This window comes from Ictalurus punctatus, unplaced genomic scaffold (genome assembly GCF_001660625.3).
Source record: "Ictalurus punctatus breed USDA103 unplaced genomic scaffold, Coco_2.0 Super-Scaffold_100046, whole genome shotgun sequence".
Lineage (NCBI taxonomy): Eukaryota > Metazoa > Chordata > Actinopteri > Siluriformes > Ictaluridae > Ictalurus > Ictalurus punctatus.
The window spans coordinates 6,126,484-6,198,572 of record NW_026521087.1 but is presented as its reverse complement, the minus strand read 5'-3'; the positions used below and the strand labels follow the sequence as shown (position 1 = coordinate 6,198,572).

Sequence of the window (72,089 nt, the reverse complement as noted above, 5' to 3'; positions counted from 1 at the left end):
TTGATGTTTGACATCATTTGGACTCTGCACTTCAGTGGCTGCACACTGATGCACAACTTCAATAGAGGCCAGTTGAACATCAGTGAAGCTCTTTACCATCACCTTCCTCTTCCTCCTCGCACTCAACCATGTGTTCCTTAGGCTCTGGCTCGTCCTCTGGCTCCTCCCACTCCTCTAATTTTTCCTCTTTCGTCTCTGGTTCCTCCTCTTCCTCCTCCATATCCTGCAGCTGTGACTCTACTCATGAGCGTCGTGATGCGATTGATGTGTTTATGCTGCATCTGCGGTTGGTGCCATTATTCAGCATGGATTTGGGTGTGGAAGATCTGAGGTGAAGCTGTGAGCTAATGGACTGCTAGCCAAAACAGGTTTCTCCACCTCTTCTTCTTCATGCCCCTCTTCCTCACCACCATAGGTGACTTGCAGTTTTGTTTTGCTTGGTGGGGCAGAGCAAGGACTCGTCTGCTGCAGTGAAATATACTGACTTCTGCCTACCACCATCATTGTTGGGTGTGGGGTCAGATTCATCTATAGCTCCAATGGCAGAGGTTTAGATGCATCAGCATCAAACTCGATGCAGGCTTTTGAATCAAAGTCCACCTCTGATAATGCTTTTGGTAAGTTTGACTCAATTCCCAACAGAACTACAGATGAATCTGATTGCTTGAAAGGAGAATTGTGCAAGGTCTGATTTGAGTGAGTGTCTATGATCGGATTTCTCCTCTATGATTAAACGCTCCTCATCATTTATGCTCTTAAACACTTGTCCAAAATCACTGTCCTGTCACCTGTGTAGATAAATCCATCACATGCTCATCCTTCACCTCCATCCTTCCATCCATGCTCATCATCTCCAGCTCGTCTGATCCTGATTGGGTGAGATCCACCACAGCAGGTGGGCTGAGGTTATGGCAGGGTGGCGTGGTTTTGGCATCCTCCATCGTCGTGTGTTGGTCTGGGCCCTGTTGCCATGACAGCGGGAGCCAACTGGGTCCTGAGTTCTGATTAACGCTGTCCATCATGAGGCTGTGCAGCTGTGACTCGGCCTGGACCAGGTCCTGCGCTTTCTGCACACGCTGGTCACTGTAAATACAACACATACAAATACAACAGCACGGCACACTCTTGACTTCAAAAAAGAAATTGCAAGCATTCTAGCAAAATCTTTCAAAAACAATTCCTCTATTGAGAACTGCCCTCCTGCTTTCTGGACTTTTCTTACTCAGCAAGAAAAAGAAAACACAAACTTCAGCTCCGGTACAACCGACCTTTTACTACGCATAGAACATCTCTATTTGAGGAAGAGTAAGAAAACATATAGTTAAAAGTAAAAATACTAAAGTGTACCGTAACCCTAAAGCTGATTGTTTGGTGGGGAGGTCTGATTGCTTATTCGGAAACAATCTGATGAGACGCTGTGACATTTATTTCTTCTGGTTTAGTCAAATTCAGATTAATGTTGTTTACAACACAGACAGCAGAAAATCCAGGTGGAGGAGTTTCAGTTTCTGACACTGTGGTCTCAATATCTTTAGAACGAGGAACTGAACTCTCCATACCTCCTGAACCACACCCTGATCACAAGCACTTGGTACTAATGGGCTAGGGGTTAGGCTTTTGGAGTTAAGGGGTTAGAGGTAGAGAAGATGACTTAGGCAGTAGGAAATTACCTCTGTTACAGTGTTGGTGGACTTGAAATGTGGAGTTTGTGGAATATCAGTAAGACTGTAATTCCCAGAATGCACTGCATGAGATGAGAGTGAGGAGGGTGCAGGATTCTCTGCAGTGCCAGTGTACACCTCAGAGCTCTGGACTCGAAACTTTACATTCTGAAACCCTGCAAGACAGAATTGTGTCCATAGCACATTATCAGTCTTACCCTGTGTGTGTGTGTCTGTCTGTCTGTCTGTCTGTTTGTCTGTGTGGTCACTTCTTCCATAAGTTCCATGTGTTGAGCCATGGCTGATGGATCACAGGACCTGCCCGATGTACGTGTGACATCCTCAAATCCCTCAGAGTAGAGGTGAGGTGTGTGCGTAAATGGATTCATGAGAGTTTCTCATCTCTCTAGAGACGGCTGTTGAGGAGCAGCACATGTAGACGGTCACTTCTGATTTGCATTCGTTTCCCAGCAGCACTGAGTACTTTCACACACACTGTGACTCAGTCTCCAGCATACACCCCAACTCCGAGTCTCTCACACAGCGATGAATCTCTATGAATCTCTGCATGCAACAGAGCAGCTGGGTCCTGCTGACCCCACACATGAAGGTGAGAAGTGCGCGTACACACACACACACACACACACACACTGTATTTCAGCCTGCCTTGCTGAATTCCAGAAGCTGCTGCTAATAAGCTAGTTTGTTCACTGTGTGTGCGTGTGTGTGTGGAGGGGGGTGGTGGGTTGTATTATTTTGGAAACACACACCTGTATTTGGACTAAACATACTAGCATGACCACAAAAAGATTCAAGACCATGGCTCTACTGACGAGAGGCCATCAGGTTTGAGAGAACGCTGATATTCTTGTCCTGGGTTCGATGGAAACATGGTGTCAGAATGTGCGCTGGTCTTTCAATACAGTTCCCTCTGAAAGGTTTGGAACAACAAGCCCAGGATTTGTTTTTACTATACACTGAAGACATTTGGCTTTGCGATATGTCAGTGATTTTTAGGACATTCCAAACATGTTCCAATATTTTTGATCATTTGAAAAATGGGTAGGTTTAAACACAAGGTGCCATATTTTAAGTTGTTTGACCAGAATTTAATTTCCTAATATTTACATCTAAATTTGTTAATCAACTCCTATTCATCATTTGATCTCAAGCCCAAATGTTTCCAATATATAGCAAACCAAAATAACTGCCCTTGCTGTTCTAATACTTTTCTCCATATAATTTGAATAGCTCAGCAGCGGTGTTCTTCACAGTGGCTGACAGTTTTTGGTCTTGGTCTTGTCACTGAGTTGACCTTAATATTAAGTTGACCAGATATTAAAGGTGCGAATTTATCCCAACTGAGCAAGCCACTGAGTGGCGACGGTGGCAAGGAAAAACTCCCTAAGATGTTTTAAGAGGAAGAAACCTTGAGAGGAACCCGACCCAGAAGGGAACCCATCCTCATCTGGGTAACAACAGTTAGTGTGAAAAAGTTCATTATGGATTTATATGAAGTCTGTATGGCCTTAGGAGCAGCCGTAGTCCCAGCAGTCTGGAATTAAAGAAGATTTGAGCTCCATCGAGAGGCAGAAAGGATCTGGATCTCTAGTATCTCCATAAATTCGTGTGGGGCTCGGCGAAAGGAGAGAGGGAGAAAAAAGATAATTATGACTGCGAAGTAGTAGAACAGAATCTAGTCAGGGTAGGCTTGAGTAAACAAATACGTTTTAAGCCTAGACTTAAACACTGAGACTGTGTCTGAGTCCCGAACACTAATAGGAAGACTGTTCCATAACTGTGGGGCTCTATAAGAGAAAGCTCTCCCCCCTGCTGTAGCCTTCACTATTCAAGGTACCGTCAAATAGCCTGCATCTTTTGATCTAAGTAGGCGTGGCGGATCATATAAAACCAAAAGGTCGCTTAGATACTGTGGCGCGAGACCGTTTAGTGCTTTATAGGTTAATAAAAGTATTTTATAGTTAATGCGAGATTTTACTGGGAGCCAATGCAGTATTGATAATATCGGTGTGATATGGTCGTATCTTCTAGTTCTCGTTAGGACTCTAGCAGCTGCATTCTGGACTAACTGAAGCTTATTTATATTCCTACTGGAACATCCAGACAGTAAGGCATTACAGTAATCTAATCTAGAGGTGACGAATGCATGAACTAGTATTTCCGCATCATGTAGTGACAATATGTTTCTTATTTTAGAAATATTTCTGAGATGAAATAAGGCTATCCTAGTAATATTATCTACATGAGCATCAAATGATAGGCTGGAGTCAATAATTACTCCAAGGTCTTTAACTGCTGTACATGATGAAACAGAAAGACCATCCAGAGCAACCATGTGATCAGAAAGATTTCTTCTAGCTACACGTGGGCCTAATAAAAGTATTTCTGTTTTATCAGAATTAAGTAGAAGGAAGTTAATTAACATCCAATGTCTAATGTCCTTTACACAATCCTCAACTTTACTAAGCTTATGTCTGTCCTCTGGCTTCGCTGAAACATACAACTGTGTATCATCAGCATAACAGTGGAAGCTAATCCCATGTTTACGAATAATTTGACCTAGGGGTAGCATATATAAAGTAAAGAACAGTGGGCCTAAAACAGAACCCTGTGGAACTCCAAAAGTAACTTCAGTACGCATGGAGAAATCACCATTTACATCTACGAACTGATAACGATCGGTCAGATAAGACCTGAGCCAGGAGAGGACTGTTCCCTTAATACCAACAACATTTTCTAATCTATCAAGTAGAATAGTGTGATCTATAGTATCAAAAGCTGCACTAAGGCCGAGTAACACAAGCAGCGAGACACAACCCTGATCGTAAGTCAGTAGAAGGTCATTTACTACTTTAACTAACGCTGTCTCTGTGCTATGATGAGGTCTAAATCCTGACTGATACATTTCATGAATGTTATTCCTATCTAAGTACGAGCATAACTGCTTTGCTACAACCTTTTCTAAAATCTTAGAGATGAAGGGGAGATTTGATATTGGTCTATAGTTGGACAATTGAGACGCGTCAAGATCAGGTTTTTTAATCAAGGGTTTAATAACTGCTAATTTAAGTGATTTAGGTACATAGCCAGTGATAAGGGAAGAATTGATTATATTTAGAAGTGGTTCAATTACTCCTGGACAAATCTGTTTAAACAAACATGTAGGTACGGGATCTAGTATGCAAGTTGATGAATTGGCTGAAGAGATTAATGTAGCTAGTTCGGTCTCTCTAAGCGGAGCAAAACACTCTAAACATTGATCTGATATTGCTACATTGTCATGTAATGGGTTTGTTACAGTACTGTCCGGTTTTAATTTAATGGCCTTTATTTCACGTCTAATATTTTCAGCCTTATCAATGAAAAATTTCATGAAATCTTCACTGCTATGTAATGATTGTGTTTCTCTCTGTAGTGGTTTTATTCCTAGTTAATTTTGCTACTGTGTTGAAAAGGAATCGAGAATTGTTTTTGTTGTCTCCTATTAAGGTGGAGAAATAGATTTTTCTAGCATCACCAAGAGATTTCCTATATTTCAGGAGGCTCTCCTCCATGCTGTTTGAAATATCACCAGTTTGGTTTGACGCAGTTTACGTTCTAATTGTCGAGTGGTCTGTTTTAAGGTTCGCGTTTGATCGTTATACCAGGGTGCTAATTTTTTCTCTCTAATTATTTTTCTTTTGAGTGGAGCCACTCTATCTAGCATGTAGCGGAGTGTTGACTCCAAGCTTTCAGTTGCCTGATTGAGTTCTGTCGGATCAGACGGTGATCCAAATCTAACTGATGTCTGTGCGAGGTTACTGATGAAGCTCGGTGCAGTAGCTGATGTGAAAGTACATTTTATGCAGTGGCGAGGTGGAAATATGATCCATACGTATTATGAACGAGATAAGAATGATCGGAGACAACTTCAGACTGTGGAAGTGTTACAATATTTCCTATACTTAGTCCGTATGTTAGTATAAGGTCAAGAGTGTGACCACCATTATGAGTAGGTCCGATTGCGTTCTGATTAATCCCTACTGAATCTAAGATGGACACAACCGCTGTTCTCAGAGGGTCTTCTGGGTTATCAAAGTGAATATTAAAATCACAGACGATTAATGCTTTATCTACAGAAACAACCAGGTTTGAGAAAGTTTGCAAATTCACTAAGAAATTCAGTATATGGCCCTGGGGGCCTGTAAATAATAGAGGAATTTACTTATGTAGCCACAAAAAAAAAACTTTATACTGGTATAAAGAATTTCAAATGAATTAAATTTATGCTTAGGTTTTTACTATGGATGAGTCCAACACCTCCTCCTCTACCAGTTGAACGAGGCTGATGTACATAACTGTATCCAGGAGGACTGGCGTCATTTAATGCTATGTACTCGTTTGGTTTAATCCGAATTTCCGTTAAACACATTAAATTACATTCCTGATCAGTAATGATGTCATTAACAATAAGAGCCTTAGACGCAAGAGATCTAATGTTTAATAGTCCTAGCCTCAGATCAAAAGTGCTGGCTGTGCATTCAATATGATTTAATTTTATGTTAATTAGGTTACGAAGATAGACTTTCCGAGATTTTCTATATATTTGTATAGCTCGGGGAACAGACACAGTCTCTATAGTATGTATTACCTTTGCCGGATTTTTAGTTGAACATTGATTATACTGAATGTATCACTTGGAGGGTAGCGCCTTGGAAATGTTGTCTGAAAGCAGTTCCGCTCCAAGGCTGCTGGGGTGCAGACAATCAGGACGAAACAACCTAGGACGCTCCCAGAACAGATTCCAGTTATTGACAAACACCAGATTCTGCTCATTACACCAAGAGACTAACCAATCATTTAATGCTAGAAGTCTACTGAACTTTTCTGCTGTATGTGGGAAGAGGTCCAGAGACGATGATCTTCGCGGTGGGTGATCTGCCTCGATCAGGCTGGAGAAGTCCCTCTTCAGAACCTCCGTCTGCCGCAGCCTGGTGTCGTTCGTCCCCGCGTGCAGCACAACCGCTCCAATGCGCTCGTCCCTCTTCAGGATCCCGGATACCTGCGCAGCGACATCAAGGACACAAGCACCAGAAAAACAGTGTGTGCGCACCTTACCTTTAGATGAGGCTACAAGCGTTGGGTCTGGTCTGACGGAGAGGGGCGAAGCGGTTCCTGGTTGGAATCTCGAACACCGGAGGTGGAGAGGGTCCAGCCCGCGCCTTCCGCCACTGGTTCACCCAAGGCCCGAGGTGTGTTGGCACCGGCGTGACGGGAGACCACGGCTGGGAAAGTCCTAGGTGCACGGTCCCTGCACAGAGAAACACACGGCGTAGAGGGGCTGGGAGTGGAAATACCACGCTGTGTGCTTACCTTGGATATGTGGGCCGAGGCACAAGATGTTTCCAGCGCAGTTTGTCGCTCCAGCAGCTGGGCCTGCTTATCGAGTAGGCCGCGGATCTGCTTCTCCACATCCTCCAGTTCCAGCCGCACCATGTGAAGCTCGAGCGAGTCCTCATCTGCACTCAAAACCGGAGAGACAGCAGACATATTTGTTTTTTTAAAACAGAACAGCGGTAAGTGAGAAATGTGAAACGTAAACAAGGCTAGCGGTAGGTGATGCTAGCGGGCTATGGGCTACAAGCTAGTCACGGATGTTTGTAAAAAAACAAAAAAACAAAAAAAAACGTGCTTGCAGTTGATGAGACACTTGGATTTCATACGTTGATCTATAATACAGTCACAGGTTTGGATTTTAAAATGCATTTTATTTAATTTCTGTGTGTGAGTTATTTAATGACCTCATGCTGTGGTTAATGGGAGGAAAATCTCTCTTCTCTTTATCTCTTGGGTGTGTGTACTGGAGAAACACACAGTTCACCAGCTCCCTCTGCTGGACATGTGTTGCATTACCTCTCTCTTTCTCACGCACACAGTCCGTATATACTGAATTTGCCATGTGACAGGTGTTCCTGGTTCAGTATGGGTGGAGCTTATGTAAATTTTTTTCAACTTAATCATGTGACATCCGTTAGCTTTGCTTTCCACTTGTTCAGCTTGATCAGCTATTTAATGCTGTATAGCGACTGCTGGGAGGTAACGTTAATGTTCGTTATATTAACTAGTGGGTAGGTGACGGGCTAGCACAGCTGATATTACTAAACTATTATACTGTTTAATTATAGGCAGGCTTTTATGCCCACAAATACTAAAGAAATAAAAACAGAAGCTAGTGGTAATGTTATAAAGTTCAGATTATACTTAAGCTCCGCCCTCATTGACTCAGACACGCCTGTCAATTGGCACAAAAAGCTTGCTATTTAAAAAAAAAAAAAAAAAAAAAAAAAAAAAAATTAAAATTATTCTAATTTTACTAACTATTTTACAAAATATCAAAATGTGTCCTTTTATGTGTGTGTGCTTCACAACGTGGCCTTATTGGTATCTTCTGTAATCTATGAACTACTGATCTGAACTGTTAAATAAGAGGTGTAATTTTAATCAAATTATAGTGATATGAAAATGTAAACTGTAAATAAAGTCTCTTTTTATCATGAATGTGTGTGTCCACTTGATCCCTTGGCATGAGCAGGGATATTTATCTAGAGTATCAGTTACTATATGAAGTCTGTAGTAACAGCATTTCTCTGAAGATGATTTAATGGAGCTTGTGTTTAGAGTGTAACTTGTACTTTAGTTTTCTTCATTTTCCCAAAATTTAACACCAGATACTTCACAGTACACGAATACCACATGGAGATACAAACTTTATAGTTGACATGAGGGTAACACTGTTTACACAAGGGTAATAGGGTTGACACTGAGGTAACACTGTTTACACAAGGGTAACAGGCTTGACACTGAGGTAACAGGGTTTACGACCTTTAAGTGTAGAGATCTGATTAATTTTATGTACATATGTGTTCATGAATAAAAAAACGTACTGTCGTGTCTGCTCAACTTTTTTTTGATGAGGGCTATGCAAATTGAATTTAAATTCACTAGTCTTACTTAAATTTCCTATATTAACTTGTAGATTTTAATTATAAATATATTTTCTAATTATTATAGTCTCTATTGTATCACTGGAACAATGGCCCATATACACTCAGCTAATCACGTGACAGCAGCACTGTACATGAAATCATGCAGCTACAGGTCAATAGCTTTATTAATGTTCACATCAAACATGTATTATTGTGTATGGGGAGGACCGGGTGGGTGTGAGACCCAGTTTCTGTCCCAATTTCTGTCCCAGTCTGGCCCGGCTCCTTCAGTAACTACTTTATCTGATGTGTATATCAGCTGCTTATTTCTTCTTGGCCTTTACACACAGTAAAGGTTTACTGTGCTGCAGTTTTACATGTCTTTATTCTTTTGACCATTAGGGGATCTCCAATGTAAACCCTTGAGAAATTAAACATTTTCAACACATCTGTAATAAAGCTGCAACTTTTGGGGTTTTGAGGGTTTTTTTTTTTTTTTTGGAGAGTTTTTTCCGGGTTGGAGGGTTTGAGGGTTTTTTGGACTGTTTTGGCGGGTTTTTTGGGTTTTGAGTTTTTTAGCATTTCGGAGGGTTTCAGAGGTTTTCTGTATTTTTTTTAAATTATTTTTTTAGGGTTTTGGAGGGCATTGGAGTGTGATGATCATGGTGACAATGTTGACGATGTTGATGACGATGATGATGTTGACGATGATGATCATGATGACGATGATGGTGATGATGATCATGATGACGATATATGATGACTATGACCATGATGATGGCAATGTTGATGACGTGATTATTATGATGATGACGATGAAGATGATGATGACGGCGACGATGATGATAACGATGGTGATGATGATGACAATGACGATGATATGATGGTGACGATGATGATGATGATGATTACGATGATGGTGACGACGAAGATGACGATGATGGTGATTATGATTACGATGATGAGAACTATGACGATTATGATTACGATGATGGTGACGACGATGATGACGGTGACTATGATGATGACGGCAATGAGGGTGACAATGATGGCAATGATGACAATGACGACGATGATGACGGTGACTATGATGATGATGGCAATGAGGGTGATAATGATGACAATGACGATGATGATGACGATTATGAGGACGATGATGATGATGATGGTGATGGTGATAATGGTGGTGATGATGATCTGAAGTCTTTATTTTCTCCTACAGCGTGTATGAAGCAGTGCTGCACAGAGCAGATGACGGAATGTCTGGACTGGATTATGGCTGAATGTAAGAATTTGTATTCAAAATTTCTGCAGAGTACGGCGATTTATACAGAAGTCAGATGGTTGAGTAGGAGTAAGGTACTTCACCGTTTTATTTCCTTGGTGAGTGAAATTAAGGCTTTAATGGAACCAAGGGGGGGAGGACACTAACCTGTTGTCTGATGGCTGCTTGATCTTGCATTCTTGGCTGATGTGACAGAGAAATTGAATCAGCTCAATCTTCAGTTACAAGGTAAAGACAAAACCATATGTGATATGATCAGTGCTGTGAAGGTATTTAAAGCAAAACTGTCATTTTACCTTCAGCAATTGAAAAACAAAAGATTGCAACACTTCCCCTCATTGGTAAAGACAGAAAGAAAGCCATGCAAATGCAACCAAAGTTTTGGATGTACTCGAGTATTGTGACCTCCTGTCCAGGCTTGGGCAGGAATCTGAGGAAAGGTTCAGTGATTTTGAAAATCTTGAGATATGTGTGGCATTTGTTGCCAAGTCTTTCATGGAGATAGTCATGGATCACATTTCAAAGCAGATGGCTGAACTGTTTAATGTCAATGCTGTAGAGATGGACTTGGAGGTTATTAATCTCCAAAATCATATCCAGCTGAAATCTCAGCAACATTCACAACATTTCTGGAGACTTGTAGACCCAGGAAACTACAAGAACATTCACCAAGCTGCCCTCAAAGCATCTGCTTTATTTGGATCTACAGACCTTTGTGAAGCAGCGTGTTCTGATATGAACGTGATCGAATCTAAATTCAGAACAAGACTGACAGATGAACATTTAAATAATTGCATAAGAGTGAACCTAAGTGCATACACACCAGCATATACCTCCCTTGTGGAATCAATGCAGTGTCAGTCAGCTCATTAACTGTAAATAAGTGTGAATGCACTTCATGTCATATTGGATATTCTGTGTTTACAAACAGTAAAGAAGCACTAAGAATTCAAGTGGGAAGCAGAAAGAGTTGTGGGAGGCCTAAGGCACATTAGGTTGACCCATTTATTTTCAGGCAGGTGATTCCTTCCTTTTGTGCCAACTACCATAAAGCAACCTCCGTGCGTTGGCCAGGAATCGAACCCAGGTCAACCGTTTGGAAGGCAGCTATGCTCACCTCTATACCACCAATGCCACGCTGGCAAGTCAACGCTGCTGAACAAAGTTTAAGTATGTGCTCTTCTCGTCAGCAGACCATAGGCAACAGCTAAAGGGAGCTTCTGTCATGGTTTCTGTAGTGTAGTGGTTATCACGTTTGCCTAACACGCAAAAGGTCCCTGGTTCGAGACTGGGCAGAAACACGCTATAAATTTTGAACTTTGCTTTAATAACTGACCGGTTGTCATCACTGTAGGATCAGGTCCTCTAGGAACAGCCGGAAAGCGAGACCTTGGACAGAGCAGATTTCCTTTTTTTGGGCTTTTGAAGCAAAGCAGATAAAATTTGCTTACAAAATGAAAGGGAGTCTCTGGTTTTCCACAGAAAGTGGAAGCCTGGCTCTTTCGTTGCTCAATAAGACTCTGAACGTGACTGGAAAATTTTCCGTAAAGTACTGGTCACCAAGTTCACCTATCAGCAAGAGGTCTACGCCCGAAAAAGGCTGGGAGCGGTTTCCGTTCCATTGAGCTTTTGTAGCAAGGCAGATAACAGCTGCTTGCAAAATCACAGGCAGTTTCTGCTTTTCCACTGAATGTGGGAGCCTGGCTCTTTCCTTCATCAAGAAGACAAGAGTAATGATGCGCTTGATTCGAGGGGTAGGGGTAGACATGGCCAGGGAAGAAGAGAAACAATACAGAGCAGCAAGTAGTTACACAGACTCCTGAATGTTCTCAATAACCATACATTTCATGTAAACACCAACCAGAAAAACTGAAAATATATGTACACACTGTATTTCACAATAATTAACAATGGTCAAGTCCATCAATAACGTAAATGTCCAAGTCTGTTAAGTTCAGTACCCCAACTAAACTTTCTAAATCTTACGGTTCGGTCCCCATTTGGGCGCCACTCTGTAGCGTGGTACCTTATGGGGTTTGGACGCCAGACAGTTCAAATTAACAGTCACTTATAACTTATAATTTGGACATCACTCAGAATAAGGCTACTCAATTCTTACAAAATAAGTTTATTATTATTTATGCAATAAACATAAGAAAATACAGATCGTTTCAGTCATAGAAACCGAAATAATGAAAACCAAAAAGTTCACCTACGTGGGATTAATAAACGCACCCATAAGGAAACAAGGCTCTAATCATACAAGAAAATTTTCACACACAAAAGGCAGAAAAAAACCCAAAATAATAAATAAATTTAACCCGAAAATAATTCTTAACCAAAACAAAAAAGTTGTTCACTTTAAAGCTGCACTTCAATGGCGGTGATTTAGGCGTACGGGAGTTCGTGAACCCGAAAGCATGGGAAACCGGCAGTCAGATTCCGCTTAACACTCGGAGTTCTTTACAGACAGTAACATCCAACGATTTAAACATACTGGTTCTCCACAAAAGTATTAAAGAAAGGATCTCAAACCCGTGATGTGCCTCCGAACCCTCAAAACTCCGCTCACTCGTTTATTCACCTTGGCAGAATATTCCCGAAGTGTTCACCAGACTCCTGAATCAATATCCACAAGGTTATAATCCACAGTAAGAGCATTAGCATGGTCCTTGGCAAACGCACACCATCAGTTCCGCCATTCCCATCTGGCGCTCATTTCCACGTCCCGCTTTCTCTCACCTAGTCACCTGTTCTTTTTATTGCTTCCTAAGACCCCACCCTTCTCTTCATCTCTTTTATTTTACTTCCGTTAATTAAAACACCACGGAATGGAACGGACTCCGCTTCTGCGTCACTAAATGGTAAAATGGTAAATGGCGCAGTTATAGCCAAAGCGCTTTACACTGTGTCTCATTTACCCATTCGCACACCAATGATAGCAGAGCTGCCATGCAAGGCGCTAACTTGCCATCGGGAGCAACTTGGGGTTCAGTGTCTTGCCCAAGGACACTTTGGCATGTGGAGTCATGCTGGCTGGGAACCGCCAACCCTACGATTAGTGGACAAGACGCTCTACCACCTGATCCACAGCCGCCCCTGTCACTGTGCAGCTATCTGTTACAAATGAATGGGAAAATATCCTTGGCATCCCTGCAATTCAAGGATGTTGTAATTGGTAAGTTGTGATGTCAAAAGTATCTGTACCAAGTTGATACTAAAATTTTAAAAAGAATGATACGATAAGTTTTTTTTCAGTACCGGCAGTACCAAGTATTCTCCTGCTTTCTGATTGACTTTCTTTTGTAGGTATTAATTAACCGTGATTTCCACTCAGCCATCTTACTGGAATTTGTGTAGGTTAGGAATAAGACTGAGGATGGAGTTGTACAGTTTTGTAGTGTGTATCATTTGTAAATATTGTTAACTTCTTTACCATAGCCATGCTGAGGGAGGTGTTGACTAAATTAGAGATGGTGCTGGACCAACAAACCACTTCAACTACAGGTGTTCCAGGTGCAGTCTTTGGATACTGATGAAGATTTACTGCCCTGCAAGATCTTCCTCAACTGCATAGTCTGGAACAAAGAATGCAACAGAGCCCAGATTACAAGCAAAATCTGGTGAGAATTTTTTTCTTTTTTTGTTAACAATTGCTTGCACAATTACACAGCTACTGAGAGTGTTTGTTTTCTCAAGGTGACACACTCGTACTCAAAGCACAACATTCAACACCACTTTGAAATGAGGGAACAGTTATGACCTAATCTTTGTTAGAGGAGCAAAACATGGAAAGGGGAGTCAATGGAAAGACTTCACTGGCCACTCTCCAACTCGGAGAGGTCGTGATTGGTAAGTATATCTGTTTACATACAGAATTAGCTGTCTCTCTCAGATGATATGTAAGGGGTAATCCACGGCTAGATGTACATTAAACGATCTTAGTGCATGATGTGGAGGAAATGAACCACTCGTTCAAATCGTTTAATGCACACCTAGCCATGGATTACCCCGCCTATACCATGGTCTTTCCACAATTAATAAAGTTAAAGCTGTCATTGATTTTAGAAGCTCAAACTTTGATTAGAAGTTTAAAATGACAGTTAATTTCTATTAGTTAGGTCGTTAGATCTGGAATTTTGCCCGATATAAATCAGACACAGAGATAAAGTAGTGTGATGAGATTACATTTATTTGAATGAATTGACAGATATCTATCAGACACAGAGAGATTAATCATGTATGAATTTCCTGCATCATGTGCCTCTCGGCAGTCAGTCAGTGCGTTTACATGGACAACAATAATCCACTGTTAACCCGATTAAGACGATACTTTGATTAAGAAACTACCATGTAAACAGCAATTTTTAATTACCTTAATCTGATTAAAGTCAAGTTACTCGAAGTAAGCACTAATCGAATTAAGACATGTCGAGTACTCCTGTTTTAGTCGCATTATCAACGTGTATTCAGACATGTAAACACCTGAATCACATTATTAATGTCGTGTGAGTTTTCACCTCATTTTGCGACAGGACACGTACACACACGGCAGTGCTCAACATTTTACGGCGAACAAGAGAGCACGGCTGCGTCCCAAACCGCATACTTGCCGACAATAGGCCTGTAATGTGGAAAATACATCTATCTCGGCTACTATAGAGACGCTAAGTGCACGGTTTGGGATGCAGCTCACAGCTTCAAGCAGTCTTCTATTTGCACGTACAGCATGACAAATAAATAACTGCGCTTAAAGCGTTCATAAAAAAATTAAATAAAAACACCCAAAACTGTATACTATACCATAACGAAGACGAACTGTATGTTGATGCGTGAAATTCTGGAGGGACGTCAGACGGCGTGGCGCGGTGACGTAATGACGCGGGCTGTTAATCTAATTATGTTCTAAAACATGTAAAACGGGAACATGACAGGAGTATTCTAAAAGCGACACATGTAAACACTTTAATGACGTTATTATCTTACTCAGAGTAAGGTCAATAATTAGATTACTGCTGTCCATGTAAACATAGTCAGTGTTGCGCAGCAGTAGTGTAGTAAAACTGAGAGTTGAATTACTTCACAAACAGTGATGGTACCACCTCATTGCTGAGAAATATAATGTAACTTTTCACCAGCAAAGCTATTTTTTTGTTAAAGTTGCAGACAGTGCCGGCAAGAAGTGTCTGTGTGTACGAATATGTGTTCACGAATGTCTCTGTTTGCTCGAGTGTGTGTGTGTGTGTGTGTTTGTGTGTGCATGTAGGCTGCGCGTTGATTTAGAAATGCTCACAGTGATCAAACTGACTGGAACTACCTGTGCAATAAACGGTTATAATGCACACCTTCCAGCCATTCAGAATCCAATATTGACACTGACCATGGTATAAACGTAATTAATGCTTAAGATTCATAATAACCTTACGATATGTATTGCTTTCTTCCAATGTTCATAGAAACCTCTTCACGGCTAAAGCTGCAGAGATGGAGGTTGAGGGGACCATGAAGAGGTGGCTCCAGCTGGCATCAGATCGAGAGTGCGGGTGCAAGAGAAGACTTTTGAAAACTTTTGCAAAAAGAAGGTATTTAGAGTGTTTTAACTGTGGTGTCTTTGTTAATTTGTTAAAATATTCATATTATAGTCTAAAAGTCCTTGCTGTTTTTAAATGGTTGAATTTGTGTGTGTGTGTGTGTGTGTGTGTGTGTGTGTGTGTGTGTGTGTGTGTGTGTGTGTGTGTGTGTGTGTGTGTGTGTGTGTTTGTGTGTGTGTGTGTGTGCGTGTGTGTAGCTGGGTGGCTATACAGTTGCGGTCGGAAGTTTACATACCCCTTGCAGAATCTACAAAATCTTAATACTCTTAACAAAATAAGATTGATCATAAAAATCCTAAGTTTCTTATTTAGTACCGCCATGAATAAGCTATTTCATATAACAGATGTTTACATATAGTCCACAAGATAATAGCTGAATTAATCAAAATTACCCCCATTCAAAAGTTTATACACGTTTGATTCTTAATATTGTGTGTTGTTACCTGAATGATCCACGACTCTTTTTATGTGTTATGATAGCTGTTCATGAGTCACTTGTTTGTCCTGAGCAGTTAAACTGCTCACTGTTCTTCAGAAAAATCCTCCAGGTCATTCACATACTTTGCTTTTACTGCATATTTTAGCCCTTTCCAGTAGCGGTTATATGATGTTCTGATTAATCTTTTCACACTGAGGACAATCGAAGGACTCGTACACGACTATTCCAAAAGGTGCAAACATTCACTGATGCTCAAGAAGGTAACAGCATGCATTAAGAGCCTGGCTGAAATGTTGTAAACAGGATGATCATGTAAATTGTTTTGTCTTCTGGGATACTTCTATGCTGTATTAACCATCTTTCTGTAATAAACCTTTTTCACCTCAGAGGATGAGTCTGCAAGTGCAACTCAGTTTTTACATTTCTTTATTTTATTTTTAAGAAAAATAAAATTCAATAACCTTTTGACTGTATGAGGTTCCGGTAAATGAGAAAAAACATAGTACTACTTTCATAAAATGTCATGTGCAGCTTGATGCTAATTATAGTAATGTATAGTAATTCTGAGTCTTGAACAGTAAACTCTCAAGTGTCATTGTCATGTCACAGCAAACCAGCGACTCCGTTTCCCAGAATGCACCTCAGACTACAAACATGGCAAACACAAACTACAACTCTGAACCAACACACCGACATTGTTAACCTTCTCCAGAATACTAATCAGACAAACCTGTTACCAATGAACCCACTACATTAGAGAAGGAAATACTGGATGTGAAGTGTAGTAGTGCTAGTGTGTGTGAATAGACTATCAGTTTAGATACTGACCCTGAACAGTACTAACATGCAATGCTTTCTTGGGGTGGTGCTGAAGTTGGAGTTGAACCGGTAAGAAAGATATTAGAGAGAGGCTTCTTTACACTCCTGAGGATGTTCAATTAGAACCTGCACCAAACTCACCTGATTCAAGTCATCAGCTAATTAAGCGGCCTGCACGAGCTGAGGTGGGTGCTTTAGAGCAGATAAAACACCAAATGTGTTAGATAAGAGTTCAGAGCCTGTGTTCTAGACACATGATTTAGAGTGGAGACTTAGGCTTAGACCTGAGCTTTGGAGTTATTCTGATTATAGGTTTCAGTGAGGAAGTGACTGAAGTTAAGGAGAGGAACTGTAAATAAAGTTATAGTCTTTCTGAGTAAACAGAATAAGGCTATATTATTGTTACCGGGGGGGAGAAACTCGTAGCAGCGCTGATGAAATACATATACATAACAAAAACTGTTAGGGAAAAAAAACTCAGAACATTTGCTTAGCCTAATACGTTTTTTTCCATCTGCACAAAATTATTTTAGCAGCTGCTTTTGCAATAAAAAGACTTAAAGTCGAGGATCCCTGTAAGTATCTACGGGGGGGAGAGAGGAGCAGTGAACCATTGACATCATGTACAGAGTTAGCATGAAGGTGTGATTGACAGTTTTTAGAAATCACTTCCTAATCCTATGCTAAGATGAATACTACTAGGCTACTACTATAATAATAATAATAAGGAGAAGGAGAAGAAGAAAGATAGATTAAAGGGTGAGGAGTAAAATCAATATAAAGTGGGGCTGTTTTTATCTTCAGCAAGAATACCTAGTGCTAATAAGTAAATTGTCAACAACATTGTATATATCTAGTGCCTGGTAATCAACCTCCTCACCTGGTGAGAGGACAGTCCACTCATCCTGACATTTCACACAGTATGAATAATAATGATAACAAAAGGAAGTAAAGCTAAATGAATGTTTTAACTGAGAGCAATACTTTGTACCCATATTTCCAATTGTATAGTAGATTGCACACAGTTTTTGCTTGTTACGTTTAGACCCGAGGGGATTGCAAACTTCAAAAGCACCATCGTCATTATAACATTCTTCCTCAACTTCCTCAAGCAGATGCTGAGGATCATCAGCCATAGTCCGTTGTAACACAGTGTCTTTATGCTTTTGGTAAATATGACATCTAAAGGACTCATACTTTGAAAAGGTCCTCTGACAGTCATTAAGACCACAAGTTATTGAAAAATTTGCCTCATGTGCATGAATGAGACCAATGTGCTGGATTAATTTGACAATGGTTCTCCGAGAGCATTTAGGACACCAGAATAGGCGAGGCATTTTTGGCAGATATTACTGTAAGAGGTTGATTACTCTGGTAACTGGAGTAGGTAGAGGCTTGTCACCATCCACAGTAAGTTTCAAAACATATTGCTGAAGAAAAATCAGTTTCTTGAAGAGTGTTCTTCAAATGAGATGGATATGTTGAACTGAAGACAAAATAAGCACAAAATGAAGCAAGAGCCCTTTCATCCACACCGCTAGCCCATCAGATCTCTATCCCATCGACTTTGATGACTGCAGTGACTCTTCTTGTAAACACAGTTTTGCAGTCAGTGACTTCTGGTACTTGCAGCGGTAACAGCAGACTTTCTATGACAGCGACCCGCCTTCGAGCCTCAGCTTTATTAACTGTTTTTTAAAGTCTTGGGTTTTTTTCACTGTAGAAGTTCACTACAACTGTACAACTGTAGAAGTTGTAGAATAAATTCCCCATGAACAACACTGACTGGAGCACATGCCAATTAGAAAGATTCAGGTGATGGACTATTAGCAAGTTATTGTCATTCATTTGTATAAATCCAACAATTATTATGTTTTTCACTATTTAGCTGTCTTTTTACTTTAAGGATCTAATAAATTGCATATATGAAATGATTTTATTTACAAGTATCATGTTTGTGATTTTAGGTTATTCGTCATTTAGTACAGCTTCTGACCATTAAATCAAAACAGACTTGTGATTTGATGACATAATGCTTATTTATTTAGAAACAGAAGTACCTAAATACAAACATGCTAAATACTTTATATTTTTATATATAAATAACCAGGTGAAAAAGAAGACAACCTTCCAATTGTGAAACTGGCTATTAAAGCCCTTAATTAAGTGTATTGTCTATGCAGTGTGCACAGATGTCCTTCTCATGTAGGGATAAAATGTTCCGCTGGCCCTTTAAAAAGCAGGAATGTGAGTTCCCGTTCTGCCCTGGAGTATCGCGGGAGTTCACCTACAAGCAGCGCGATTTACAACGCGATTCGGGTGCTTCTTATGAAGTGTGAGAACCGGGAAGTTCTTGTGCATGAAGCAAGACTTTAAGTTTAAAGTCACAGTGGAGCCACTGAGCAGTGAGATTAAGCGTACTCGTCAGGCTTACATCTGAAGATCAAACATCTGTGGTGAAGTTCATCGCGGAGTGGTTATGAAGAAGCTCGTGAATATGATCTGTCATACGGTTGTATAACTCCGGTAAGCAGACGAATGTGAAATAACGCCGACTCGGTAAAGTGTCGCGAGGCTCAAGGTGTTTTTCCAGTCGCTGAAATCCCATGTCCTTCACTACAGAGCATGGTTGATCATCAAGCGCCATAAACTCCAATACTTTCTGAGTAATTTCTAGAGTTTTGTGCTGTCAGATTATCAGATGTTTTTAAATCATCGATAGATGAAAAATAGCCTTTTGGTATCGGCTGATACATCGGTGCATCTCTAGTTAAAACCAAGAATATAATGGGTAATTGCATATTTCATTTTAATTGCCCCCCCCCCCCCCCCCTTTCTAAATTTTTTTTTTAAATTTTTTATTTATTTATTTATTTTTTTTTACTGAAGCAGCCTTATAAGGTCTTGCATGTGTACAAATATTCTATTTGTATGTGTATGTTCTATCTCCTACTGTCGATAAGGAAAGGGAAAAGGAGACAGACATATTCTTGGTTGTACAAAACCACGCTGTAACTTCAATTCAGCTCCATTTTATTTGTATAGCGTTTTTTACAATAGACGTTGCCTCAAAGCAGCTTTACAGAAATATATAAACACGGGATACAGATTTTAAATGTGCGACAGTCAACAATGGAACCAGCACCAGACAGGTCATTACAAAAATATGGATAGACGGAATGTTAGAAAAAGAGCAGTAAAAAAGGTCAATGTAATGCTCACTTCATTTGGAAGTCATTTAGGAGAAAATGATCTTGGTGCTGCAGTGTAAGATGACGAGATAACTTCATCTAATATCCAAAATGTTGCTGGTGGCATATATCATTATTTTGGTATTCTTAAAGCTTTGTCCAAAACCATGGAAAGAATCTGGTCTATTGTTCTAGAGAAGTATGAATTCAAACTTCAACTGAACATGGATGGCTTACCACTGTTTAAAAGTTCGTCTTTGTAGTTTTGGCCCATTATAGGGTTACTGCAGGGTTATAAAAAACCAGTTGTCATTGCTCTGTTCTGTGGTAAATCAAAGCCAACATCACAAACTGACTATTTGAAAGATCTAGTCAGTGAACTGCAAGGGTTAAGCAAGGGATTTGCCATAAATGGGAAGCAATTTTTCCTAAAAGTCGCATCTATCCTGTGTGATGCTCCAGCTAGAGCTTTTATAAAGGGAATTAAATCACATACTGGTTATTCAGGTTGTGACAAGTGCATCCAATCTGGTGTGTACATCAACCATAGAATGACCTTTCCTGAGATCAACAGCCCACGTAGGACTGATGAGTCTTTTATCAACATGTCTGATGAAGACCATCATACTGAAACATCTCTTTTAAAAGCTGCAGGAATTGGCATGGTATCATGCTTTCCACATGATTACATGCACCTTGTATGTCTTGGTGTTATGTGAAAACTGCTGGATTTATGGCTTGCTTCAGGGCTTTTATGTTGTCATTTGTCTGCTCGCCAAAGTGTTATAATTTCAGGCACACTTGTTAGCTTGAGACGTTATATTCCTGAGGACTTTGCTAGGAAACCCAGGCAATTCTCAGAAAGACTGAGGTGGAAAGCAACAGAATTGCGACACTTTCTGTTATACGCAAGTCCAGTGGTTCTTCTTGATGTGCTGTCAGAACCAATGTACAGCAATTTTATGTTATCTGTTGCTATCTTTATACTCTCCAATCCATTCTTTGTATAATTCTTAATGACTTTGCTCACAGTTTGCTAGTGTAATTTGTAAAGCATTTTAGTGAGTTGTATGGTCCTGAATTTGTTAGCTACAGTGTACATGGGCTAACCCATCTTTCTGAGGATGTCAAAAAGCATGGAAGCCTTGACTTCTTGTCTGGGTTTCTGTTCGAAAACTTCCTGGGATGAATAAAAAAAATTAGGAGAACTCCACACCATCTCCTATAACAGGTTATACGGCGACTTTCAGAAATGGACTGTTTCATGGTAACTGCTGAACATTTGGATATGAAAATTGTCTTGGAAAAAACAACATGAAAATGGCCCAATTCCACCGGATTTTAATAAAGTTGACCAGTTCCAGGAGGTTGTTCTAGGTAGCACTAGAGTTAATCTCTCATGTATGGGAGATAACTGTCGGAATTGGATGCTGCATTGGTGTAGTAATGAATATTCTTCAATGTCAGAAGAAGGTAAAGTGCTTAAAACACTTATCCAAATGAAAAGCTTACAGCACCTAGTATTCCCGTTCAGTCTCCCAACCAAGTACTAACCAGGCCCAGCTTTGCTTCTGAGGTCAGATGAGATCAGGCTTTTATTTATTATTTTTTTTATTAAAAGTATTCAAAAATTCCAAGAAAAATATATTACAGCATAAATACTTTTTCACATTAAAATACATCTGAATGTACATTATTTTTTAACAATAAATCCTTACTTCATAAACATTTATTATTTACATCCATTGTAATATCAGTTTAAAACAGTCAGTGCATAAAAAATAAATAACTCTTATATTCCTAATATGATCAAATTACCCTTGTTGTCCTGGCACTTTCCATTGTAAATCATTAAACATTTTACACATGTCTGGCGTAAAAACATTATAAAATTCATCTATTTTATCTTCTTATTTAAAATAGAAAAACAAACATTCTATATATCTTTCCACTTTTCTTTTAAAAACACGCTCTACATCCATTACAATTTTTTCCTCTTTTTGCCACAACTCTTCTCTCCCATATTGCACTTTTTAACATCACAAGCAGATTGATAAGTTTATTGTTTTTACACTTTTTATCCACTCCTAACATGATTTTATTCCATTCCGTGTCTCTCATTTTTTTCCCCTCTCAGTTGTTCATTTATTTTCTTACATTTCGCATTAAAATCTTTCAACTCTTTACAATGTAAAAACCCTTCATCATCATTACATACTTTATATATTGCACTTTGCTCCATTCCTATTTTGTTCAGTAGGATGTCCTTAAATATGACTTTATGTCTGATAAAATACTCTAGGTTCTCTAATTTTGTTTCTGTGATCGTCCCTTTCATTTTATTCCATATGCTTTCTTCTTTAAGGTCATTGAATTTCTGTTGCCAGTACTCATTTACAATAGGTTTTTTAAAAACTCCATCTCTAAAAAGGCTATAAAACATTTTCACTGTACATTCTTTAAAAGCAACCAGTTTTTCTCCCACCTTCACATAGACCTCTCTTCCTGTTCCCCCTCCTCCATGTTTTCAATTCTCTTTATCCACTCTTTGGGTATTGCTTTTTTGATGACATCGTACTTATTTATTATTTCTTGTCTGTTAAAATCCTCTTTCGCCTCCTCCATTGCATCTACTGTACACTGTACAGGTAAAAACCCTTCTTTAAATTCATATAAAACATCTCTAACCCTTGTGATTCCCACCATTTCTTAAAAAAAAAAACTCTTTTCCTTGATTTAAAATGCTGCTGTTTAAGAATAAAGGCTGATTTAAAATGTTCTCTCTGCCTTAGGGATTAAAATGTACATTGGTTAAGAATTTCCCCCAGGCGCTCATCATTTCCTTATAAAAATCTGGTAACCCTTCCATCATCCAGTTGTTTGTTTTCATCCATAAAATATTATCTCCCCAATTAAAATTCACACATTTGTTTATAAAATATTCCATTGTTTTTTCCATGCTGCTTTATTTTCATCATCCATATACTTTTTTAATTATTTTCAATCTCAAACTGTTTTTCCTTTGCTCAGCATCCATTAAACCCAGCCCCCCTTTCCACTGCACCTATTAAAGTATTGTACGCGATTCTTGATGGCTTTCTGTCCCATAAAAAAATCTAAAAAACATTCCTTCAGCTTTCGTTCTGCCCACAACGGCATAGATGACACATGTAAGGTATACCATAACTTAGACACCATCAACACATTTAAGATTAAAACCTTCCCTTTTTAATTAAGAGTCCTCAGTTTCCAAAGATTCAATCTTCTTTCAATACCTCCTAATGTCTTCCCACATGGTTTTATTACATTTACATTTATTCACTTAGCAGACGCTTTTATCCAAAGCGACTTACAAGTGAGAAAAATACAAGCAAAGCGATATTTCAAGCAGAGAACAATACAAGAAGTGCTACTGTACAAGATCTATTAATTGAATTCCAGAAGAAGCAAAGTGCAGAGTACAGGTGTAAGTGCAATTATTATTTTTATTTATTTATTTATTTATTTAAATTATGAGTTGGTTAGTTGTTCACGGAAGAGGTGGGTCTTTTAGCTGTTTTTTGAAGATGGTGAGAGATTCTGCGGTCCAGATTGAGATTGGAAGTGCATTCCACCACTGAGGAACAGTTAGTGTGAAGGTTCTGGAAAGGGACCTTGCACCACGCTGAGTTGGAACTGCTAAACGTCTGCTAACTGCTAAAGATTGCGAGAGGGAATGTAGGCCTTCAGGAGAGAGTTGAAGTAGGAGGGTGCTGTTCCTGACAAGGTCTTGTAGGTGAGCATCAAGGCCTACAGGAAGCCAGTGGAGGGAGATGAAGAGGGGTGTGACATGGGTTCTCTTGGGCTGGTTGAAGACGAGGCGTGCTGCAGCACTGCTTTCCCCAATTAAAACACCTAAGATCTTTTATTTCTTTTGTTTCTTTGAAAGTAAAAGGATTTGTTAAATCTGTAACCCATCCAAATCTCCTATACACTGTTTTTTCTTCATTTACCTTACCTCCTGAGCCCTTACAAAACATCTGTACAATTTCTATGACTTTAACACTCTCCATTTCTTTTACTATCACTGTGGTATCATCCGCATATTGGAATATTTTGTCCTTTTCTTTACTTCCTTCAACACCTATTCCTTTTATTTTTTCTTTTTGCTTTATGGCTAGTCCTAGTGGTTCTGATACGAGTGAATATAAAAGAGCTGATAGTGGACATCCTTGTCTTATGGATCTTTTTATTTTAAACCACTGTGTTAAAAACCCATTACATTTTATTCTCGTTATTGCACCTCTATATAAAATCTTAATACATTCAATAAAATTTTTTCCGAAACCAAAACTCTTTAAAATTCCAAATAAATAATCATGTTCTACCCTGTCAAAAGCTTTTTCAAAATCTAAACTAATTACATAGCCTTCTTTGTTTTTGGTTTTCATGTATCTGATCATATCTTGTATGCTTAATGTTGTCTGCTATGTCTTTTCCTTTTACCCTGTACACTTGATTTGTTTTAATTATGCTTGGCATTACTTCTTTTAATCTGTTGGCTAAAATTTTTGCTAAAATCTTTAAATCAGTGTTGAGCATTGTAATCGGTTTGTAGTTATTTAGGTATTCCCTTTCTCCTTTTCTTTTATATATCAACTTGATCAACCCCATTCCCATTCTTAGGCTCATCTCTCCTTTCTTAAAAACCTCATCATATACTTCTTTCAGGGTGCTAGTTAAAAAAATCCTTAAAAACGATATAAAACTCACTCCCCAAACCATCTATCCCTGGACTTTTCTTTCTATTTAATTTGGTTGTAGCTTTTTCAATCTCTTCCTCTCTTATGTCTTGATCACATTCTTTATCTTCCTTTTATTTCTTTCAGAATTTCCTCACTTTTTTCTACTACTTCTCCATTTTCTCCTTTTATTGTTTCAGCTTTCCCTTTTCTCCTTTCCAGGTCGAAAAAAAAATTTTGTGCACTTTTCTCCTTCCACCATCTACTTTGCTTTTCTTCGCAGCCTCGCACCTTGATATTTTATTTTCTTCCATTTCTTTCAGATCTTCCTCTATTACTTTTAATTTTTGTATATCTTTTTCTTTCTCATTTAATTCCTTTCCCCATCGTTCCCTTGTTTCTCTTTCGTTATTCTTTTTGCTTTTCTGTATTTGTCCGCAATATTTTATTGTAAATTTTTTCACTGTATTCTTCACATTTTCCCAACATATTCTTTTATCTTCCACATACATTCCATTTTCTTTTTTGTTTTCAATGATATCTTTTATCTTTTCAACATATTCTTCATTAATTAAAAGCGCTGTGTTTAAGACCCATACCCATGGCCCTCTTTTCACTGTACTCTAGTCTATTTGCATAAAAAGTGGCTTATGATCACTTGTTTCTTCGTACCTCATCCCTTCTATAAAACCTTCTATGTTCCTTATACATAAAACAAAGTCTATTCTTGTTTTGCACATAAAATTCCCGACTATCTGCCTCCTTGAGTATTCTTTTTTCTTTTCATTCCTTTCTCTCCATATGTCAATCATGTTATTTTCATCCATCAATGATTTTAGCTCTTTTTTTCCGGTGTCATTTTTTAAAAACCATTCCCTCAGCCATATCCAATTTACTAAACACTGTATTAAAATCCCACATTATAATAACTTGATTGATCCCTTAAAAACTTAAAATACTCTCTCTTTTCCTGCTCCCCTGTTGGTGCATGTACATTGACCACCACCACTTTCCTCTCTTCATATTCCATCTCTACTGCCATACATTTCCCAAATGTGTCCTTATACACTATTTTACATTTTATGTCTCTATTTTCTTTTATTAGAATTGCTACTCCTCTGCCAAACTTATCATCGCCATTGTTATAAAATATTTCCCCATTCCATCTTTTCCTTATTTCACTTATATACCCATCTCTCCAGTTAGTTTCTTGTAATACAATCACATCTTCCCTTTTACACATTTTTTTCAATTTTTTCATTTTTTTTACGTTTAAAAGTCCTCTTGCATTAAATGTAACAATTCTTAAAATCATAAGACTGAGGAAAACGTACATCAAACTCATCTTTTCAGTCATTCCCCTCCAAGTCCTTTAGACACTCATACCTGTTTTCATGTTTAAGTGCATCCTTTTTAATCATTCTTTTTCTGGCTCCAAATAAAAAGCTTATTGCACCTAGTATTCCCATTCAGTCTCCCAACCAAGTACTAACTAGGCCCAACTTTTGGTTTTTAGTTTTGTTTTTTTTTTGTTTTTGTTTTTTTTAGTTATGCCTGACCCCAACCTTTGAACCCGATCGCTGACCCTAACCATAACCTTTGAACCCCTTCACTGACCCTAACCCCAACCCTAACCATAACCTTGAACCCTATGCCTGACCCCAACCCTAAGCCTAACCATCTCCCCATCCTTTAACTTCATTCCTTAGCCTAAGCCTTACTCTAACCCTAAATAGTCCAATTTATCAGAAAAGGATAGATACATAGTCCATTAAAAACCAACTAGTCCATTTTTAAACCAGGACAGGATAGATACACAGACCATTCTTCACACATAAAGACAGGATAAAACCCTGAAAGTATGATGGATGAAAAAAGAGAAGGAAGAGTTAGATGTGCAATAAACCCGAATCTGGGATTTTATTTAAGAAATAAACAATTCAAAAAACCTAACCCCTAACCCCCTGTTGGCTCAAATTTTGCCTATTACCCCAAAACACTTAAAATTCAACATAGAAGCCAATACTTGCATCTACCTCTGAGCCCAGTTGGAGATAGAAAAAAAGACACCAGCCGTGAGTGAGAAGAAGCAAGGGTCCAGCTTTATTGTTCCATTCCACCACACGAGATCCACACCGATGAGAATTCTCAGAAGTGATCTGATACCCTGAGCCTAAGCTCCAGTATTTATACTGTATTTACACACTAAATAACCCATATGTTTCAAGAAGACTATATCACTACCAATAGGGTTAAAAAAAGAGCTCATCTACCTTACTGGTATGTTCAAGAAAAGGGCTATTCCACTTACATACAGAATCCAAACCAGGGGTTTTCAAATTACACATAGAATCAAAACCAAGGGATTTCGACTAACCCAGAGAATCAAAACCAAGGGATTTGAATTACCCGTAGAATCAAAAAGTGGAGAGAGACAAAACAATCTAGAGTGACCTTGGTCTTACTATTATCTCACGGGGGGGGGGGCAGCTTGACTCAGCCACCCTTATAAATGGCTCCTCATGGTTCTCTCTTAACATTAAGGCCTTCCTTGCGAGCCTGCATTTCTAGTTTATAATTTATTTTCATATTTGCTCTATATCTCTATTTTATATATAGTTATACTGCTTGAAAAACGGTTTACTGTACTTCCTACTTCATATCATTATATTACCCATCTACTGTCCCACATATCCTATTATTCTTTTTTTAAATAAAGAGTATTCTATTATTATGATATTACCTTAATACTCCTTTTTATTGTTCTTATAAAGTTATAATGTTGTGAGAGAGAGAGAGAGAGTGTGTGTGTGTGTGTGTGTGTGTGTGTGTGTGTGTGTGTGTGTGTGTGTTAGCTAGCACTCCTCAGCTCGTATACTACTTTTTGACTAATAAACCATAGTGTATTACTCTTAAAGACCTAAGATCTTTAAAGTGTGAATCCAATTCAATATTCAATATCAGTCAATATCCGCGGTTAACAAACCAATACCACCCCATTCATAGAAACGTCCAAATGGGAACTGCCAATTGCAGCATGTAACGCACACATCAGGCGACTAATTAAACACAATCACATAGCAATAGGCTCAAACAGATCTTTTAAAACATCTGACAATTTATCACCCACACAGAAAAGGGCAATCCGTTCACTTAAAACAAACACAGACATCATCTTAAAACCGGCAGATAAGGGGTCGGGATTGTCATTTTGGACAAAGCTCAATACATGTTCGAGGCTAAAAGACAACTGAATAACACCGACCATTACATACCTTTGAATCGCTCACTACAAGCCGAGACTAAATTAATTATACAAAACGTCCTGAATAGTTTACATCAGGAAAAATATATCAATCTAAAACAGAAACATTATTTAATGGGTCCAGATGTTCCCAGGCCTAGACTGTTCTATCTATTACCGAAAATACATGCTGCACCAGAAACATGGACCATCCCAGGCAAGATCCCCAGGGGCCGTCCGATAGTGTCGGACTGCGGAAGTGAGTCCTATCGCATGGCCCAATACAGTGATAGTTCTTTTTAAATCCGTTGTCACAAACACCTCAAAGCTACATAAAGGACACATATGACTTTATTGCCAAAATACAAAACATCAGCATCTCAACGATTCATTTCTCTTTACAATTGACATAAACAGCCTATACACAAATATATCAACAGACTTAGGACTGAAAGCTGTTCAAAATGTTTTCAGAAATCACCCGGATCCATACAGACCGGATAAATACATTTTACAACTCTTAGAAATAGGCCTAATGCGGAATGACTTTGAATTTGACTCACAATTTTACTTGGAGGTCCAAGGTACAGCAATGGGCAAAAAATTTGCACCAGCATACGCAAACATATACATGGCAGAATGGGAAACATCCCTTCTAGACAGATGCAAATTTAAGCGCCTAGTTTACTACAGATACCTGGATGACATCTTTGGGGTTTGGCAGCACGGAATGGAGGAATTCGATCGATTCATCATACTTGCAAACACACATCATCCAAACATCACAATAAAACACAACGCTAATAGACAATCCATTCAGTTTCTAGACACTATGGTTTTCTTGGGTGAACCTGTTGAGCAGTCCAGGTCACTCAAGACTAAAGTGTACTTCAAAAAAAACAGACACGCATAGTCTTTTACACAAATCGAGTTTTCATCCAAAGCATACGTTCAAAGGGTTAATGTTTCCACCGCATCTGTACGGATGAGAAAGACTTCCATGACACTACTGTTTAAAGCCCTTAGATATAGAGGCTATAGTTGCAGATTTTTAAGACAAATCAAAGCCACAACACTGAGGGAAATAAAGACTCCACCTCCAGACACCCTGCTGCCAAACCCCCAACAGGTCATCCTGTTAATAACTACCTACAATCAACAAACACTAGCCTTTAAATAAAAAAGTTAAAAACAATTTTGAATGCACTCAACACCAACTAACGGTTTTACAAAAATTCAAAGTCATTTCGGCCTACAGAAAAAAACAAAAACATTAAGGATATCTTGGTCCGTTCCAGATTCAGCTCTAAAACTCTCCGGCAGCGGTCTCCGTGGCAAGCATACCATAGAAAAATAAAATATATTTTAGGTACACCCATAACACAAAATCTATACTTGACTTGAACACAAGCAATATAGTGTACTGTATAACATGTGCATATTGTCGGAAACACTATATTGGGGGAAACTAAAAACACACTAGCGGCAAGGTTAAAACAACATTTACACATCAAGAATAACACCAAAAATACAAAACTGATTCATCATTTTAAAGAACACTGGATAAACCAATTGACAATCTCAGGGTTGGAATCTAACACTGCATTTGTTTAAATGGATACACAGATTAAGAACATGGACTCCCGTGGGACTTAATGAGAGGGAGAGAAGTTTATGGTAAGACACCGGTTTTAAACCATAAAATGACATTACGTTGAGCGTATATGTAAACCCGGAAATGGTTTAAGAAGTATAAATAGGGAATTCATGTTTTGAGGGGAATCATAAAATAACATTATCCATAAATAAAAATTACATAGTAGTGTCACATGTGCTTCCACATTTCTTGACCTCCCTTAGATGCTTTGTTTTAATTTGATCTGCTCTGAAATTATGGTCTCAAAATAATAAAAAATAATTAGAATTCGCATTAAGCAAATTATTTAGATAATCTCAGGTGTGGGGCTTTAATTCTCTTTAAGCTTTCAACCCTGTTTTGATTCATAAATTGTTTTAATTTATTAGCAAAACTGCACAATTTAGAATGAATGTTGTATTTGACAGTGTTGAAAGAGTTGCCGTGAACTTACTAAGTTTACAGGCATTAAGATTAAAAATGTACACTTGTCTAAATGTCCTACATAAACATATACAGTGGGGTCGAAAAGTCTGACCATTTTTTTCTGAGGTTTTTTTATTTAAAATTTGAAATGACCAGGTCATGAAAATTCACAATGAGTCACAACTAGTGATTGGGATGAATAGGCTGTACAGTATTGTCCCATTAGCTCAGGTATTCCAGGTATGTCAAGTATGTAATACTGTTCATTATTGTAGCAGGTGGGGAGTTGGTTTAGCGGAAGTCTGCAGAAGGACTGTGGTGGAATGGGGAATTAACATTGCATACCTGTTGCATATTTTTGTTTTCTTATATGAACAAGCTGTTCTCTCTCTCGTGTGTGTGTGTGTGTGTGTGTGTGTGTGTGTGTGTGTGTGTGTGTGTGTGTGTGTGTGTGTGTGTGTGTGTGTGTGTGTGATTTAGAGGTGAAGAGACAGGACACAATCGCATGAGATCAGCATGTTTATTAGGGCATATACAAAAATCATAGTCACGGATCAAAGTGTAGTCAGTTAAAAAGATTAAACTATTGAACTGGTATTTATTTATTTAATATTTATTCTTGTTAGAAATATAACGTTAGAAATCTTCATCCTTAATTCTGTCTATAGCAGGAAAAAAAGTGTTATTTAGAGTGTGTAGTGTAATGATATAAAATATCATATGACACTTTTTGTAATAAAATAATATCTGTAATAAAACCTACGTAGGCCACACTAAGTAAAGAACATAATTAGCATTTCATTTAAAATGTCATGGCGTCAAAACTTATAGCAGAGGTCATCAGTGCAGAATTTATTTCTGGTGTAAAACACCTAAATGTTTTAAAAAGGTTACTAAAAGTGGACAAGTTTAATTACTTTTCTCACCAAAAAGCTGGAAAGGTAATGTTTATCTGTATAAACATCTCTCTATCTATCTATCTATCTATCTATCTATCTATCTATCTATCTATCTATAAAGCTATTAAACAAACAAATAAATAAAAAATATACAGCCATTATTAACTATTTCATCATCAATATTTAATCATTTTAATGTAGGATTAATTCTATTTGGGAAATTCAACCTGGGAGTTTCTTTTTTTTCTTTTTTTAGGAAAATAAACAGTTCTTTACACCAGACGTATGCATTTTGGACATGCGCAGGATTTAAAGACGTTTTTAAAGCATTTCACAGAGACTGCTCCTGTACTGCAGGTTTCTGTCAGGTTCGCTGCATCCTGTATGTATCCGTGGTTACAGAATTAGAATTGGAACCTTGGAATCATGAGCTGTTATTATTCTGAAATGTGGAATCAGAACATTCCTGAGAATAAAAGCTGATCTGCATCAAGACAATCCACATTCAGAGGAAAGCTGTACATTCAGTAGCTCTGACCTGCATACAAACACTGGATAGAACATGAGTAAACAGGAAGAAGAGAAGGGAATGGAGAGGAAGGTAGACGGGATGTCCTGCAACATCATCAATGAGCTGCGGTTAGAGAAGCAGCTCTGTGACGCAGTCATCGTGGTGGACGGCGCCGAATTCCACGTGCACAAGAACATCCTGTGCGGCTGCAGCCCATACTTCATGGCTCTCTTCACCAACGGCGGGTACCCTCCTGATAAGCTTAGGTACAGCATCCCTAACGTTTCCGCCAAGATAATGGAGCTGATCGTGGAGTACGCGTATATAAGACGTGTTAACATCACAGAGAAAAACGTGTGTAAGCTGCTGATCGCTGCTGATTGTCTGTTGGTGAACAGCCTGGTGAACGACTGCTGCACGTTCCTGAAGGCTCAGCTGTGTCCCGAGAACTGCGTTAAGATCTGGCATTTAGCTCACTCCTACTTCTGCGAGAAGTTGAAGCAGCAGGCCTTCCGGTTTATCTTGCACAACTTTGAGGAGATGGTGCGCCTCTCTGAGGAGTTCCTGGATCTGACAGTCGAGCAGCTGAGCGAGATAATCGAGAAGGACGAACTGAACGTGAAACAGGAGAGCGTGGTGTTTGAAGCCATCTTACAGTGGATCAAACATGCGCCATGGAAACGGAAAGCGCACATAGGAGTGTTACTGCCTAAGGTGCGTCTGGGGCTACTGACACACGATTACCTTATGAACAATGTGAGCAACAACGTTTTAGTGATGGACGACATGACATGTAAGCCGATCGTCACCAGCGTTCTGATGGGCATCGATGACCTCAACCCGAGCCTTCCTCTCAGCTCTGATCTCCAGAGACTCCGCCTGCCCAGCGCCGTTCTGCTGGCCATCGGTGGCTATGGCCACAAGAATCTCAATACCATAGAAGCATACGATACGCGAGCGGCGCGTTGGGTCAATGTCACATGCGACGACGAGAGTCCACGAGCCTATCATGGGACGGTGTATCTGAACGGCTTCGTGTACTGCATCGGAGGATTCGACAGTGTGGATTTCCTCAACAGTGTGAGAAGGTTTGACCCCATCACCAGAACCTGGGCTCAGGTGAACCCCATGCACTCTTGCCGGTGTGACGTGAGCGTGTGTGTGCTGGACAGTCGTATCTATGCGATGGGAGGATTTGATGGCATCAGACAGGTGAAGACGGTGGAGCGATATGAACCTGAGAATGATCGGTGGTGCATGATCGTGCCGATGCACGAACGAAGGGGCGACTCTAGCGCTACAGTACTGAATGGCAAAGTTTACATATGTGGAGGGTTTGACGGGAACGGGTGTTTGTTCACGGGGGAGTATTACAGTCCTCAGACGGGAGCGTGGACCCTCATCACCCCCATGATGATCAGAAGGCGTGGACTGGGCGTGGTTGCATACGGAGGATGGGTTTACGCTGTCGGGGGAAGTGATGGTGTTAATCAAATAAGCAATGTAGAGGTGTATAATCCTCAGACCAGCGTGTGGACACAAGGTCCAGCCATGAACAACAAGCGCAGCAACTTCGGCACTTCAGCAACTTCGGCATTGGACGATCTCCTGTTCGTTGCTGGAGGAGAGAACGGCACTACCATCATGGATGAAGTGGAGTGTTATGATAAGCAGACTTCTGAATGGCATGCAGTCAAAAACATGGGGATTTCTCGCCATGCTCTGAGCTGCTGTGTGCTGTCTGGTTTACCCAACATGGCAGAGTACGCTGCTCCCCGAGACGATCCCTACAGAGTCCCTCAGAGCTCACAGAGCACCAGAGGCTACCTCACACCTCCTGCCAACGTCTGAGACGTACAAATAAACCTCTCCCTTCATCAGCATCCTTTTGTTCTCAAGAATCAAATTAACCACTCTGAAGCAGTCAAACTACTGAATTTGCCTTTTGTTTACTCTTATGCTGCAAACCGTTGTGCTGAAACTCGTAAAACCACAACGTCCCTGATGGAGACGTGCGATAGAACAGTCCTGAGAACTCTCTCACACACACACGTACACATACCTGAGATCACAATGACATGGCGGCGCTCATGTGGTCAACGCTAAACAGAATTCCCTTCACGTTATTTTCTATGTGATGAAACTCAACTTTGTTGACTTGTAGCTTTTGTGTCATAAGTTTTGGTTCGTGACGTAATTCCGCTGATTTTAGCCCAAATTCACTAATGTGATAAAATCACTGTAACGGATCATTTTTATGAGCAAAGATGAAGACAGGGGACGACGATTATACATCATTTCTCTCTGTGCATCACAGGAATAATTCATGTATGTCTTATTAATATGTTTATCAAACTCAAATATGACCTTGCTCAGAGTATCCACCAGTATTTCTGAGCCGGAACACCTTTAGATCGGAACACCGGAAAACTGGTTCTGTACTTTCAGAGCTCGAGTACAACAGAGTGCAGCATTAATACCAGCAGATCCACAGCAATAGACTCTCGGATAATACTATAAACACCAGGTTCAATTACACTACAATCAAACAAGAAAAAAAACATGGCTTAGGAAAAAAGGACATAAAATAATGACAGAGTAAAGGAAAAGGAGAGACAGGGAATGTGTGTGTGTGTGTGTGTGTGTGTGAGTGTGAGTGTGAGAGAGAGGATGGGGGAGAGAGAGAATGATCGAGAGAGAATTTGTGTGAGTGAGAGAGAGAGAGATGATGAGAGAGAATCATGCAGAGAGAAAGGATGAGAGAGAGAATGATGGAGAATGAGAGGGATATGAATGAAAATTAAATAGAAAGAATGAAAAGCAGAAATCAAGAGGGAAAACAAAAAGAGAAAGACAAACACACTACATGAGGGACTGACAGAAAAAGTTTGAAACAAAAAAGTGAGAAGAAAAATGTAAAAATAATGGAGAGAATGAAAGAGCAAAAAAGGAACAATAAAAATGATAAATATGAAAGAGAAAGAAATCATGGTAGGGGAATAAAAAGGTAGGACACAATTACTAAAAAGCAGGAGAAACCATGGAAAAGAAGAGGAAGAGAGACAGATAAAGAAAAAAGTAAAGAGAGGAAGGAGAAAAGAGAGAGAGGGATGAAAGAAATGAAGACAGATTAACGTTTCACCTTGAAGAAGTCGGTTTTGTCAGCGATGTGCTTTAACATCCCCTGTGTGAGCGGCGGCCTGATCACCACGGCAACACAACCCTGGCTCGGGCTCATCGGCTGGGCGGAGTCGGCCACGCCCACCCGTTCTGCTGTCACCATGGCGACGGAATGCGTCAGACCCACCAGGTCCATGAGGAGGGTGACGGCGCGGATGCTGAAGTCCAGCTCAGAGAAACAGATGTTCATCAGAGACTCGAGCCACCGAGGAGGCGGAGTCACACCGCCGCTGTCTGACATCATCACCACCACACACACGTCATTAATAATCATATTAATATTAACTATTATTATTGTTGATGTTGATATTAATTTATAAGTAATCATACATTGTAATTAGTAATAATAAACAGCAAATAATAAATAAATCAGTAATATTACATAAAAAAGTAAATCCAGAATAATCAGAAAACTTTCAAATAAACAATAACATGCAAATGTGAGAGTATGTTCTGTTTAATATGCGCTGGTTAAATAAAATCATTTTGGCAGCCGTGAACGCAGACACGCACTCCTTCTGTTAAAATACACACAACCTCTCTGTTAACTCCGCCTCCCCCTGGTTAGACCCCCCCCACCCCCCACTGGGTGATGTAGAGCTCCACCAGTCTGCACAGAAAGTGCTGGAAGTGCCCGAGGCAGTGCTGCATCACAGGAGCACCAGAGAACCAGGCTGGAGTTTAGGATCCTACTGGAGAGGGGCATGGTCATCAGACTCCGCCTCCTCGTACTGAACAAAATCTGTAAAGATGCTCTCTGGAGAACAAACTGTGGAGGGACTTTCCCTGTCCTCAAACACATCCTCCCTGACCGGGACATCAAGACATGACTGGGCCGTGGGAGAGAGAGAGAGAGAGAGAGAGAGAGAGAGAGAAAGAAAGAGAGGGAGGGTAAAAAATGATTTAAAAAGTATACAAGATCATAGTAAGAAGTCAAAGAAAGTATTAGAAACTAGTGTACAAAACAAACAATCTGATCATTGTCACTGTTTATAATTCATACTGTTTACTGCTTTTCTTTCTTATTCTTGTCATTTTGTGTGACTTACAGTGTGAGTGAAATTTCCAGCATCTCATTACTGCGTGATGACTTCACGCAGACTGTGTGTGTGTGAGTGTGTGATGTGTGTGTGTGTGGTGCACTGACCTGGCGTGTGTCCTGCTCTTGGGCGGGGTCACTGGACAGGAGGACGACGGGGGGATGAGCGGAGGTTGGACTTTGGAGCAGAGGCACAGACAATGTTGCAGACCGAGCTGCAGCGTAACGGCCGACACCATCCTCAACAACTGGGGCAAGTGTTCTGTCTGGATCTCTATATACAAACACCTCCTACACACACTTACAGACAGACAGACAGACAGACAGAGAGAGCAAAAGTAACACAGTTGATCTGCTGAAAGTCATGAAACTGTTACACAGTCAGTGTGTAAAATGTAAAGTCTTGATACCGTGTATTCGGTGTACGATGGTGTATTCGGTGTACGATGGTGTATTTGGTGTACGATGGTGTATTTGGTGTACGATGGTGTTTTTGGTGTGCACTGGTGTTTTTGGCTGTCATGTAAAGAGAAACTGTGTGACAATGAGCCTTGTGAAGTTGACTCAGCCCTCAGGGGTTTAATAAGATCACCACTAAGAACTGAATACTTACTGCAAGTTGGTTAATGACCTTGAAACATTTAAACAGAAATGGGGTGTAAATCAATGTATTTGTGATGTTGATTATAACGGAAATAGTTACATATTTATTTGAGGTTTTTGTAGTGATAATGTGATGTGCTGAAACATGATGCTTAACTGATTTGTCTATGAGGGGGAAAAAAATTTATTCTTTGGTATTAAAGGATATTTCCAGTCCATCCAAGGGTTTTCTCTCTCTCCCTCTGTCTCACCTAGGATTCTCTCTCCCCCTGTCTCACCTAGGATTCTCTCTCTCTCTCTCCCTCTCTCCAAGGGTTTTCTCTCTCTCACCTAGGGTTCTCTCTCTCTCTCTCTCTCTCTCTCTCTCTCTCTCTCTCTCTCTCTCTCTCTCTCACTCTCTGTCTCACCTAGGATTCTCTCTCTCTCTCTCTCTCTCTCTCTCTCTCTCTCTCTCTCACTCTCCATCTCACCTAGGATTCTCTCACTCTCTGTCTCACCTAGGATTCTCTCTCTTTCTCTCTCTGTCTCACCTAGGATTCTCTCTCTCTCTCACTCTCTCTCTCTCTCACTCTCCATCTCACCTAGGATTTTCTCTCTCTCCAAGGGTTCTTTCACTCTCTCCCCTTCGCGCGCCCCCTCACACTCTTGCCCTCTCTGGATTTCTGTAAAGCTGCTTTCTAGCAATGTCTACTGTTAGAAGTGATTTATAGAAATAAAACTGATGTGAATTAATGTTTTATTATTATCATGAAATAGAATGTTATTGATATTCTACTGACTGTTGTAATCTCAGAGATGCATGATGCCAAATCTTGAGACATTTATAAAGCAATATAATAATATATATACCAATATCCAGTGTTATTCAAAATAAAATCTTATCGCTTGATGGCGTAGAACCTCGTACTCCAAACACAAATCTGCTACTAGACGCGCAGCATACACACATACAGTAGAGACAAATATTGATTATAAAATAACAAGGTGTCTACAAGGTGAATGAGGCAGAGCAGCGCACAGCTGTGGTGTTCAAAGGTCAGTCTGAGACCGGATCTTCCCAACAGCTGAGAAAAGAACAACAACAATAAAAAAAAGACAGACTAATGTGCTCATTCTAAAAATTATTGTTTTTATTGTAATAACTTCTACAGGGACTTCTACAGGAAGTCTACTGATTATTCAGACTAGTCGCTGCAGCCCCAAACATAAGTTATATGAAGTGTAACTATATACAGATAACGTTATTTAGTATTAATGTAATAAATCATTGTGTACTTTGTTTTTCTTTAAAAAAAAGTTAGTGTTAGGTTTTACACACCAGTATAATGTGTCAAGTCTGATACGTAACACTTAGTTTTCCAGATATACTTTCCTCATATGGGACGAGGCGTATGAATGAATGCTGACGTTCATTCATCCAGTAAATGAAAGGTTTGTTGCAAATGAACATGAAGATAAACTGCTGTCCATCAGAAATTGTAGGAGGCAGGTATACGTGTATATCTGCTTGGAGGGAAGGTAGGATGAAGGAGTTATAAATAATAATTACAGTGTTACTGTACATGTAAACTTTAGAGCTTTGTTTTTACCCACTGGCCCTTTAAATTATACTAATACTGTATAAAATGGGAAGAAATCATATACATGCTGAAGCTACAGCTATATAATTTACATTTGTCTCTGCACTCAGGATGGGACTGAGCAGACGTGCCTCATATCCATGGAGTGCATCTGCAGCAAATACACCACTCTGAAAAACAAAAGAAAAGAAATGTGCATATAAAACACTTTTCTCTGATGGGAAAAAGAACTGTGAAGTATAATGGAGGAGTTTTTAGTTCACCTCATGAGATCAGGATCCTCAGTAAGATCAGTTACAGAGTCCTGGTACTGGAGGTCCTGTAGTGACAAACACTGGTATTAATGATCACTCAATAATCTGTGCCAGTATGGGGGTTTTTAAAGATTTAGTTGCTTTGTTTGATGAGATGCTTTGAGAATTATTCCTCAGTCTTCAGCCAACATTTAAAGTAACTGCGTGTGTTTGAAAACCTCTTACCTTGCCATTTGTCTGCCCTGGTGTGCAAAGCCACTTCTCTAGAAGGATATTACGGATCTTAAGAAGGTCAACACCGTTAATGGGTGCGATCTCTTTAGCCACTGCGTGAATGTCTGGTCAGGCAAACAAAAGTGGCACAGAAAACATGTGATGAGTAAATGCTGTTGTTAAGAACTGTTTAAAGCAGCCTTTTGTTATGCACCCTAGGGCTAGGGGTCGACCGATAGTGGATTTTACTGATACAAGTAACCAAGTCGGGCAGAAGTTTTGTAAAACTGATACTGAATGAAAACACTCAAAGTAAAATATTCCTGAACTTTATTACAAAAATAAAGTACTGACTGAACCATGAAAATGTACTGCACATTTTAAAATGAAATATAATATATTAACTATTAATAAATGTTAATTTAATGTAGCACTCTGTTAGATTTCCAAGTATCTCAGGAATCTCATATTTATGTCTTCAGATCTCCATCAGCCCTATCAGCCTGTTCTACCATTACTTCTATTAACTTTTAGTTCTGTGCTGCTATGAGCTAGAAAGTGTGGTTTACCGCAGAGTTCAGGCCTGGAGAGTCCAAATGAACACACACACACACACACACACACACACACACAAACACTGACACACATGAATGTTCACAGAGACTTCTGGTTTATTTCATGCAAAACAAAAGTATTTATACACATTGATGAGAAGCAGTGTGTTTCTACTGGTCCAGGTGTCAGACAGATTTAAACAAAACACACAGCACATAGTCATAGTACAAAATATGTCCTGTGTCATGTTGACATGGAAATACATAATATAACCAAGGATAGCAGTTGATCAGCTTATTTAAGGAGGTTATTAAATGAATACAAGGTAATTAAACGAATACATTCATCATAGGTATTTGATAGCAGTTCATAATATAAGAGTACATGATAAGAGAATTTCCCTTCACACTCCAAATAACAAATAAAAATAGAGACATCCAAAATGAATTAAAAAACACTTCAAATAACAAGAATGAGTGTTTATTTCTCCTCTAGAGGTCACTCTCGTGCTGCATAATGACATCGGACAGTTCTCAGCCGCTCCTGCAAGGGACGCAGTCGAGCTGCGTGGTTCTCAATGAAATAGGAAACTTTTTTTTTGGCTTGAGCAATTATTCGATTCTTACATTACTTACGGAGGCTGCATTTGAACAGACAATAAGGAAAAGTAAAGCTTCAGTGCTCCGAGTTTGACAGCAAAAAATTCACATCTTGATCTACACCATGAAAAAAAATTCCGTACTTTCTCCAGACTTTCCAGAACCGTGCCTCGCTTGCTGACATTTAGGCACATCATGATTCTAAATGACCAGCAACATCAGTACATCAACCCTAACCTTTCATGAGTCCACACTTTCATGAGTATAACCATTAAAAAAAGAGGCTATTGTACATCCTAATAAATATTCACGTTGCAATCAAAATGGTGCGTGATTGCTTGAGTATTGGTGCTTAGGGTCTGCATGGTCAGATTTACTCTCACCAGGGGAGGTCTGTCCAGCAGGACTCTTCACGTGCTCCACCAATGAGCTGTGCTCGAACAGAGACACGATGAGACGGCCGGGCAGTCCCGTGAGCTTCAGCAGCTTGGGGCAGTCCAGCTGAAAAGTCATAAACACGTTCTCTGTGGCTGACCGCTGATACTGCAGCTTCGAGGTGAAGCTCTTTCCCCTCGTCTGTAGCTCCTCCTACACACACACACACACACACACACACACACACACACACACACACACACACACGAAACAAATCCATAAACAGGTGCATTCAATAGATCATAAAGTAAGTAGAGTCATTTATGCTGTATTAAATATATATACTATAGAAATATAAGATGATGCCTAATATTTTTGTAATAGTTGTTAGTCAACAAAAGAGCCTCTCTGTAAATGCAACAGGACTGCAAAAGAAAAAACAAAGCAGCAACCAGTTATATTAAAGCGCAGAATAAAACTAAGACAAACCTGTATTCATGGAAATGACATGACTTTAAGGCTTAACCAAGATAAGTGGAAAAACAGTTTGGTCAATAGCGATGGGAAGGAAAGACATCATTGTAAAATTTGTTTATAAACAAAACACTAAAGATTCATCTATAAAAGAATTAAAATAAAAACTCATACATATATAGATTTATTTTATAAAGCATCTTATTCCTGTGGTAACAAACCTGTAGCGTATCAGACTTCAGCAATTTGTGTGCGAGGTCCAAGCTGAATTTCAAACACATGGTTCTCAATGCACCTGTAAACAAAGCAGTGGGGCAAATTTCTATATTTATAATAAATAAATCTATTCATGATAGATTAATATAATCAGTGATTAGACAAGGTTTATAGAGGCCAATCGTAACAAAACCCAGTGGACCGGTTTGACTCTTGACCCCAGAGGTCTGTGCTCAATTTGAACCCAAACGGTCACTGGGAGGCACCATCACATTTTGTTTTGTGTGTGGATTTTATATCATGTGATGTTTCCCACAAACACAAATTCTTTACATCAAATTGTAGATCTCCTTATTTTGAACAACTGTGCCTCAAGAACCACTGCTGTCAATCACATTGCTGTCAACTCATACTTACATGCACACACATTATGCACACACATGAACTGGTGTGACTAACAGACCAGATCTTGTGCGATTTGTAAAAATAAATAAATAAAATTATTATATGGGCACAGTGACAGGGGCACCTTCATAAAGTTTTGCATAAGGTCCCCAGATGTTTAGGACAGTCACTGGATTTAGTTTTAGACATTAATTTATAAATATCTATTGAATAAAAATGAAGCCATGTTTTTCATAATTGTTGTACAGATAGGTGGCAAATTAAAGGAACACCCTTAAGAAAGGAGTTAGGGGTGAGGGCATTTTTCTGGCATGGTTTGCGTCCACTTATCCCCTTAAAGGAAATGGTCACTGCACATCAATATAAAGTGGTTTTGAGTGATAACCTTTTTTCCTATGATGAAGCATTTCTATCCTGTTACAAACAGACAATGCACCATCCATAGGGCACAAGGGGTCAATGAATGGTTAATGATGTGAAGGATATGTCATGGCCTGACCTGATCTCAACCCAGTTGAACATCTATGGGAGATTTTAGACCAATGTGTTATGTCTATGTGATGTCTTCATCATTATCAAGACAGCAAATGATGATCTTTTGGAACAATAGTGTACCATTCCAGCAGTACAATTCCAGAGACTTCTAGAATCAATGCCAAGGCACATTGAAGCTGTCCTGGGAACACATGGTGGCTGAACACTGTTTATTAAGACACTGTTAATTTTCCCTTTAATTTCTCACCCATCTGTATAATGTCACTGTCACATGGAAACCTAGTATCTCCAGATTTGATCATTTTTCCTTCTTTAAGTTCTTTATAAAACAATGCTATTGGTCACCCTTTACATTTAACTGTGGGTTTCACAAATATTTAACCAATGAAAAGTATTAAAAAGTGTTTGTGACTAAATCTCAATCTCTAAAACTTAGACATTGTCTCAAAGCTACTTTACAGAAATATCAACATGGTATACAGATATTAAAGGTGCGAATTTATCCCAACTGAGAAAGTTATTGAGTGGCGACGGTGGCAAGGAAAAACTCCCTAAGATGTTTTAAGAGGAAGAAACCTTGAGAGGAACCCGACTCAGAAGGGAACCCATCCTCATCTGGGTGAAAACAGTTAGTGTGAAAAGTTCATTATAGATTTATATGAAGTCTGTATGGCCTTAGGAGCAGCCGTAGTCCCAGCAGTCTGGAATTAAAGAAGATTTGAGCTCCATCCAGAGGCAGAAAGGATCTGGATCTCTAGTATCTCCATAAATTCGTGTGGGGCTCGGCGAAAGGAGAGAGGGAGAAAAAAGATAATTATGACTGCGAACTAGTAGAACAGAATCTAGTCAGGGTAGGCTTGAGTAAACAAATACGTTTTAAGCCTAGACTTAAACACTGAGACTGTGTCTGAGTCCCAAACACTAATAGGAAGACTGTTCCATAACTGTGGGGCTCTATAAGAGAAAGCTCTCCCCCCTGCTGTAGCCTTCACTATTCAAGGTACCGTCAAATAGCCTGCACCTTTTGATCTAAGTAGTCGTGGTGGATCGTATAAAACCAAAAGGTCTCTTAGATACTGTGGCGCGAGACCATTTAGTGCTGTATAGGTTAATAAAAGTATTTTATAATTTTATCCTAGTAATATTATCTACATGAGCATCAAATGATAGGCTGGAGTCAATAATCACTCCAAGGTCTTTAACTGCTGCACATGATGAAACAGGAAGACCATCCAGAGTAACCATGTGATCAGAAAGATTACTTCTAGCTACACGTGGGCCTAATAAAAGTATTACTGTTTTATCAGAATTAAGTATAAGGAAGTTAGTTAACATCCAACGTCTAATGTCCTTTACACAATCCTCAACTTTACTAAGCTTCTGTCTGTCCTCTGGCTTCGCTGAAACATACAGCTGTGTATCATCAGCATAACAGTAGAAGCTAATTCCATGTTTACGAATAATTTGACCTAGGGGTAGCATATATAAAGTAAAAAGCAGTGGGCCTAAAACAGAACCCTGCAGAACTCCAAAAGTAACCTCAGTACGCATGGAGAAATCACCATTTACATCTACGAACTGATACCGATCGGAGAGGACTGTTCCCATAATACCAACAACATTTTCTAATCTATCAAGTAGAATAGTGTGATCTATAGTATCGAAAGCTGCACTAAGTTCGAATAACACAAGCAGCGAGACACAACCCTGATCGTAGGTCAGTAGAAGGTAATTTACTATTTAACTAATGCTGTCTCTGTGCTATGATGAGGTCTAAATCCTGACTGATACATTTCATGAATGTTATTTCTATCTAAGTACGAGCATAACTGCTTTGCTACAACCTTTTCTAAAATCTTAGAGATGTAGGGGAGATTTGATATTGGTCTATAGCTGGACAATTGAGATGGGTCAAGATCAGGTTTTTTAATCAACTGTTTAATAACTGCTAATTTAAGTGATTTAGGTACATAGCCACTGCTTAGGGAAAAATTGGTTATATTTAGAAGTGGTTCAATTACTCCTGGACAAATCTGTTTAAACAAACATGTAGGTATGGGATCTAGTATGCAAGTTGATGAATTGGCTGAAGAGATTAATGTAGCTAGTTCAGTCTCTCTAAGCGGAGCAAAACACTCTAAACAGTGATCTGATATTGCTACATTGTCATGTAATGGGTTTGTTACCGTACTGTCCGGTTTTAATTTAATGGCCTGTATTTCACGTCTAATATTTTCAACCTTATCAATGAAAAATGTCTTGAAATCTTCACTGCTATGTAATGATTGAGTGTTTCCCTCTGTAGTGGTTTTATTCCTAGTTAATTTTGCTACTGTGTTGAAAAGGAATCTAGAATTGTTTTTGTTGTCTCCTATTAAGGTGGAGAAATAGATTTTTCTAGCATCGCCAAGAGATTTCCTATATTTCAGTAGGCTCTCCTTCCATGCTGTTTGAAATATCACCAGTTTGGTTTGACGCCATTTACATTCTAATTGTCGAGTGGTCTGTTTTAAGGTTCTAATTTTTTTTCTCTAATTATTTTCCTTTTGAGTGTAGCCACTCTATCTAGCGTGTAGCGGAGTGTTGACTCCAAGATTTCAGTCGCCTGATCAATTTCTATGTGATCTGACGGTGATCCAAATCTAATTGATGTTTCTGTGACTTTATTTATGAAGCTCGGTGCAGTAGCTGATGTGTAGGTACTTTTTACGCGGTAGCGAGACGAGGTGGAAATATTATGATCAATATGTATTATGAACGAGATAAGATAATGGTCTGAGACAACTTCAGACTGCGGAAAAATGATAATATTTTCTATACTTAGTCCGTATGTTAGTATGAGGTCAAGAGTGACAATTATTGGCACCCCTATGAATCCATGAGAAATACAGTATCTCACAAAAGTGAGTACACCCCTCACATTTTTGTAAATGTTTGATCATATCTTTTCATGTGACAACACTGAAAAAATGACACTTTGCTACAACATAAAGTAGTGAGTGTACACCTTGTGTAACAGTGTAAATTTGCTGTCCCCTCAAAATAACTCAACACACAGCCATTAATGCCTAAACTTCTGGCAACAAAAGTGAGTACACCACTAAGTGTAAATGTCCAAATTGAGCCCAAAGTGTCAATATTTTGTGTGGCCACCATTAAGTTCCACTGTGGTGGCTTAGTAGGTGGCTTTGTACTCAACCTATTTGCATTAAAGGAATTAGATATCATTTTATGTTATCAATATTTTCCCCTTCACATATTGAAGCCATTGATTTCTAATAATTTGACAATTATATGAGTGTACGATATTGACCCATAGAGTAGATACAAGTAAAAAGCAGATGCAGTTTGTCAACTTTGCTCATTTATTTATCATCAGTAACCACTTCATCCAGCTCAGGGTGGAGGAGGATCCAGAGTTTATCCAGGATTAATGGGCAAGAGGCAAGAATATATCTTACATCAGTCCATCACAGGAGACCACGGACACACACACACACACAGAATCACAGACTCATTCACACCCTGGGGCAAGATAGCATAGGAGATCCACCAACCAGTAGGTCTGTGTGGTGGGAGAAAACCTGGAGGAATCCTGCACAGACGCAGGGAGAAACTGCAGTTCCACATAAACAGTATCCTTAGCTCAGGATCGAATCAGGGAACATGGAGCTGTGAGGTAAACTGGTCTACATGAACCATACTCATACACAATATATGGTAAATCCACTTGGAGGAAGGAGTGGGGATGATTCATTCATTAATAATTATTAGGGCTGCAACTAACCATTAATTTCATAATTAATTAGTTGGCCGATTATTTTTTCGATTAATCGGATGGGGCGGGGCAGATGTTCAGTACCATTTCTTCTTATTTGAAATAAAATCCACAAACTGAGTTTTACTTCAGACTAAAACTTTACACAAGTGTTTGTCCAAAACAGAAAAGAACCCAATTCAAACACACACACACACACACACACACACCAGAATATATATTATTAATTAGGACTGTAGTTTAATTCAGTGCTTTTTGTGCAGCCATGAAAATAATGCATAAATACTATAAAATAAATAATATAAAATTTTGTGTTTTAATTAGACATTACAGATCTTACTCGCTATACACTCTGTATCAGCGCGTCTACACCGCGCGTGATCGCAACGCGGCCTCGTTACTAACACATCACTTCCGTTATAATAAACAACAGAATTTACACTGTAAGTGCGCAGATACAGCATATAATGACAATAAACTTACATTAAACTAAACCTTTTAAGCAGCGTGCACCAGTTTCCCCTGCCTCTTACACACTGTGGATATAAACATAACTTTGTGCTCCGCGGTGTTTAATATAAAATGCTCCCTGCATTTCTGATTTTCTTCCTCAGTCACGTGATGATTTCTCCTCCATCTGATGGAGACTGACATCATGGGAATAATAGGTAACGCTGACAGAGAGTAAACTCTCAGAGTCGGTGACTCTGAGTGTCTGCTAATGCTAGCGTACGTATGACATCATGCGTCATCGTGACTTATACTACCGGTTAGTAAAAAAATCACTAGTGATACATTTGAGATGATATTACCTTTCTAAAATCCACACAGTAGAATATACAGCCATCTAATCCATAATGAGATTCATTACAATAATTTTCATCATCGATTATTATCCATTTTATCGATTAGTTGTTGCTCTAGTGAAAATATATAAATATAAATGATTTGACTTTTTTTTGACCCAGTGTAAAATGTTAAAGAGCTATCTCTATATCTCTAGATATAACCATGCGGTATGTTAGATGGTGGTATGCTGTGTTCAATAGGACTATGTGATAATTAATTTTTATAATTAATAAAAATGTGTCGCACAGGTCTGTTAAATCTTTAACATATAACAGGTAGTGCAATAATGGAAAAAGGGTATAAATGTAAACATAACACACTATGACTGAGTATTCAGCAAATTAGCTTATACCAAATATGATCATAGCAGTTATAGTGATAGCAGCCAGGTAAAGTGTATATAAAGTGTATATAGTGACAGTAAATTAGATCCTATGTTTTTTAATAATACAGTACAGTATAATTCAGTTGTTCTATTAGTGCAATTTCAACCAAAATACAGTTGAGTGTAAAAGTTTGTACCCCCTTTTGGTTTCTTTTGGACGGAAGGGTGTTAAATGTCATAAACACTACAAAATTTGACTGTAAGTAGAAGTTAATTTTATTATCAGACTCAGATCCATGTTAATATTTTTAATACTGCTCATTAGTGTTAAATGACTTGAAAGAATCAACACATCGGATGGTCATGGCAGGACCTTGATTTTGTGTTCAGTAAACCAAATGTGTTGATTTTGATGTATGTTTTGGATCACTGTCCTGCTGGAAGATCCAACCACGGCACATTTTAATCTTTCTGGCAGAGGCAGTCAGGTTTTTATTTAATATCTGTTGATATTTGATATTTGGTCCATGATGATCCATATGAGTCCATGATGCCATGTATCCTAACAATATGTCCTGGTCCTCTGGCAGAAAAACAGTCCCAAAACATTAAAGATCCACCACCATAGTTAACTGTGTTCATGAGGTACTTTTCCATATGGTTAGGGTGAAGTCAGCTAACATGGGCCACTTTTTGGAAAATGATTTATAATACCATCAAATAAGCTATCATGTCTCATCATCTCGTCAAATCATGATCTCTAATGATTTTTTTATGAATTAGCATGGGTCTCTTCAATATAAATTTCTTTTAAAAATATGAAAAAGTATCATTGTTTTAAAATTATGAGGGTTAGAGTATCGGCAGGAACCCTCTTGAGCCACAACACAATGTTCAGGCAAATTGGGCCAGCTGTTCAGTTAAAATGGGCCAATATAAAAAGATAACAGGTAATTTAGACTGAAATCATTTTAATTTTAAAAGTAAATTGACACTATTGTGTTGAGTGTGCCATAGCAGCAACACCGTAAATATATTTCATTTAATAGAAAGCACATCTTCTCCACAGCTCTCGTGGTACAATGAGTTGCACTGACAGCAGCACACCCTAAACGTTCCCGCTGCATTGAATGCTGAAGGACTGTCGTGGTCTCTCCTTTCTCCCCAGCAGTAACCTCTACACAGGGTTTACCCACCTCCCCAACCACACGAGTAGAGTAAAACTGGTCTTGCAGGACAAATACATCACAATTCCACAGATGTGATGGAACATCTCTGATTGCAAGTTCCTCCAGCAGGTCTTCATACCATTGAAACCACTTTCCTAACGCACTACATTGCTGTATGGTTCAAGCTGCTTGGTTTGTTTCCTGCTCTCCAGGTCCTCCCTCAGTAGAGTAGAGGTTGATGGTAAACTAACTGGTTTCTCTTCCATTATTATTTGTAGTTCCTTAGTTAAATCTGTGACCATAGGCACTTCTACTGTTTGCTCTGCATGTTGTTTTAAGTTCCTTTCTCCCCTTTTTCCTTTAGGACCAGCCTGTGCTGGGGTTAACGAAAGTCTGGCTTTCCTCTCTCTACCGAACCCCCTATTTTCTCTTACGGTCCCCGCATAGGAACCCATAACAGATTGCTTACTCGGTTTAAGAGGTGGAAACGATTCAGGGTCATTGAAGGATTCAGCCAATGGGGTGAGTGACTTTTTTTGCATTTCTGTTAACATTGATTTCAGGGTCTGTGCTGAACTCGCTGTGAATTTCTTTCTATATCTTGTTTTGCTCCATGTTGCTGCTCTGTTGAAAGCCTGAATGTCCAATTCTCTTACTTCAGACAAAATGGTTGCTATTACTTCATTGTAGTGTTCTTTTAAGATCTCTATATTATTGTCCATCCACTGTGCTGTGATTTGATTGACCTTTTCCAGTGTTGACTGGTTTGGAGAAGGTTTAATGAAAGATTTTGTGACCTGTCTGAACACACTTGGTGGATAAGGATTAGCCGGTGTCCAGAATTTCTGAATTATGTAGAGCCTGTAACAATTTGAAATATTTTGTCAGTGTTAAATCTACAGCAGTTTTTGATTTGAGACACCTTGAATTTTGTTTTCACTTACATTTGCAGGTTCCCTTATTGGTCCAGAGTCAGCCAAGACTTCAAATCTGTTGTGCATAATGCATAATGTAGTGTAGTGTGTTGTGGATAAAAATGACATGAAATAAACATGAGGGAGACTTAGTATGAGTAATATGTAATTTCAAAATCATCGCGAGTGGTATTGGCAGGCAAACAGAATGGATAGGGAACATCTCCAACTGGAAATCTAAAAAAGGTCCATCGAGGAAAGGAATTCCGTATTATAAGCTGATGTTTTCCGACTTCACTAACAAATTTAAAGATCTAAACATCGATTGGGTGGAAGACTCGAGCAAAGAAATATATCTTTTAATTGTTGATCGAGTTTATAGGAACCCTGTGGCTTTCAGAAATTTGGAGGAAGACCAAAACAAAGAATGTCTCCAAAATTTACAGAATAAAATCCTATCTGAACACCTGAGAGATACAACTTGGTTAGTCGCTGTAAGAAGGCTCCCAGTAAGAGCGGTTGTAAAATGGAGCTTTTTTGTAAAAACCAGTAAATGCCCGATGCCTAACTGTAATGAAGAGGAAACACTCGAATATTTCCTGTTAGAGTGTTATCGCTCTAAAGAAACATGGGATGAATTAAAAATCGTTGGTCTTAATATAGAAATAAATATGAACTCAATTTTCTATGGCATTTTTAAAGAAAATTGTAGCAAGACTCAGCATGACTTCATTTGGTTCATAATATGTTTGACTAAATCTAAACTCTGGAAAACAAGAGCCAAAATGACTATAAATCAAACGTTTATATCCAGTGATGTTGTTCTCAAAGACATTCAAAAAGAACTAAGAAGACTAAAAAGCAGCACATCTTGGTTTAAAGACTCTTCAGTGTGGGACTCTATTTGCGTGTAATTGTACCTTGACTATGTAAGTATTTTTTTTTTTCTTTCTTTCTGAATATGACATTGTCATATAGGGTGGTAAGGGACTCGGCAAAGGAGGCGCTAAGCGTCACCGCAAGGTGCTTCGCGATAACATCCAGGGAATCACCAAGCCGGCTATTCGCCGTCTGGCTCGCCGTGGTGGTGTAAAGCATATTTCTGGTCTGATCTATGAAGAGACTCGCGGTGAAAGTGTTCCTGGAGAACGTGATCCGCGACGCCGTCACCTACACCGAGCATGCCAAGAGAAAGACCGTGACCACCATGGATGTGGTGTACGCCCTGAAACGCCAGGGACGCACCCTGTACGGCTTCGGCGGTTAAACGCTCCAACACCGAATGACGCGAACACCTCCACGCGCCTCCTTTGCCGAGTCCCTTACCACCCTTGCTTTTTTAAAAAAAATTATTTTATTGAATTTATACAAAATTTACAATCTTACAAAAAGTCATATTCAGAAAGAAAGAAAAAAAATACTTACATAGTCAAGGTACAATTACACGCAAATAGTGTTAGAAAATGGAAGGGGGGGGGGGTGGAAATCAGAGTGAAATTTCATTATCCTGAGTATCCAGTTACACAAGTGGAGAGGTGAGTTTAGATTTGGCTAAATAAATCATACAATCTAGAAACAAACAAGTGGGATATAATCAGTGGTTGATTTTAGACATAATCATTCCCGATAGTTCTAATAATTCTGCTGTTGGTTTGAGTTGACCACTGACAATCAAATTAAAAGAAGATGAAGCCAGCATTTAGTGGTTTGGGTTTTTTTGTTTGTTTGTTTGTTTGTTTGTTTGTTTGTTTGTTTTGTTGTGTTTGTTTGTTTGTTTGTTTTTTTTACAGTGGAGTGATAAGAAGAAATCCTCAGAGACTGCTACAGTGTCCTCCCAGGAATCCATGGCTAATCATAGGCTGAAGTGTTTCAGAGACATTCTGGACATTTTTTCTGTTTCTGAAAGCAGGACCTCGCACTCGCCGGGCAGTACTGGCCATTCTCTTCTACGGAAAGTAGCTAAGGTTTGTCCGAAAAGTCGCTAGATATGTCGCTAGATGCTTAAAAAAAAAAAAAAAAAAAGTTTCTAAAGGGGTCTGAGAAGTGGACCGAAGCTGTCCCTGTTAAAATGAATGAGTGAACAGCAGGAGGAGGAGGGGCTGCAGCGGGGAGTCATATTTTGAGTGAAAGGATTATATTCGTGTTCTTTTGAAAATAAACCATTTAAAGTGATTATTTTTTATTTATTGACTTTTTATCATTCAAGCACTTTGTAACCACTGTTACATAAAAAAAATTGGCTATTTTCAATGTTTTCCAGTACATAAATTTCCAAATGGCAAATTCAAGCACCTTTTACAAACCTTGTGGTAATAATTTTTCATAGATACATTTCCCAAACAAGCAAACTAAAAAAAACTTCTAGTACTTCTACTTAATAAACCTATAACATCAGTTAGCTAGTATTTTCAAGTGCTAAACCCAAACCTCACACATTTGATGTTTTTTTTTTCTTTTTGTTCTTTGAACACTTCTTCTTCTTCTTCTTCATCTTATTCTTCTTATTATTATTCTGCTTCTTCTTCTTCTTCTTCTTCTTCAATTCAATTCAATTCAATTTTATTTGTATAGCGCTTTTTACAATAGACATTGTCTCAAAGCAGCTTTACAGAAATATCAACATGGTATACAGATATTAAAGGTGCGAATTTATCCCAACTGAGCAAGCCACTGAGTGGCGACGGTGGCAAGGAAAAACTCCCTAAGATGTTTAAGAGGAAGAAACTTTGAGAGGAACCCGACTCAGAAGGGAACCCATCCTCATCTGGGTAACAACAGATATTGTGAAAAAAGTTCATGATGGATTTATATGAAGTCTGTATGGCGTTAAGAGCAGCCGTAGTCCCAGCATTCTGGAATTAAAGAAGATTTGAGCTCCATCCAGAGGCAGAGAGGATCTGGATCTCTAGTATCTCCATAAATTCGTGTGGGGCTCGGCGAAAGGAGAGAGGGAGAAAAAAGATAATTATGACTGCGAAGTAGTAGAACAGAATCTAGTCAGGGTAGGCTTGAGTAAACAAATACGTTTTAAGCTTAGACTTAAACACTGAGACTGTGTCTGAGTCCCGAACACTAATAGGAAGACTGTTCCATAACTGTGGCGCTCTATAAGAGAAAGCTCTTCCCCCTGTTGTAGCCTTCACTATTCAAGGTACCTTCTTCTTCTTGTTTCAGCTATATTTCTGCCACCTGTAAGTCAGAATGGCAAAATTCTTGACTGTAATATCACTCAGGTAAAAGAAATAAGTCAATGAATTAATAAATAACAGTAAACTGATTTTCTGCTATTTTCATGGAACTATTAATAGAGATTTTAGTGTATTTAATACAAATTATATCACACTGCTGTTGCACTCTGGAATCTGATAGGTCAGAAGGTCTGAAGGCTGAAATTCATATCTCAGGTTTATATTAATGTGCTCATTGTAATAAGTTATCCTTTCTATGATAGCAAATCATTCACAGAGACTTCTCTGGCAAACATTCCACATAATCAAAGTCTAATAAACAGATTTGTGCTATACTACTTTAATAAAAACTTTTAGTCGTTGATATGGTGAAGCTATCTATAAGGAGGTGTTTATTTAAGATTTATGGAAAGAGACTCGGGCCACAGATTTCTCCAGATTCTCTGAATTTTTTCATGATATGATGTGCTGTAGATGATGAGATATTCATAGCCTTCACAATTTTACATTGAGGAGCATTATTCTGAAATTGTTCCACAAATTGTAGATGTAGTTTTTCTCAGATTGGTGTACAGAGGCCCATCTTTACTTCTGAAAGACTCTTCCTCTCTAAGATACTCTTTTTATACCCAATCATGTTAATGACGTGTTGCCAGTTAATATAATTAGTAGCACAATGTTCCTCCAGCTGTTTCTTTTTAGTACTTACTGTTCCAGCCTTCTGTTTCCCCGTCCAAATTATTTTGAGACATGTTGCACCCATAAATTCAAAGTTACCTATTTTTTCCTTGCTTTTTTTGTCTTTTTACATTCGCGGAGAACGCGTTTAAATGACAACTCCGTCTAACATACACAAAGAGTCACTCTAAGAGTCACTTCACTTCATTCTTGTTGCAATATAATAATGTATGGTACATTACCTTAATCTTTGAAATTTCAACTAACATTAGAAATAAATTTCTATTCTCATCACTGCTCCTACACAGCAAATTGAGCAGAGTTAAATTTTTTGGTGTTTATGAATAGACTCAATCTAGCTCTACTTGGAATTGCTGTAACTCTGTATGTTGTCTAATCTGTTAGATTTCACACTGTACCATGAAACAGTTGGTGTCAAAATGGAGTGTTATAACTGTTTTCTAGAATTCAACTCTGATAGTGTCACCCCTTTGGTGGAACGCACCATTAGGAGTGACTGACCTAGATCAGACTGAGCGACTTTCCAGTATCGGCAGAAGATAGTCGGTGAGGATGCATCATCTTCAGTCCTGGATTTGTTCCCTCGTTTCCTTGATGTACCTGGATTGGTAAGAAAATCTTTAGCTTTGGAAGTAGTTTTGAAAAGGAAATTTTCTCTGTAGTTATTAAATGAGTTCACTGGTACAGTAGAGAAAGGAGTTGTTCAATGATCACCGTAACACCAACAGGCCGGTCCAAACTGAGAAATTCAACGTTCTAATCTTTTATATCCCAAATGTATGCATAAATAACACAGCAGATCTTAATTTTTAGTATTTGACCTTTCATCCATTTATGTCCGTTATGTTTAAACCTGTATAAACCTCGTTTATAGATCGACCAGGATTTCTCCATGATGTTTGGTGACGAAGTGTCTCAGAAGTTCCTGGCAAAGTGGTCAACATTCTTCAAGCCAAAAATCATTGCAGACTGCAAAACTCTTAAGAATATGGGCGAGCTGCTGTCAGGAACTGAACCTGAATCTGAGGACTACAATGGTCAGTATAAACTGTTTTGTATTTTAAAAATGTTCCAGTCTTTAAAAAAATAATTAAAGAGAGATTGCTGCAGCGAGATTAACAGCCTTGAATATGTTCACATGTTTTGTATGTAAATCACACTTCAGAACTTGTTTGGTTCCTTTGTCAACATTTAAAATTTCAACATGGTTTATATCCTAGCAAAAAGTTACATTTAAAATGTGGAGAGCCAGGTTGCCCGTTATCATTTTGTACTTATAGTGGCTTCCGAAATCACCTCAGCAAAGTACATAGTCACACTATTGATCAAGAGATCGATACTAATCAGGATCTTTCCTCTCAGGGAGAATATGAGGCGGAATGTTCAAATGATCGCCCAAATTCTGTTGCCACTTTACATCCTTCACAAAGTTCTGTTGTTACTGAAGTCAGCTTCAATGTGTGGCTCAATTGTTGCTCATTTGCAAGCCTCAGGTCCTTCTGAAAGTGCTGTCCAAACAATTGTTTGTTCAATGGAAGAAGTTGTTAATGATGTTAAAATCCAAGCACGAGATGCAGTTCTTAAAACTGTTACTCCTGAAAGTACAAGTTCAGACACTTGTAGAAGAATAAAACACTGTTTTCATCAATTAGGTAATCTGATCTGTGATCACCATACTCTATTCAAAGAATTGTTTCCTGACAAGAGGTCGATTCCCAAGCACCACTTGATGATGCACTATCTGAGATGCATAAAAAAATCGGACCTCTTATCCATATGTGGTGAATGTGATTTGAAGCTAAGCACCATATTTTCAAAAGATGTTGCAAAAATTTCAAGAATCTCATTAAATCATTATTGAAGCAACATCAACGTCAATTGGCATTTAACTATGAAAATGATTGTTTTAGAAGGTTTGAATTTGGTCCTACATCAAAAACCATCTGTAACTTGCAAGGTGGGGAAGAACTCAGTCAGACTGAATGAATGAATGAATGCCTTTTATTGTCACTATACATATGTACAATGAAATTAAGAGCCACTCCTTTTTGTTCCGTGCAAACATATACATTCAATACACAAGAAGAATAAACAGATAATACACAGATAAATAAATAAGATAAATAAACAAAATAAATAAACAAGATATACAATATATGCAAGATATATGCACGATAGATAGATATTAGGGTGGATGGCGGAGGTACTATGAAATGCACAGTTTGAGACAATATATACATATGCTGTGGACTCAGTACATGTGTTTGTTTATCATGGTAATAGCTTTTGGGAAGAAACTATTCTTAAATCTACTAGTCCTTGTTTTGATGCACCTGTAACGTCTCCCTGAGGGCAACAGATTGAACAGATCAAAGCCAGGGTGAGAACTGTCCTTAATGATAGTTTTTCCTCTGCTGAGGCAACGGGAAGTATAAATATCCATCAGGGAGGGGAGAGGGCAGCCAATGATCTTCTGTGCTGCTCTTACTACCCTCTGAAGCCTCTTCCTGTCTGCTGCGGTGCAGCTACCATACCACACCGTGATACAGTATGTCAGCAAGCTCTCGACGGACGAGCGGTAGAAGATCAGCAGCAGATTGGAGTCCAGATTGTACTTCCTGAGAACCCTCAGGAAGTGTAGCCGCGTTTGAGCCTTCTTGATGACCGCTGTGATGTTGTCCGTCCAGGAGATGTTAGCAGAGATAAGGACGCCAAGAAACCGGACGGTGTGGACCTTCTCTACACACTCCCCATTGATGAAGAGGGGGGCCAGCTCCGTGTTGTGTTTTCTGAAGTCTACAATAAGTTCCTTGGTTTTCTTGGTGTTTAGTGTCAGGTTGTTCTTTGAACACCAGGCTGCCAAGTTTAGGACTTCCTCTCTGTAGGCTGCCTCCTCTCCTTTTGAGATAAGTCCGACCACTGTGGTGTCGTCAGCAAACTTGATGATAATATTATTGTTGTAGACTGGTCTACAGTCATATGTGTAGAGACAGTACAGGAGGGGGCTCAACACACAGCCCTGTGGAGAACCTGTGCTCAACGTGCGAGTGGAGGAGAGGTGGGGCCCGAGTCTCACTGTCTGGAACCGGTTGGTCAGAAAGTCCTTTATCCAGGCACACGTGAGGCGGGGGAGACCAAGGGTGACCAATTTGGTGACGAGAATGTCCGGAATTATTGTATTAAAAGCCGAACTGTAATCCACAAAAAGCATCCGTACGTAGCTCTGTTGCTGCTCAAGATGTCTCAACACGTAGTGGACAGCTACGGCGATAGCATCCTCTGTGGATCTGTTTGCACGATAAGCAAATTGAAAAGGATCGAAATCTGGGGGGAGGTAGTCCTTGATGTGCTGAAGAACCAATCTCTCAAAGCACTTCATGATAACTGGAGTGAGGGCTACAGGACGATAATCATTCAGGCTAGTGGTGGGCGATTTCTTTGGCACTGGAATGATTGTGGCTGATTTTAGGCAGGACGGGATGACTGCTTGGGCCAGGGAGAGATTGAAAATTCTGGTAAAGATGTGGGCAAGCTGGTGGGCACATGATCTGAGCACGTTACCAGGTACACCGTCTGGGCCAGCAGCCTTCCTGGGGTTCACTGCCAGAAACATCCGTCTAACATCGTGTTCCCTCACAGTAAGTAGAGTGGTGCAGGAACCAGAAGGGGATGGAGGCAGGGCTGGACTGGTACGGGGGCCAGATGAGGGTGGAGGTGGGGCTGGAGCAGATGAGTGCTGTTGTTGTGATGTTTCAAAGCGAGCGAAGAAGCAATTTAGCTCTTCTGCCAGAATCGCACTCAGGACTCCTGTTGTCGCCTCACGGCCTCTGTAGTTCGTGATGTTCTGTATACCCTGCCACACCTCCCGTTTATTTTTGCTGGACAGGTGGGACTCTATGCTCCTCTTATAGGCCGCCTTAGCTTCCTTAATACCGCCTTTCAGGTTGGCACGGGCAGCTCTGTACAGAGCTCTATTACCAGACCGGAAGGCAGCGTCGCGGGCTTTGAGTAGTGTGCGGACCTGTTTGGTCATCCATGGTTTCTGGTTTTGGAAAACCCGGATGTTTTTTTCCACAGTCACATTTCCGATACAGAACTTGATGTAGTCCAGTACCGTTCCTGTTAATGTTTCTAGCTCTTGATGTTCAAACAAATCCCAGTCTGTCTGTTCGAAGCAGTCCTGTAGTTTGCAGAATGCATCATCAGGCCAGGTGGTAACAGTCTTTATAGTGGTCGTGACACTGCGTCTGAGGGGGGTGTAGGCAGGGGAGAGCAGGAGGGAGAGATGGTCTGATTGGCCGAGGTGGGGGAGAGGTATGGCTCTATACGCGTGCTTGATGTTGGAGTAAACATGATCCAAAGTGTTCGCCCCTCTAGTAAAACACTTAACATGTTGATAGAATTTCGGGAGTACAGTCTTCAAGTTCGCCTTATTAAAGTCTCCTGCAATTATGTGAACACCGTCTGGGTAAGCCCTCTGCTGCTCGTTTATGGTGTTCAACAGGAGAGAGAGTGCCGTGTTCACATTGGCATCAGGTGGAATATACACAGCCGTGATAATCACCACTGTAAGCTCTCTCGGTAGAAAAAAGGGCCGACATCTTACGGACATGTACTCGAGGTCAGGGGAACAATGTTTGTCTATCATTGTTCCGTTGTTACACCAATTCTCATGCACATACATACAGAGCCCCCCCCCCTCTGCTCTTACCGGAGTCCTTTGTCCTGTCCCAGCGAAGCATAGTACGACCTGCTAGCTGCATGCTAGCATCGGGTATCCTCGGATGAAGCCAGGTTTCAGTAATAATCAAAACACAGCAGTCGCGAACATAGCGATTTCCAGCTAGTTGTAATTCCAAGTTGTCGATTTTATTCACTAGGGATCTGGCATTGGAGAGAAACAGGCTCGGTAAAGGTGGCTTGTGTGGTTGTTTTCTTAGCCTTAGCATAATACCGGACCTGCATCCCCGCTTTTGCTTCCTCTCCCTCTGCCGTCTGCGCCGCCTTCTGGACCCGACAACAATCCACGGAGAGCCCGGCAATCTCGCTATGTCGTCTGGGATGTTGTGCGTGTGATGAAACATTCTCGTAATAGGTATGCGGTGTTGATCCCCAATATCCATAAGGTTCTGACTTGTATAGCGGATGTTCGTGGAATCGATAATGCTCAAACAAATAATAAAGAAATAATACAAAAACAATGAAAAAGAGCACTGGAAAGGAGAGCCGTGAGCCGCAGCAACGGTGTGCGCCGCCATCTTGGTATTATAGACATTATATTTAGAAGCCTGTTTGAGTGTTACAAGTACAAAGTGGGTCAGACATTATGGTACGTAGTATCAGGTTGGTGTGTTCATATGCACTGGATGTACCTATGATCTCCCTGTGTTCAAAAAGATCTGTGATATAATAATATATGAAGAGAGTGCTTTCATTATTTCCTGCAATGTAAAAATGATGTACTATGATGACCACTTCAATGCATACTGTATAGAAGATAACCAAATGGATGAGTTTTCTGTCATCTCTGTGAATGAACTGACACACTTTAGGCCATTTGACCAGCAGTGCTCTAATGAGAATAAACAAAGAGAGTACATAGTGCCCAATTGTTATATTTAGAAAGACGTGACCTGAGGGGTCAGTAATGTTAACACCCTTGAAAAAAGAAAACTATTATAAAGCAACCAACTTGTTTTTTTTCTTTATTTGCCTTTTAGATTTGTAATCATTTAAATGTTATTTTAATTGTGCAGTAGCATATTAACACTTTATAGTGTTAGAGGCAACTCATTTAATAGTACGCAATTAACACTATGAGATTTAATGAATTACTCCTATGAGAATTAATTTCTAACACTACACACTGGTGTTGAGAAACTAACACTTGAGTAGTGTTCAATTTCAACTATACAAAGAGTTGATGTGAAATCTATTAAAGTGTTAAAATGACACTGTGGAGTGTGGACCCCTCCGGACACTTTAAAAGTGTTGAAATGAAACTCCAATAGAGTGGATTTGTTTCTGTGGATTTTGCTGTGTATGTATATTTTATAATGTTAAAGTGCACACCTTGATTTCGATTATAATAACATTATTAATGTATTTCTAATGTTATTAGACATGTCATTCTCATCACTGCTCCTAGATAACTTAGTGTTCCCTAGGTGGCCTCATCTATTTCACTTCGAGAATATCCACAAATAGGGAAGAACATTACCTTTATCTTTGTAATGTATACAATAATGATCATGAACGGGTTAAAAAGGGGACACAGTAATATAAACCATGTAATATTTCTTACCCAACTCGGGCCTAACTACAAATGTACTCTTATGACAGGATACCGCTGCTGGGAAATTGCCGTTCCCGAGGTTGGGCACAGGAGGGCAGTCAAGCTCCATCCAGCACAACACACAACGCCACCTGAAGCAGAAGGTAGGTTTGGGCTATTTTACAGACACAGCTCATCACTGTGCATTGTATTGTTCGGACATAACCACAGTTAACGGCTCTTCTATAAAAACAAACATTATGTAATACTCATAGCACTATATTTATCATAAAAATACAAAATTAATAACTAACCTTTTTCTAATGTTGATAGAAAGCCTTTTACATCATTTACACACACACATATATATATATATATATATATATATATATATATATATATATATATATATATATATATATATATATATATATATATATATATATATCCTTTGCTCTCCATACCACGTTCTAATATTTAAACTGGACACACGAGGGCAGTCAAGCTCCATCTAGCACAAGACACAACGCCGCCTGGAACAGAAGGCAGATTTGGGCTACTGTACACAGACACAGCTCATCAGCGTTATTACTGTGCATTGTCTAGTTTTTACATAAGGACAATACACGGCTCTTCTGCACTGTTCATCATCATCTATAAAAAAAAAAAAAAACATTATGTAATATACATAGCAGTATATTTATCATAATAAAGTTCACTCATTAATAACGAATAATAAACATTTCTATATGTTGATAGAAATATAAAGCATTTATATATATATATATATATATATATATATATATATATATATATATATATATATATATATATATATATGTGTGTGTGTGTGTGTGTGTGTGTGTGTGTCCCCTTCTCTTATCTAAATATTCAAACAGCCCAAGAAATAAAATGAGCTGTTTTCTGAGACGATGAAGTGACTCTTAAAAGAGCCTTTGTGTATATTAGACGGAGTTGTCGTTTAAGCGCATTCTCCGCGAATACGGCAGGCCAGCTGAATATCCTTGAGAGAGATGGAGAAATGTGAAAAGCTAGCACTGTGGCTACGTGTTTCGCAACCATGAGCTGTATTACATTTTCCAAAGCAATTTAACACGCTGAGATGGGCAGTCCATAGGTAGTCGGTACCTAGCCGACCAAGGATTGGATTGCATTGCGACGGCTCAACTATGGAATTGTCCCGTTCTGTGAGACCTTTGGGCTGTCTCGCCGCATCGTCACCCTTCAGTTTATATGACGGCACAGCTCATACCTCAAGACTTGAATAAAATTAGACCCTCATAGCGATGGACTGCTAATCCGTTGTGCTCTGCAGGCGTGGGTTCGAATCCCATCCTCGTCGCAAACTTGTTAGTTGTAAAGGAAATTTGTGAGCATCAACAACTCTTTTTCTGAGTTGTTGATGCTCACAAATTTCCTTTACAAGTAACAAGTTTGCGAAAGTCAAACAAGATTGCGAAGTCAGGCTGGAAAAGTTAAAAAAAAAAAAAAAAAAAAACATTTCTAAATTGTTTGGACTCCACCAAGGAAACTCACGAGCATGGTTACCCTCCCTATGGAGTTCGACTAGTTTGGGCAGAAATGATAAGGCTTGTAATGTTCTTTTGGTGAAGGCTTTACTTTCAAAAGTCACTTCTGCATTGGCCGGGAATTGAACCCGGGCCTCCCGCGTGGCAGGCGAGAATTCTACCACTGAACCACCAATGCTTAGTTTAAATAACTAAAGACTGTGCCGTGAGCAGCAGCAGTCACACACTATATTTCCAGATACTGTATAATATTATAATATCTCCTCTCTGCTCAACACGCATGTAATACAGTCTACATACCGTAGAGCAGTGTTTTTCAACCACTGTGCCGTGGCACACTAGTGTGTCGTGAGAGATCGTCAGGCGTGCCGTGAGAAATTGTCCAATTTCACTTAGTCTTAAAATTCTTATTTATTAAAATTTATTCATTATTATCTGCAAATAATAAGCCATGGTTGAGTGTCTGTGCTGTAATATAGTGACTGGCAGAGTAATGTAATATTCGTCTAGGTGGCAGTAGGTAATTGCCTCCTACCTTCTTAGAGACAAGAGAATTAGTGACGCATGCGACAGGTCGTGGTGGCAGTGATGGAGAAGTTTTTAAAAAGGAAACATGCAAACTCCGAACTGGGCCCTGGACAAGACTGTGACCCAGGTGAAGGGCCTAGTATGAGTGGTGGTAAAAAGAAAGCAAAGATGGTGAGCTCGAGCAAAAGTTATCTTTCGTTAGGATTTACTTTCACCAGCGATGAGATGACCCTGACTCCATTATGCTTGGTGTGTGGCGAGAAGCTGTCCAATAGCGCCATGGTGCCAAGCAAGCTTAAACGCTATCTCCAAGTGAAACACCCGTCGCTTCAAAACAAGCCGATGGACTATTTTGTTTGCCTGCGTGAAAACACCGAAACAGGCAACATTAATGAGAAAAACCACAAAGCTAAATTAGAAAGCCCTCAAAGCTAGTTGCTGCACTTGTAGCTAAATGAAAAAAGTCCCACACTGTGGCAGAGACGTTAATACTACCTGCCTGCAAAGACACTGTCAACGAGATGCTCGACCCTGACGCAGTTAAAGACATATCTAAACTCCCGCTCTCAGATAACACAATCGCCAGACGTACTGATGACATGTCTACAGACAACGAAAGCCATGTTTTGGAAAAGATACGCATCAGTAGGAAATTTGTGTTGCAACTTGATGAGTCTACGGATATTCTCAGCTCTTGGCCAATGTGCGTTTTGTGGATGGAGATGCCATTAGAGAAAACTTCCTATTTTGTAAGGCACTGCCAGAAAAAAAACAACAGGAGAGGAAATTTTTTGGGTCACATCAGAATATCTTGACCAGGGAGGACTTACGTGGGAAAATTGCACAAGTGTTTGCACTGATGGAGCTGCAGCCATGGTCGGGCACACCTAAGGCTTCGTTAGCAGAGTGAAGGAAAGAAACCCAGATCTTATTGTTACACACTGTTTTCTGCACCGTGACACCTTCGTTGCAAAGACTTTACCAGCAGAACTAGTTCCTGTGGTGGATGATGTTGTGCGCATAGGGAACTTTGTAAAGACACGACCTTTGAAAAGTCGTATATTTGCATCTTTGTGTGAGGAAATGTGAGCGAAGCATAAAGCCTTATTGCTCCATACGGAGGTCCGATGGTTGTAGCATGACAAGTTGCTGGCCCGTGTGTATGAGCTTAAATTGTTAATAAGTTGGAGGAACTTAAAGTGTTTCTGACAAATGAGAGGTCTGATTACTCAAATCTGTTTGCAAGTGATGAGTGGTGTGCAAAGCTGGCATACCTGGCAGATATATTTCATCATCTGAATGAACCGAACACACAGATGCAAGGCCGAAATGAGAACCTGCTTACAAGCATGGATAAAATAAATGGATTCCATTTAAAGGTGCACCTCTGGCAACAACATGTGCAAAGTGCCAACCTTGAGATGTTCCCACTCACAGAGGAACGGCAAGATCACCCTGCTGCAATGTGCGAGGTAATAGGTAAACATCTGTAAACTCTTGAGGAGAAGTTGTCATTTTATTTCTCTTCAGCCTCCACTGAATGCCTTGACTGCTATTGGAAAGGACATAACTTTACAGGAGCAGGAGGAACTAACTGAACTGAAAGAAGATCGTGGTTTAAAGCTAAGATTTGCTGAACTTCCTTTGGACAGTTTTTGGTTGACTGCTCCCAAGGAGTTCCCCATTCCGGCCAACAAAGTTTTGACATTGCTCCCATTTTCCACAACATATGTGTGTGAGCTGAGCTTTTCAAGCCTAACTGCTATAAAAACTAAAAACAGAGAGAGACTGAAAGCTGGTGAAGAAGAGCTTTGTGTATGCCTTTCTTCAATTCCTGCCAGGATATCGGCTTTGTGTTCATCTAAACAGGCCCAGGTTTCACTCTGAGTGAGTATAAATAAATTGAGAAACTATATTGCAATTACATATACTGTATTAGGCTACAGAGTGTCATTCTGTAACATTTTTGGTCGGTGGTGTGCCACAAGATTTTCCCAATGTAAAAAATGTGCCATGGCTCAAAAAAGATTGAAAAACACTGCGTTACACTACACAATTTAAGAAGCTACACTTACTTCTGCTTCCATTGTAACACTTTTCAGTTTTGGAGCAACAACAACAGCAACAACAGCAACAACAATAACAACAAAAAAGTGTTGGAACAAAATAAATCTTATTTTCCATTCCAGGTTGCAGGTATTCGCGGGTGCAATGCAACACTGTTCCACACACAAATAACTCTTTTGAATGGTTAAATTACTAAAATCAGAAAGCGCCACCAGCATATCTGACAAAGATGACTCATGAACCGATTCTTTAATCACTAGCTGAAAACGACGTATTGAATTTACACAAACGCCAAATAACAAATACAAAATTCTACTTTCTCATGAATATGGTATAGTGCATTGCTTAATCAGCAGTTTTTCTTAGAAAGACAAGATATTTAAATTGAATGAATTTAATGAAACCACACATCACGTCTTTTCTAACAGAACATTAAATTTAGCATTAGCTCCCAGTTTCAGAAAGTTCTAGCCAGACATTCAGGGGGAAAGAATCAGAACAAAATGTAAAATAAAAAAAGTAGTGAAAGATGAAAGTGAAGGAATAAACGGGGGGTTTGTGTCTTAAAAGTTGTGTCTTAAAAGTTGAGTAATTAAAAACTAAAAAAAAAGCTGTGAGATTCAGCGTTTGTCACAACGATGCCAAACGCTCTCCCGACTATTTCTTTGGGATTGTTCCCAAACTGAGAAATCAAGGTTCTTCAGTCATGCTTCCCCCACAATCAAGCTTTGGAGTTGACTCCATATTCACAAACGACTATAGAGTCGACTCCAAAGCTTGATTCCTTTGAATCGACTCTATTCCCATTACCTGGTATCTACGAATTGACACCAGGTATTAGGAATCGCCCTGTTAATCATGATAATGATCCTATGTACTTAATACTGTGGGTTGTTCCCCTAACCTTTAATTCGAGATTTGTGCTGAATCGATTCTTGGAACAGACTCACTCAGTGTTGCAATCGATTTCAGAATATTAGCAAGGGTTTGAATCGTTATCATTTCCCCTGCTTCCATTTGTAGGAAGCTGCCTTAATCACGATGAACCCAGGCTACGCAGGCAGGACCGAGCTCCGGGACAACCTGGAGGCCGCTTCAGATCCGTCTCCATGATTGTGCCCGACCACGCCGTCATCGCAGAGGTGTGCTCGGGTGCCGTCATTCATTACATTATGTAATGAACGCAATAACGGATGTATTCTGGCGTGTTACAGAACCGTTTCACGTTGTCTTTTTTGCTGTAGGTGGACTTGTGAGCTGAGGGCTTCAAGTCCAGTGAGACTCTGGCGAAGAAGATGATTCAGCTGTATAAGCTGTGCAGCAAGCAGCTTTCCCGGCAGGACCACTACGACTTCAGCATGAGAGTCGTCAACTCTGTTATCGTCATGGCCGGGTATGTCCGTCTACGAACAGGGTGAACATATTAGATTAGATTAGATTCATCCGTTGTTTTTTCTAAATTGTTAATTAAAACTATCTATAAATGTAACAGATGTCTTGCTGGAATAAATCGAGCGTGTGTGTGTGTGTTCCAGGTCTCTGATGCGAGAGAACCCACACCTGAGTGAGAACGTGGTGTTGATTAGAGCGCTACGATACTCCAACCTGCCCAAGTTACTCAAGGATGATGCAGAACTTAAAATAAAATAAATTGATAAATAGTAAAGAACGCCAAAGCTTACATATGGAGTATCAAAGGTCATTATCACAGGATCACTGGAATCAGGCACTAGGAGGAAATTCCAGGACAAATTAGGAAATACAATTAACTGACATTTGCAAATTCTTTGCACCTAAAAAGCTGTAATTATATAACTTTTTTAAAAGCGTTTAAAGTATATAACATTAGCACCTTGTAATGTTATACCAGATGAAAAGTAAAGAATCCTGGAACATCTGAACATCCATAATCTGAAAATCTTGAACCTAGTGTCAATCGAGTCAATCCAATCTTTCTTGTGTGCGTTTAGCGGTATTCTGTCGGACCTCTTTCCTGGTGTGGGTGTTCCCGAGCATGACTACGGCGCGCTTTAGTCGAACATCGAGGCAGCTCTATGCGCCCACTCCCTGCAGCCCGTCTCCAGCATGACCGCCCATCGAGACCGACGTGCTCAACCCACAGTCAGTAAGCTTGGACGAGCTGTATGGTGAAGACGACCCTCTCACACTGTAGTGTAGTGCCATCAAACCGTCCCTCGGCAGTGACATCGCCGACACGCACAAGTGGGTGGTGAGTGACGTACCTGTGGACATGCCTGTGGATTGAGAAAATTACCCCCGTGTTGGACAACAACAAGACGCTCTGTCTGGATAACGGTGAAAGGATCAAGCTCACACCTTCTACACACATGTTATTCGAGGTGTTACCCATCAGACACAGGTAGCATCGGTCCTAAAAACCATCACAAACAAGCACAAGCATATCATTTCCAAGAAGATTTTTTTTTTTACATTAAACGCGTTCCTGATGGAAAGGTCACACACAAACGTATCTTTAAGACTTCACTCTTTCACACGCCTATAATGAGCGATAAACGCATTCGAAGCATGTTATAAAGCCTCCGTAATGCATTACGCATAGTATTTAAATAAATATTATTATAATAACATGCACTACACTACATTATGAATTCTTAACGTATTGTTAACACATCTTTACTGTGAGCGGGATGATGACCAGACGCAGGCAGGCTCCCGGGTACTCATATCCGTAGATGTACTGATACAGAGCCATTCTGGCCACGCAGTAATCCAGATCCACGTCCCAGAATTAGCACAGCTGCCTCTGCCACTCAAAGTTACTGCTCGAGTCCACCTACGTGAACACATACACAAAGACATGTGATATATATACGATCTCATTGTATACGAATTGGGCATTCTCGCTGACGATATAGCGTGGATAGTTTATAATGAGTGCGTTCATACTGTATAAACCTGGGAACTGATTTGCATGTGCACTGCTGTCAGAGCTGCAGTTATTTTTAAAAGATTTATTAACAGCTTCTGACCAATCAGATCTGACCACACCCATGATTCCCTTCGCTCTGAAGAGAAGGTGTGTAGCCATCTGTACCCTTTCATTGACGAGCTCCGTGACGATGTCTCTGGCGTGGACATCCACAGTAATGAGAGCTGTGATGATGCTCTGATGTATTTTGGGTAAGTTACCCTGAAGCAGAGTGGCCAACACATTCAGCCTCTGTATAAACACACACACACGCACAGAGTAATACCCGTACATTACCACATATTACACCATACACCATTATGTCATGTAATCAGAGAAGGAAATCTGAACTACAGTTCCCAGCAGCCACTGCATCACAGTCACATGACCACCTGCACCTGGATCACATTCCTGGTAAGCACTTGTGTATTTAGCCACAGTTTTCACTGCACTCTTTGTCTCACGTTTGTCCTTCTTTACCTTTGTCCCTGGTGCTGTGTTTTTCTCTTTGGTTTATGTTTAGTCTTTGCCACAGTGATTTGCCCCAATGTCAGTGTCTTTTGTATTTTGTTTAGTTCTTTGTTAAACTTGAAAAATCTGCACTTGCATCCATCTCAACCTCCATATCGTGACACAAAAATATAAATATAATATAATATTATATATAAAATGTGTGTGGGGGTATATATTAATAGAGAGAAAGGCATTTCTTCTCAGGGGGGAGGGGAGTAATCAATAGGAAGAAGGATCTGAGAGGGAACATGGACAAAATTTATGGAACTTTTTCCTGGTTCGGCCCTAAATTTGGGCCAGATTAAATTTCATCTGTACAAGTTGGACAATAGGGATGGGGAACATAGATCCAGTACCCTTAAATCCAATTAGAACTTCTATTCCAACCATTAAAACCATTTTTTATCTTGAAATCTAGGGGCTTACCCAAACAATAAACTCTAATCACCTAATTTTTAACCAATAAAAACTCCTTTTTCCAATATTGAAACTTAGGGGCCAACCCTAACCCTGAACTTAACCATCAGAAACAAATATGTTCTCTAAACTGATCCTCCAACCCCCAATAGTTAACCTCACCTAAAACGTCTTACATTTAGACAGATTTTCTTTTAAAGTCTTTAATTTATTTATTCATTTTCATATGGTTCATTTACATGTGATTCATTTACATTGATTCATTTACATGTGATTCATTTTCATGAGATTCATGAAAATTCTTTTTTTTTTGAAGTGGCAGAATTCGTTTTTAACACAATATGTCGATTAAAAAAATTATATAATTTCTTTTCCATTTTTTTTATACAACTGATATTTTCTCATAGAATGTTAAATACATATAGAGAAATATATACAGAATGAAGGACAAGGTTTTGTGCCTGTGCCACCTCCCACACCAATGAGTGTTGGGTTGAGTCATCCCCTAACCTAACCCTGCCTGAGCCTTTTTATTAAAGGTATTTAATTTAGTTTGATGTGGTTTAGTTTGTTAGAATGTGAATTTATCCGTTATATGTAGGCTAGCTAACTGCGTAGTTAACTAACGTTAGTCAGCTGACAAGAAAAATATCAGACTTTTTCCTCATCCCCTGCCTGTCCAAACCCTGCCTCCTCTATATCAGATGCTGACAATGCTGAGACCAACTCGACCAGTGAAAGTTCTCAAGTGACATTTGAGTCATCCCAGCCCGTTTCAATCGGTGTGCAATCTTTTACAGATGATGACAGCCAAGCGCAGCGAGTTGAGTCTTCTCCAGTCTCTGCAGCTCTCATCCCGACAAGACAGTTTAAATCAGCTTGGCTACAAGAGTTCGCCTGGTTACGTTATGACAAAGGGAAAATGTACTGCACATTTTGCGCTAAAGCAGGACAAGATATTGCTGGTAAAACAGAGTTCATTACCAGTTCGAATCATTTTAAAAAAGAAACCGTAAAGAAGCATGGAGACAGTACAAAACATGAGACCGCCAGGGATTGTGTCATTGCTAGGTCTGCCCCTCGTGCCACCCCAATCGTGAAAGCAGTGCAACGTGCTAGTGATAAAGTCACTGAAAAAGAGATGAGGGAATTGAAAATAAAATTCAATGCAGCCTACATGACTCTGAGCCTGAATAGATAGCAGGAAATGAATAAAAAAGTGAAAAAAAGAAACAAATGACTGCACATTTAAGTATTTACGGTAATATGATTCAAGATGGGGGCATCACTGCCACTGTTGGGCCCTTGAGCAAGGCCCTTAACCCTCTCTACTCCAGGGGCGCTGTATCATGGCTGACCCTGTGCTCTGACCCCAACTTCCTAACAACCTGGGATATGCAAAGAAAAGAATTTCACTGTGTTGTAATGTATATGTGATCAATAAAGACTCATTATTATTATTATTATTATTATTATTATATGACGTACTGAACATTGCACATATTGTGTATGTAAAGAATACATTGTGTAAACTATGGGAGGCAGAGTAAACAAAGGCAGACAGTACAGAGGGGAAAGAAAAGGCAGTGTGAGGTAGCCATTTAACAATGATATCATCATATGTCATATGACATCACTATTTTGGCTCCTGAAAATTTGATTTGGCACATAAATATTTTGGGTTTAGGAACCAATGGCTCCAAGATTTTGTTTTTTGCTTGGAGCCCTGGAATATGTTTAATAAAATAAATAAATGAATTTTTTTAATGAGTTCCAGAGAGGAAAGGAGCTCTACTAAACCTCAAACAACAACGATGACCAAACCCTGAAAGGAGTAAGTACAATCCTTTTCTACGTAAAGTCTACAAAGAGTGTGCACACTGAAAACAAAGAAGAGAAAAGGATATATACAACTTTGCAAAGAAAGTTTTCTTGTTCTCCTGTTGGGATGTTCTTCCTCCATTTTATGCCAGTAGCTCACCCAGACCTCAAAATTGCAGTCCTGTGAAGAAAGACAAGGCGTATTTTATGCACATGTTCCAAGATGTCCATCAAAGGAATTATTACTTAATTCATCCACCAGATGGCATCACTTCTACATTTTTCCCTATACGTACACAGGTATGTGTTTTGTTTCTGATTTGGTGTTGTGTTGATTGAATCATTTCCTTGACTGTTTCTCCTTTCTGAATTCTATTTCATCTTAAAGGATTTTCTGCCCCTATTCATTCTTCCCCTTTACACAGGCTGTTCCATCTTTCTTCCTTTTTAAAGTGAACTTACTTTAACAATATGTCTGTAGTATTGCACAACAGATTTGAAGTCTTGGCTGACTCTGGACCGATAAGGGAACCTGCAAATGTAAGTGAAAACCAAATTCAAGGTCTCTCAAATCAAAAACTGCTGTAGATTTAACACTGACAAAATATTTCAAATTTTTACAGGCTCTACATCATTCAGAAATTCTGGCGGCCACAACACCGGCTAATCCTTATCCACCAAGTGTGTTCAGACAGGTCACAAAATTCACATCTTTCATTAAACCTTCTCCAAACCAGTCAACACTGGAAAAGGTCAAACAAAACACAGCACAGTGGATGGAGATAATATAGAGATCTTAAAAGAACACTACGATGAAGTAATAGCAACCATTTTGTCTGAAATAAGGGAATTGGACATTCAGGTTTCCAACAGCGCAGTAACCTGGAGCAAAACAAGATATAGAAAGAAATTCACAGCGAGTTCAGCACAGACCCTGAAATCAATGTTAACAGAAATGCCAAAAAAGTCACTCACCCCATTGGCTGAATCCTTCAATGGCCCTGAATCGTTTCCACCTCTTAAACCGAGTACGCAACCTGTTATGGGTTCCTATGCGGGGATCGTAAGGGAAAATAGGGGGTTCGGTAGAGAGGGGAAAGCCAGACTTTCATTAACCCCAACACAGGCTGGCCCTAAAGGAAAAAGGGGAGAAAGGAACTTAAAACAACATGCAGAACAAACAGTAGAAGTGCCTATGGTCACAGATTTAACTAAGGAACTACAAATAATAATGGAAGAGAAACCAGTTAGTTTACCATCAACCTCTACTCTACTGAGGGAGGACCTGGAGAGCAGGAAACAAACCAAGCAGCTTGAACCATACAGCAATGTAGTGTGTTAGGAAAGTGGTTTCCACAGTATGAAGACCTGCTGGAGGAACTTGCAATCAGAAATGTTCCATCACATCTGTGGAATTGTGATGTATTTGGCCTACAAGATCAGTTTTACTCTACTCGTGTGGTTGGGGAGGTGGGTAAACCCTGTGTAGAGGTTACTGCTGGGGAGAAAGGAGAGACCACGACAGTCCTTCAGCATTCAATGCAGCGGGAACATTTAGGGTGTGTTGCTGTCAGTGCAACTCATTGTACCACGAGAGCTGTGGAGAAGATGCGCTTTCTATTAAATGAAATATATTTACGGTGTTGCTGCTATGGCACACTGAACACAATAGTGTCAATTTACTGTTAAAATTAAAATGGTTTCAGTCGAAATTACCTGTTACCTTTTTATATTGGCCCATTTTAACTGAACAGCCGGCCCAATTTGCCTGAACATTGTGTTGTTGCTCAAGAGGGTTCCTGCCAATACTCTAACCCTCATAATTTTAAAACAATTATACTTTTTCATATTTTTAAAAGAAATTTATATTGAAGAGGCCCATGCTAATTTATAAAAATATCATTATAGATAATGATTTGATGAGATGATGAGACATGATAGCTTATTTGATGGCATTATAAATCATTTACCAAAAAGTGGCCCATGTTAGCTGACTTCACCCTAACCATATGGAAAAGTACCTCATGTATACAGTTAACTATGGTGGTGGATCTTTAATGTTTTGGGGCTGTTTTTCTTCCAGAGGACCTGGACATATTGTTAGGATACATGGCATCATGGACTATCAAATATCAACAGATATTAAATAAAAACCTGACTGCCTCTGCCAGAAAGATTAAAATGTGCCGTGGTTGGATCTTCCAGCAGGACAGTGATCCAAAACATACATCAAAATCAACACACAATTGGTTTACTGACCACAAAATCAAGGTCCTGCCATGACCATCCGATGTGTTGATTCTTTCAAGTCATTTAACACTAATGATCAGTATTAAAAATATTAACATGGATATCTGAGTCTGATAATAAAATTAACTTCTACTTACAGTCAAATTTTGTAGTGTTTAGGACATTTAACACCCTTCTGTCCAAAAGAAACCAAAAGGGGGTACAAACTTTTACACTTCACTGTATTTGGTTGAAATTGCACTAATAGAACAACTGAATTATACTGTACTGTATTATAAAAAAAAACATAGTATCTAATTTATTGTCACTATATACACTTTATATACACTTTACCTGGCTGCTATCACTATAACTGCTATGATCATATTTGGTATAAGCTAATTTGCTGAATACTCAGTCATAGTGTGTTATGTTTACATTTACACCATTTTTCCATTATTGCACTACCTGTTATATGTTAAAGATCTAACAGACCTGTGCGGACACATTTTTACTAATTATCTGTTAAAAAAAAAAAAAAACATTCTTAGATTTCAGTGTTTGTTTGTGCTCACATAGTCCTATTGAACACAGCATACCACCATCTAACATACCATCTAACATGATATATATGGTTATATCTAGAGATATAGAGATAGCTCTTTAACATTTTACACTGGGTCAAAAAAAAGTCAAAAAGTCATTATGGACTAGATGGTCTGCCTTACATTACTTCTGTTCAGAAAACACGCTTCGGGGAGTAAATACTAAAGTTCTGTCCCAAATGAAGTACTGTACACTTACACTATGCACTGTGTACTCTACTGTCTGTATACTCTACTGTGTGGATTTTAGAAAGGTAATATCATCTCAAATGTATCACTAGCGATTTTTTTACTAACCGGTAGTATAAGTCACGATGACGCATGACGTCATACACACGCTAGCATTAGCAGACACTCAGAGACACCGACACTGACTTTCTCCAGTTTACTCTTTGTCAGCGTTACCTATTATTCCCAACATGACGTCAGTCTCCATCAGATGGAGGAGAAATCATCACGTCACTGAGGAAGAAAATCAGAAATGCAGGGAGCATTTTATATTAAATACCGCGAAGCACAAAGTTATGTTCATATCCACTGTGTGTAAGGGGCAGGGGAAACTGGTGCATGCTGCTTAAAAGGTTTAGTTTAATTTAAGTTTATTGTCATTATATGCTGTATCTGTGCGCTTGCAGTGTAAATTCTGTTGTTTATTATAATGGAAGTGGTGTGTTAGTAACGAGGCCGTGTTGCGATCACGCGCGGTGTAGACGCACTGATACAGCGTGTAGCGTGAGTAAGATCTGTAATGTCTAATTCAAACACAAAATTTTATATAATTTATTTTATAGTATTTATGCATTATTTTCATGGCTG

The 72,089-nt window shown here is 39.3% G+C and overlaps 2 protein-coding genes and 2 non-coding genes across 4 annotated transcripts; 2 read left to right on the top strand and 2 right to left on the bottom strand.

Moving 5' to 3' along the window:
• Window positions 1-11,160: 11,160 nt before the first annotated feature.
• Window positions 11,161-11,233, top strand: trnav-aac (transfer RNA valine (anticodon AAC)). The gene has a single exon. It is a non-coding gene; the product is annotated as a tRNA-Val (tRNA).
• Window positions 11,234-19,095: 7,862 nt separating this feature from the next.
• Window positions 19,096-36,608, top strand: LOC128630226 (kelch-like protein 10). The gene is made up of 2 exons (XM_053678828.1): window positions 19,096-19,307; window positions 31,256-36,608. The coding sequence occupies exon 2, from the start codon at window positions 31,461-31,463 to the stop codon at window positions 33,258-33,260; it is 1,800 nt and encodes a 599-aa protein (XP_053534803.1). The 5' UTR covers window positions 19,096-19,307; window positions 31,256-31,460; the 3' UTR covers window positions 33,261-36,608.
• Window positions 36,609-38,245: 1,637 nt separating this feature from the next.
• Window positions 38,246-39,996, bottom strand: LOC128629980 (kinetochore-associated protein 1-like). The gene is made up of 2 exons (XM_053678530.1): window positions 39,816-39,996; window positions 38,246-38,403 (listed from the first exon to the last, which is right to left on the bottom strand). Exons 1-2 carry the CDS (start codon window positions 39,943-39,945, stop codon window positions 38,246-38,248), a joined length of 288 nt encoding a protein of 95 aa, XP_053534505.1. The 5' UTR covers window positions 39,946-39,996.
• Window positions 39,997-60,250: 20,254 nt separating this feature from the next.
• Window positions 60,251-60,321, bottom strand: trnag-gcc (transfer RNA glycine (anticodon GCC)). The gene has a single exon. It is a non-coding gene; the product is annotated as a tRNA-Gly (tRNA).
• Window positions 60,322-72,089: the final 11,768 nt, after the last annotated feature.

Bases quoted from the DNA above. Each gene is read 5' to 3' on its own strand.
- LOC128629980 (XM_053678530.1), bottom strand. From the start codon at position 39,945: ATGACTTTTCAGCTGGACTGCCCCAAGCTGCTGAAGCTCACGGGACTG. The intron at 38,404-39,815 runs GTGAGAGTAAAT...TTGCCTGACCAG, and splicing joins TGCTGGACAGACCTCCCCTG to ACATTCACGCAGTGGCTAAA.
- LOC128630226 (XM_053678828.1), top strand. From the start codon at position 31,461: ATGAGTAAACAGGAAGAAGAGAAGGGAATGGAGAGGAAGGTAGACGGG.